Raw genomic sequence first — 69,479 nt, 5'->3', positions numbered from 1 at the left:
AATGCACTAACCCTGGGTTCTGCCTTCAGTACAGTATAAACTATGCATGGTGGTGCATGCCTGCAATCCCAGCAATCAAGAAGTGGAGATAAATCCTGACATGAATGTCACCCTTGGCTAGAGGCCAGCCTGAGCAACATAAGACCCCTTCTCAACTACCCCCCAACTGAAACGTCTTAAGCCAAGTGTCCTAGGATTCCGAAGCCGACAGGTGGTTGAACACAACTAGCTGTACAGGTGCAAGCACTCATACCTGCAAGTGCACACCCACGCACACCTCAGGATGTGTGCATCACACGCCCTCACCATCACTACCCTCAGGACAAAACCCACTCCAGGCTCCCTCCCTCTGGAGGACAGGTGACAGGTGCTGGGTGCAGAGCACAAAATGGTACAAGCAGGGAGAGAAGGCTGGCCCTGCCAGCAGCCAGTACCCACTGCCAGCTCTGGAGGGACACTCTTGGGCCTGCTGCCAGGAGAGGGAAATTCCAACTCCCTGAAGCTTCCCACGCTTTGGCCTGGCTTTTGGAGGTTGGAGCCTGGGAAGTTGAGAACTTGGCATCTGAGGTCCCAAGACCTTTGCAGTGAAGGAGGGTGGTCAGATTTACAGGTGGACTTCCCTAGCAGGAGTGACGGCTACCTACCCAACCTCACAAACACATGTTCCCCCAAGGAAGTGCCCAGGGCCCACGCCCAGCCTGGATTCCCTCTCTAATATTTTACCGACCCTACTGATCCCAATTCTATTCCTGGTCAGGGGTTGGGGAAGCAACATTTCCTCTGGGCTACATTCCTCTGGACCTTGGGTTAGAGACTGATGGAACCATGGGGTTAGTAACTGCTCTTGTCTCTCTGATCCTTGGGCCGTTTAGCTGAGCCCCACTACCAACTTTAGCACAGTATCTTCTGGGGCCTGTCTGCCTTGGTCTAGCTTTGACACCCCACACCAGAATCTATGCTATGTACACTTACTTTGTTTAGCCTTGGTCCATGCCCAGTCTAATCCCTTTTCTTTTGAGACCAGCCCCCTCCTAAATAGACCAGTAACGTGACCTCTTCTACTTTGGGGCTAAGGGAGTCTGCAGAGCCCTTACTGGGTCCGGTGGAGATGCTAAAAATCCCAAAAGATTCCCTTAGTCTCCATGGGTCTCCCAGGGGACCCGCCAGAGCTCGAAGCCCCTGGTGAGTTTTCACTTCCCCTTCACTGCTGAGTCCTCATCTGTCGTTCCTTATTCATCCTAGATCGAGACAATGAGCCTAGGGTAGCCTCAGTGGCATTTCTCTTGGACTGTACTTCCTGAGTTTAGTTTATCAGAGCAGAGGACGGCTCCATAGCTTTCAAAAAGGCACCCTCCACACACTGTAACTTTCTTTCCTCTGGGTCTAACCTAGGAATCTCTGTGAAGTCCTCCTCCTCAGTTCTTTGAGAGTGAATCCAGCATCGGAGAACCTGGCACACAGCAAGTACTCAATAGATGCTTGCCAGACAAAGGAAATGAAGACAGCCAGGGCAGCTTTGTTGCTCTGCATGTATAAATAGTCCTCCGGGACCAATACCTGATGGGATTGCAGGGGTTGGCTGAGAACGTCTCTTTTCAAATGGCTCAGACAGGAGTGATCAGCCAGGGTCACACAGCATACCAGGGTGGGCTAGGGACTCTCAGCATCCCTCTTCTGGGGGAGTCCAAGGGGAGCACTCCTCTTCTGAGATGCTCCCCCCACTCCCCATCAATGATACACATGAGGCACCTACACCTGAGAAGAGGGAGTGCTCAGGAGGCTGGGGGCTCCTCAGGCCTGGGACCCATCCTGTCCCCAAGGCCCTGCTGATGTTTCCTCTTCTCCACTTGATGACGAAGCCGTGTCAAGACCAGCTCAGAGGCCTGGATCAGGCTGTGCTGTGGGGACAAGAGAGGTAGGTAAGCTGTGACAGGCGAGTGGAGAGGGCACATGTTAGACCATACTGGGCAGAGACTAGACCACAGTGTGTTGGGTGAGAATTGGTTTCCCAAGTAGGAGCAGAGGCCAGACATAGGGTCGGGGTGGGGGATACAGCTTTAGGTCAACGTCCTGTAGGAGGGGCAAATTAGATATAAGTAGAAAGAACTGAGGCTGGAGATCAGCAGAAGGGCTGGTCATGGTGCTAGGGCAGCTGAGACAGAAGGACTGAATTCTGGGACAGCTATGGCTATACAGTGTGACTCTACCTCACAAACCCAAGGGCTGGGGGACATAGCACAGTGGGTCTGATACTAAGCACCAGACACATACATAAATAAGTGGAAAGAGAGAGGGAAGGGAGGAATAGAAAAGTAATCAGAGGAAAGACAGAGGTAGCTCAAAAGCAGACTACATTTGAGGGTATTTGAGGTTCAACTGATAGAGAAAAGCTGAGGTTATATCACAGCAGGGAGGACAAAGGTAAGATTCTGCAACAAATGAGAGGTTAACAGAGCAAGAACCAAGCAGAAGTGGAAAGCAGAAGTTGAGGTTAGACCTCAGAGACGTTCCTCTGGGGCTCATGAGCTGCCAGCTTAGTTTGGGGGTCAGTAGAAGACTCTGCCTCAAGATAATACGATAAAAGAGAAGACACACGAAATCCTCCCTGACCCCTCTCTCCCTCCCCCCCCCCTCACACACACACACACAGAGATAGAGAGAGAGAGAAAGAGGTTGTAAAACCCACAGCATCTAACTCTGCTTTACCAGGCCAATACCTCCGTCATGAATGCCACTGGATGGCATTCTCTTGGCTGCCAGAGACCTCCCAAGACCAGGCTATTCCTTCCTACAGGGAAAATGCCATGCCTGTAGCTGAACAACTGACCTGGGCTCAGCCCCTGCTCTGTTCTCAATCTCCCTCCCACCCAACCTGGCAAGGTCCCTCAGTGAGTGGCAGCTTCTGCCTCAGCCATGACAGGCCTGATACCTGGAGGATGTGCACCCCTTTCAGGGATACCACGGCCAGCTCCTGCAGGCCATCTCCAGTCAGGTCCACATGGGCCATGGCCAACAGGGGGCTGGCGAAGCTCCTGCGCCACAACAGGCGGAAGCCTCTGCTGGCCTCCGGCAGTCCACGGTACTTATAGCAGAGCAGTTCCTGTGGGGAGAGGGGCCGAGGTCATGCAGGCTGAGGAGGCAGGGTCGCTGCAGGGGCATGGATGGGTGATAGGCTAATCTTCCAGGACCCACCTGTCCATAGGTGGCCACCAGGACTTCCGGTTGTCCATCTAGGTCCACATCAGTGACCAGGCCACAGAGGACGCTGTCAAACTGGTCACTGCCAGGCAGGAGAAGTTGGTCATCCAGGCCCTTGTTCAGAAGGTCCCTGAGGGTCCCCAATACATGGGGGAAGCTAAAGTCAGATGACAGGACCTTGCCACCTTTGGATCTAGATTGTAGGTGATGCCTGACTGGCTTCCTCTGAAGTCCAGACTCACTCTTCTGATGCTGTGTGTCTTGGTTTCCATGTGTGTACCTTTGAAAGTGGCTAGCCTCAACTGTCCATCCTGTAGACCCACTTCGGGAGGGCCTATTGTGCTCCTAGGTGTGCGCCCACATGATGGCTCTTGGAGACACAGGTGCCCTGATCCCTGAACTTCTAAGCACTTGGTACTTCACAGAGCACAAGTGTGCCGGAGCTGGATGGAACTAGCTCATAGGAGCTGCTGGGAGAGCGTAAAGTGGGAGAGGTGGAGGGAAAGTAGGTGTCAAGGATGTAGTTAAATGTGTAGCATGAACGAGGCCCAGGGTTTGACCCAGTACCACATAAGCTGGGTGTGGTGGTGCATGCCTGTCATCCCCGCACATGGGAGGCAGAGGCAAGAGAACCGTGAGAGCTCAGGGTCGTCCTTAGCTACAGAGCTGGAGGACAGCCTTGACTTCCTAAGATCCTATCTCGCCCCCATCCCCAACACACACAAACTGACTGCCTGCGTTAGCATTATAACTGCACAATTTGTGGTGCCTTAAAATCCAAGATGGTGGGAATAGTGACACCATGGAAATTGCCAAGCACTGCACATCTAGGCTTTCCCAAGCCAGTGTCTGTTGGCATCCCTGGTCCACTCAGGTCAGGGGTATGGGTGTCTTTAAATGGGGGAAGACATACCCACCCTTAACAAATCCTCTACAAGATCCAGATGTGAGCGCTCCCACCTCCTCCCTGATCACAGCACCTCTCTTGATCCTAGCCACCTCAAAGGGTTGACAAGGTTAGACCATACCACATAGGCACAAGGTTAACTTGTGCCCAGAAGCCCCAGGCATGCTCACCAGTACACCACAGCTGGCTCCAGCATGCTGGCCACAAGCAGACTGTATCCTTCCTGAGGGGGGCTGTTCTGGGTTGCTATGGAAGAGACAGGAGTTGGCAGGTCTATGGAGACAGGCTCTTCTGTATCCCCTTCCCCACTGCAGTGAAGCACGCAGGCTAGACCTCAGGATGAAGACCCAAGATTGTGCCTCAGAAGGGAGGATTAGAGGTTAGAATATGACAGGACTGTGGCCAGACATTAGACGGTGTTAGTCTGAAGGTAGAACACAACCGGAGACAAAGGTTAGAGCAGAGTTGAAGTCTAAGGTTAGACTACACTGTGAGAATTGCTTAGAAGGTGAGGGGCAAGTTAAGGTAAATGTGAGTGAAGGACAAACCAAGATCAAAAAAATAGGAAGAAAAGCACCTGGGGGTAGGGTGAGACCATGATTGACAGTTGTCAGTCCAAAGGGAATAAGAAGTCTGGGGTGGGGGAAGTCAGTGTAAGATAGTATGAGGAGTGAAGGCTAGACTACAAAGGGAAAGTTGAAAGTAGAGAAAAAGTTGAAGGTTAGACCAAAGTAGGTAGAGAGAGGCTGGATAACAGAAATAACCTGAGGGCAACCTGTGGCATAGGTTATGGACTGGAGAGGGGCCTCAGAAGGAGCAAGAGGTCTAGCCTGGACTCTTAGGGTGGAGAAAGCTGAGGTTGCAGAGTCCACTCTCCAGACCCCAGGTCTAGCAAAGAGCTCACCCTCTGAGGTTGACAGGCTGAACACAATCACTCGGGAGATGGGCCCATCCTGCTGGATTGTCCATGTCTGCAAGATCTCTGTATGGAGAGCAGGGACTCAGGGACCTGTTCACATCCCTGGGCTTGTCCCCACCCCAGGCCTGACCCTCACCTCGAGTCTTCTGGTCCACGTGAGCCACGCGCACATAACCACTCTGGCAGCCCAGGGCTGAGAGCCGCTGGGATGAGCCAGGGAGGTTGTGGACATCAAGCCAGAGGACACTGGTGGGAGGAGGGCGGATAGGTGGACAGACAGGTAGATTTCTCAGGACTCAACTCCATCTCTGTTTTCCAGAACACCCAGCCCCTCCCTGAAGCACCAGGAGCCAATCCCTGCACCCCATCCTGCTTGCTCTGGGGATAGCCACCCATGATCAATCAACTTCCTTGAGGTCATGATGAAAGCTGGGAACATGCTACCCAGCTACCTAATATATTTATTTATTTATTTATTTATTTATTTATTTATTTATTTTTGGAGACAGGGTCTTATGTAGACTAGCTAGCTTCAAAGTCAAGGATGAATTTGAATTCCTGACTCTCCTGTCTCTACCCCCTGAGTGCTGAGGTTAGAGGTGTACGCTATCATGCCTGGATTATAGGCTGGAACCTAGGGTTTTGAGCATGCTGGGCAAGCATTCTACTAATTGAGTGACACTCCAGCATGCTTCCTAGTTTCTCTAAGGTTGCCCTCCTGTGTGTTGTGCTAGAGGACAGCCTGCTATGTTTGGCTTCTTTGCACACAGGGCTCTGATCCCTTCTTTGGGTGCCGGGGGTCCCCTCCTACCTACTGGTCAGGTTCGTGAGCTCTGGAAAGAGGTTTTCCACGGGTTGCTCCTCAAACTGATGTAGCCCCTCATTCTGAGGGAGCAAGATACCCCCCCAAGCAACAGAGTCAGTCAGTAGCGTCCTGCACACAGGCCAGTACTGTCAGACTCTGCCAAGCCTGCCCGCCTCACCTCCTTGTAGAGATGGATAGCTGGATCGTTCCCACTCAGGAGAAACACTGTCTCCAGCTGCTCCCCAACCTGGACTCTGAAAGCAGAGAAATCTAGAATGTGCCAGAAACCTGAGTGGGGTTAAATTCCTCCAGGGATTCAGAAATGCCACTGTCAATTTATTTTGAAATAGGGTTTCCTGTACCCAAGGCTGGTCTTGAACTTACTATGTAGTCATAGCTGGCTTTGAATTCCTGATCCACTTACCAGTGCCTCTTACACCAAGCTTGAGATGCATTTGTAAAAGCAAAAAAAAAAAAAAAAAAGCATGCAAGATCTCTGACATTCAGAGTCTCACATGCCAGGTGTAAGGCTTAGTGTTCTGCAGACTTGTGTATACCAACTCTTAAGTTCTACAACTGCCAGCTCTCAGAGCGGCCAGGTGCAGATGCTGGGAGCCTGAGATGCTGGGAGCCCTGCTCTGAGAGCCCCAACTGCTGGAACTTATCCTTCACTCTCGGAACAGGATAGGGTACTCTAGAATGAGTCTGCAAACCCTCATAGCAAGGGCCAGTGAAACGGTTCAGTGGATAAAGGCAACTGCTACCATTCTGGATGATCTGAATCTGATCCCCAGGTCCACACAGCCAGAAAGAGCAGACTCCTGCGGGCTGTTCTCTGACCTCTACCTATATGCGGTGGGACACTCTTGCACACAAGTAAATATGAAAGAATCTTCATAATAAGGTGGATATATACATGCATGCATATGAACACACATGCACACCACTAAATGCTTTTTGTAAATAAAGTTTTATTGGCACAGTCCTAGCCATTCGTTTACAGTGTCAACTGCTGTTTGCTTGCTCCAGTGGCAAAACTCTACAGTTGTGATACCAACTGTCTGACTCTCAAAACTTAACTTTTACCAACTGGGCCCTGACACCCCCCACCCCAGAAAAAAAGAAATGTAGAACAAAGCAAAACAATAATGTTGCTAATCGCTGATATCAGTGTTGTTATGAGGACTCCCAATAGAACCCACATTCTGACTCTCAGGAGCTGCTGGGTTTGACAGAACTCTCTCTCTCTCTCTCTCTCTCTCTCTCTCTCTCTCTCTCTCTCTCCTTCTTTTTTGGAGACAGGGTCTCATATAACCTAGGCTAGCCTTAAACTCATGCAGTCAAAGATGACCTTGAATCAAATTCTGATCCTCTGCTTCTGTCTCCCAAGTGCTGGAATTAGAGGTATGCGCACTGGCTAGCCACTGGTTTATGTTGCTTCAGATGGAACCCAGAGCTCCATGTGCTCGGCAAATGTTCTACTGCCTGAGCTGTATCCTCAGCCGTCAGTTGCATTTTTTAAATCTGGGACTTTTAGGGCTTATGAAGCTAGAGAACAAGTCCAGGGCTGGGAAGTAGAGATCTAGAGTTTCAGAATTGGAGTCCTAGGTGCTCAGTTAACTCACTGGAAAGGTCTACCTGAGAGCTGACACTGTAGCCAATGTGAATGGCGCAAAGGCCTCTGAGTGCAGGGAAAGGGTAGGAGAGCACAGGTGCCCAGGGACACTCACTCTGCGTGGCACAGCTGGAAAGGTGTGAACTGGAGTTCCAAATTCAGGCAGCTCTCTGTAGAAGGACACAAGTTCAGTCCAGCAGCAGCTGGAAGCCCCACCCACACTCTCCCCCAAGCCCTACTCACCTGCAATGGAGTCCAGGTTGTACTCTGAGCCAGGCTCATAGTCACAGTAAATGTTAAGAAAGGGACTGCCCTTGTCTCCTGAGTCCTGGGGGGTGGAAACTGCTCTCAGGGGAGGTAGGGGAGGTGAAAGGCATTTGGAGTAGATTCAGAGCACCTGGGATAGACTTGGTAGGCTCCCCAGTGACAAAGGAAGAGGGCATGGACGGGTGGAGGGTGCTGTGGTACCTTTATAAAAGTGATGCCCACAACCAGGCCCCGTTTTGGGGGTGACTTGTTGAAAGTGTCGATGGAGACGATCTCAGCATCCACTATGAGGGGAGTTTAAAGTTCACTGATTAGGCAGGTCTCCACTCTCGCAGCCTAATCACACTAACTTTGTACCACTGCAGTAAACCTTTGGGTGAGCGGGAGTCTAACCACTATCGCCATTACCGAGTACTATGCTGCTGACACCTATGTTTGCGGAATCCTGGACTACTTTCGGGCCACGACGACAACTGTCTCAGACCCTAATAATTAACAGTTTTGACCCTGACCTTGCATCACAGTGGCAATCTTAGAATCCTCAACACCAGACTCCAGTCCCGCCCCCGGCACCAGAGCGCCACGCACCGGGAATGTAGTTGAATTGCAGCTCTTTGGCCACAGGCCGAATTTTCTGTCGGAGGTCTTGATAGCGGAAGCCGAGCACCTTGCCTTTAAGAGTAGCGGCCAGCAACTCCCCGCGCCCGTCGGCGCCTCCAGCAAGCCCGTACACGTTGCTCTGCGACGAAAAGCGCGTGAAGCTGTCCTCTCGCAGTGGACAGGGTCCCTCTGGCACGGCCGCCTCCCCCATCCTGGCCCTCCGCGATCGGTCTCAGCAGTCCTGATGCTCCCCCAACCTGTCAGGGAACCTCCATCAGCGCATACTGATGACGTCAAGAAGCTGCCGTCACTGCCCTTTACAAAGATGGAGCCCGACTCCCTGACTGGGCTTTCCAGAAAAAATTGCCCTCCTGCGTCTGCGTTCTGTACTTACCCATTTCAGAACTAAGGGGAAGGTCTTCCAGGACTTGAAATGGGGGATGGAGGCGTCTCCAGGCCTCTTGGAAAGCCATGTGAAAAGGAGAATAAGAATCACCCTGAATTGGGGGGTGGTCACACACTCCTGTGGTTACAGCACTTGAGAAGTGGAGGCACTTGGACCAGTTTCAAGGCCATCCTGTCTTACAGAGATTGAGGCCAAGCTTAAGTGAATAAGTAGTTTTCAGGCCCGCCGGTCTGCATGAGACACTCCCAACCCCCAACTCTCGTCTCTGATACACGCACATGCATTCCTATAAATACACTCATTCTCCAACCAAAACTACCTGAACAATAAAACAATGATAAAATCTAATTACTTCTCTTTTGGAAAAGCACATTTGATCTGCTAATTTATTTAAACTCATAAGCAAGCTGAAGCTGATGCACATACCTAATCTTTTTACTTTTAGAGACAGGATCTTACTCTATAGCCTTGGTAATTCACAAATCAGGCTGGCCACAAACTTGTGACAATCCTCTAACCTTTTATGTCAACTGCCAAGATCACAGGCATGCCCTTCTAAAGTAGGTACTCTTAATATTTTTTAAACATTTATGTATATGCTTCTGTATGGGCACATGTACCACCCTCACGTTCTGGGTCCCAGCGATTGAACTCAGGTAGTTAGGCTTGGTAGCAAGCACCTTTATCTGCGGAGCCATCTTGCTGGCCCTAAGGTACTCTTAAATCTATTACATAGGCCAACTGAGGTAAGTAAATTCTCTAAGACCACAATGAAAGAAGCAGCCAATATTAAACCCAAACAAATTATAATGTTATACTTAAGCAATATTATCTTTAAAATAGTAAAGTGTATTCTTATACCAGGGGAAAGATCAGTTAACCTGTCCATCCTGGTGGCAGAAGAGACTACCTGCTTTACTGAACATTCATAGTGACAGTCTGCAGGACCCATGGCTACCTTGTCCACCCAGATTGCACCTGGTGTCATCACACCCTTAGAGAGTCCCTCACAAACTTCTCACCAGTGCCACACAAAAGAGCTTTATAGAGGATGAGCCCAAAGTCCAGGGGGAGCAGGATCTGGACTAATGGTTCTCAGTGATGGAGATGGGTTATAAGCCAGGTGCTCCTGACTGAGGCCTTCAGGGGGCCTGTACCTGCCACTTCAGTCAACCTCAGCACCTGGAATACATAGCCTCAGACACAAAGCAGGCTCAGTAGATAAGCTAAAAAACCCGCCAACTCTGGGCCAGACAGATGGCATAGATTGGAGAAGGGCACTCGCTATGCAAGCCTCACAGCAACCCAAATCCAGTATGTGGAATTCATGTAAAAGCCAGATGAAGTAATGTACATCTGTAGTCCTAGTACTCCTTTGGAGAGGTAAGAGCTGGAAGCTCATGGACCAGTTAACTTGAGGTACTAAGTACATTAGCAGAGAAAAGACCCTGCCTTGCCCAGCATGGTAGCCCACACCTTTAATTCCAGTACACAGGAGGCCAGCCTAGTCTACAGCCAAAGCTACATAGTGAGTCCCTGTCTCAAACAAGACAGAAAAACAAGACTCTGCTTCAATGAGGAGTTAAGGATTGACTGACAATGTCCTCTGATGTCCACATGTGGGCCATGGTGTATGAACATACACATATTTAGAAACCTCCAACCATGTGGTTAGCCAGTATGTTGTTAGTACTGAGACTTCCCCCAAGTTGTCTTTAGACAGTGTGGCTATGAAAAGTGATGAGAAGCAAGATGCTGGAGCATTCTAGATTCCTGGCCTGGTGAGGAAGAGCTCCCTGAGGACACCTAGCAGTTGCTTCATGATCCATCCAGAATGGATGGGATGTGCAGGTTGACATGGCCTCTCGACTTTACTATTTGTGCATGTAATGGATGTATCTTGTACATATCCATGTACACGGGAAGATGGTTATCAATTGCCATGTTCTGTCACTCTTACTCCTTTGAGGCAGAGTCTTTTGTTAAGGCTGCTGCCAGCTGCAGGAGGAAGTTGGGTCCTCCTGCTTGTTGCAGTAAGTGTTCTTACCCACTAAGCTCTACCCACTGTCCCGGCTGTGCAGTTTGTTCTCTTCCGGCTGCTTCTGACTCATGGCGGCAACTTATAAACCATGTTCACTTAGATTTTCAACCCTAGTATGGATCTGAGCCACTTATGAAGCTTCCAAAACATCAGGATAGCAACCTCTGTCTAACCAGAGCAGCAGGCTGCAGCCCTGGGCATAAATGGGAGATTCTTGCAAGCCTTCTTGGCAACCCCATGGTAAAAAATTGTCAAGTCTCCAGCCTCAGGTTTCTCCAAAGTTGAGGGCCACTCAAAGTTATCAACTGAATAAAGCTGTTGGGGACACTGGAGGGTCAGAGGAGCAGAGCAAGATGTCTGGAAGGCCAATGTTTTCTACTAGGTCGTCTGCTTCAGTTAGGGCAATCCCACAGGAGGAGCCCAGTCCTGGCAGACCCCCTGTAGGATGAAACGGGTATCAGGACCCCGTCATCTTGGGCCAGTCCATAGCTTCTAGCAAGCACTCTGATTCTGAGGCTCAGCTGCAGAAACCTCTAACTCCTCCAGGACAGCCAAGGCCCAAAGGGAAGGAGAGGGCAATAGAGACAGCGGAAGAGACTCATGCAAAAGTGGCAGGTTTTATTGTCCTTCTTGGGCCAGCTGCAGTTTCAGGTCAGACAGACCTGGATGCAGGGAGAGAAGCAGGCGCAGGGCAGGACCAAGGCACCCCGTGAGCTCCAGGGCTAGGTCTAACCTGAGAGGTTGGCATTGTAGGAACAAGGGAAGGCTCCAGGGGCAGGGGTTACCCCCAGCCAGGGAGAGAAGTCTCAGAGCTACCTGTGTTCTTATCTGTGCTAGGGGACAAGGTAGGAGATATGGAAACAGCCTTAGTACACTGCTGGTCAGGTGATGGGCCCGGATGCTGACCCCAGGCTCCTGAAGCACACAGAGAAGTCTGTATTAGAGAATATGTCCAGGTGGGTTTTCCAGGGCAGGAGGACACCTTTAGGGGCTTAAATAAATGACAGGGTGAAGGATGCAGCGGGCATAGGGTGACCAGCCATCCAGGAAAGCCCGCCTGGTGCCCTGGAGGATGTGGCCCGCATTGCACCCACTCCTTCAGACTCCTGGTGGGAAGTGTTGGTTCCACCTCTGTGACAGACAGATGGGTGGAAGGCAGTGGCTGGAGGCCTAGCGCAGGTCCTCCTCATCACCCTGAATGGTCTTCTTGATTCGTAAAAGCATAGTGGTAAGCCACTGGTCCAGTCTTGAGATGGAGTCATATTCCTTCACCTGTGGCACAGAGAGGGTGAGCCATGACACACTGCTCCCTCCTGGAACCCTCCCTGGCCCCAGTCCCAGGTTTCCGAGAGAGCACCCTGTCACCTCAGTCTGCAAAGCTTGCAGTAGGAGTTGGCAGTAAAAGACTCTGTAGTCTAAAAGAACCCGAGCGTCCTGGCTTTGTGGGTGGAACTGAGGCCTTGGAAGCATGAAAACACTGCCTCTCCCATCTATGTGCCAAGTGGGATATAGCCAGCTTGACCCCTGCCCTCAGGGGCCTGGTTACCAAGGGCACCTGGAGAGTAATGTAGTGGCAAGTACTGGCTAGAGAACTAAGGTAGACATAGTTGGACACAAATGTTCAGAGTGGAGTGAGAAAGGGAAGCAATCCTGCAGGGTAGCCATGTGGTAAGAGCAGCAGAGGAGTTCCGACAGCCTTGTTGTCCACAAGGGCTTGAAGATGTTTTGGTTATCGGGATTAAAGAGGTGTGCTACCGCTGCCTGGCTTAAGTAGGGTAGAACTGATGAGAGAGCACATTGCAGACAATCCACTGGTCAGGACCTGTGTGCCACTCACCGACTCTGTGTAGCTGTCCACATTCTGTTCCTCATGGGCTTCTAGCAGCTTCTGCAAACAGGGTCAGGGTCAGCCAGACTCAGCGGATGTTGTGGGGTATAACTGCAAGGAGGACCCCACACTGACAGGTTCTGCCCCAGTCAGGACACTGTGGGGCATGTGCAGGGGAAACCCCAAGGTCCTAGCCCTACCCACTTCTCCCCACTGTCCCTGCATTAACTGTACTTGTTTCAGGTAGAGAACTGAGCAGAATGGCAGGAGAAAAACAAATCAAACAGAGCCCCTCTAAGCAATTTTGGTGGTTACCCCAGCTGAGACCCAGATCCAGGCGAGCCAGATCCAATGCTCACTTTTATCAGCTTGCATTCCCGGGAATCCGAGAAGGCTGGGAACAGCTCCTCATACTTCTGAACAGCAAGCTGAGCAACAGGAGAGAGGGTGAGAAAAGTTAAGAAAGACTGGGACACCAAAAACATTGGCCTGCAGTTCTGATTTGGTGCTCCATGCCCTGGCCTCCAGGATCACCTGACTCGTGCCTGATGGTGCCATCCCCAAGTCAGCTGAGTCCAGTTAGCAGAGGTGGCTGTAGGAAGGGGCAGAGTTTCCAGGCATGGAGTGGGGAAGGAGGCAAAAGAGCCTACTGCACACGGCAGGCCTATAGCTGCGCTTTCATACATGGAACCCTTGTGAGAGTCTTGCTCAGGTCAGTGAAGTGGAAAAACTTACTGGGGATACTAGGTGAGTTGGGTGGGGTACAGCCTGCTCTGAAAAAAACCCAACTGCGTGCTAATAATTCACCAGTATGGGCTGGGATGTGGCTCAGCGGCAGAGCATTTGCAGAGCAGGCATGAGGCTCAGGTTCCATGCCCACCACAGAATGTAAAAACAGCAAAATTACCTCCCCCAAATGCATAGCTGCCAGCTATACTCAGACAGGGAAGGAGACTGGGGCAGCCAGATGTCATGTAGCCCGTGAAGCTACAAGAGGATTGAAAGCCAACACCCAGCTTCCAGATCCTTCTACCAACCACTGCTGTCCCTATCCCTGACCTCTTGCCCAGAAGCACTGAAATTCAGTGGGTAGGCACTTAGTCAAAGGTAAAGTCATGCCAACAGGAGTCCCAGGTCCTGGCAGGAACTGTGCCTGGGCCTCAACAGCTTCTGCACCACAGCTGAATGGGACAGTCAGGATATACATACAATAATCCATAATGGGGACAGGCCAGCAAGGAGCAAGGCAGCAGCTGGGAACTCAGAAAAGCATCCAGACTATTTTCCATCCTGACCAAAGAGTAAGGGCTAAATAGATAAACTGGCCTCTAACACTGAGGAACATCTTGGCCCACTGACAAACAATGGCAGGCTGGAAAGGCGGCTTGGCTGTTGGGGACTCACCTTGGCATTGAGCATGTCGATGCAGAAGTGGCAGAGAGCCGCCTTGAAGAAGTAGTCTTTGGCGCTGTACTTGAGGAGGGGACTGTCCATGGCGCTGGTCCCTACCTGTAGCCACATATCACCATGAGCTTAGGCAGGCAACTCAAGGATGAAGGTCATCGTGGCACTAGAGCCTGCTGGGAGCTAAGCCCATAGCCTACTGTGAGGTCTGGAGACCTCAGGATGACAGTGAACACAGACAGCTCAGCAAGGCTATGAAGTGCTGCCAGAGTGACCAGAACATGATGAGGGTGTGGGTGGAGTAAGGGAAGCCAGGTGTCTGTGGGCCTCTCCCCAAGTCAGTGGGGGAGGAGGCACCACTGCCAGACATACAGGAAACTGGCATTCAGTGGGCAGAGGGGTGGCAGTTGTGGGAGCATGAGAAGTAGTGCCCGCCCGCCCTTCTCCCACGGCCAGCTGCCTGCCTTTCTTCTGGCCACAGCCTGTTTTCCCCAAGCACAGTGTTACATGACACCTGCTACTTCCCGTGGTTCAGGGTCCCCCCCTCTGCTGATTCTTCTCCCTCCTGCTCTACTTTTTCTGCAGAGGATAACCAGCTCTGGGGACAGCTCCCATGAGGAGGGGCAGGACACACCTAAGACAGGTTGCAGGTGGAAGAAGCATTTGGTGGGAGTGGCCTGGGAGAGAGTGCAGACCGAGTGGGGCAGGCAGGGTGGGTGCAGAAGCTGACAGCAGGCAACGCCCACCTGCTCATAGATGTCAATGGCCTTCTGGTACTGCTCCAGCTGTGCGGCGTAGCCAGCCACCTTCAGCAGACACTTGTTGGCTGAGCTGTGGGAAGGAGGGGCATGAAGGGACAGTAGCAAGTCCCACAAGGAAGGGTAGACTGGGGAGGGGCTACCTGTTGGACTCTTCTCCTTTGTAGTAGTCTGCAGATTGCTCGTAGTGGGCGATGGCCTGGGGAGACATGAGAAGGGGGCCACTGAAATGGAGAATAAGGTGGAAGAGTGCCTTAACACAGCTCCCCTTGCCTTCCGAGACCACAGGCAGGGCACCATGATACCAGCTCACCTTCTCCACATCCACCAGCTCTGTCTCATAGATCTCAGCGATGGAGATGTGGTGCTTGGCTGCGATCGTGAATCTGCCCTGGGGTAAAAGGGATGTGACCAGAGATGTGTTCCACACCAAGTCTCACCCCAATCCAGTCTAGCCTCCTTGGCTTCCCACCTCGGTAAGGGGTGTGACCACACATATATGGAGATGACTTGTGAAGGGATGGACAGCAATGGGTTGACAAGAGCAGTAGCCTACTACCTAGCAGCTGTCTCTCAGGACGGTAGCCTTACTAGAGGGTGAGACAGCATTTCTCAGGTCCTAGGGACACCAGGGGAGGGCCAGGCAAGGGAAGCACCTGCATGGGCCCTGCAGCCACAAGGACCATGAAGGGCACAGAGGCAGCATGTGAGGAGTGTGTGCTGCAATCGACACCCCATTCTGCAGCTGAGCTCAGCGATCAAATCCCTGCCCCCTAAAGCACAGCATAAACAGGATGGGGCAGAGCAAGGCAGGATCAGAAAGCAACCCTTCCTTACCATGTCTGTATAGATCTCAATTGCTCTCATCAGACAGTTAATGGCCTCTAGGGAGGAAAGAGAAGATGCAGAGGTCATTACAGCAGGTCCTCAAGACAGGAGGCAGACTGTACTCCCTGAGGGAGATGACAGGCACATGGTTGCCTTGGATTCAGGGCTCCTAGGATCTCCAGAGCAACCGGAAGGAACGGATGGGAGCCCTAGGCCCCAAGCAACCTGGTCAGACTGGGTATCTCTGCATACAGAGACGACGTGCTGGGCACATCTTCCCAGGAGGCCCTCTCCCTTAGTCAGCCATACTTTCAGCTTTCAAGCAGGACCAGGGCACAGTGGCACAGCCAGACTCCCATAGACTTTGAATCAGACTATCACAGCCCTGCTGTCAAAGGGCAAACTGATAGCCAGTGCTAAGCTGGGGCAGAGGCCACAGTGCTCAGCATCTGCCCTTGGAGACTTTACATTGAGTAAGCCCTATGCTTGATAAGCCCTGGTCTGACTGGCCTCTCCTGCAGAGAAGGCTGGATGCAATGAGCACTGGGGCCTCTCTATGGGGGCTCTGCACCCCCAGCTGAAGAGCACTGTCCTCTTCTTAGTGTACCCAAAAGGTCCTGGCCCTGCTGGCTGCTTAAATAGCAAGCTGTACCGAACACCAGGATGGTACCAGGCTACCTTTGTTGTGCCCTTTCTTCTTCTAAGATTTTAAATTGGGAAAAGGATGATTTTTTTTTTTTTTTTTGAACAAGTTATTTGGAGGAGAGAGGCATGAGTGGGAGGCATTTTCTAGCAGATGGAAATGAACTCTCAGTATCTTTTAACCACCGTCCCAGGAGGGGAGTACAGGGCAATGAACGGGGTTGGGGGCGTCACAGGGTTGGTCAAGGGTCTAGATGGATTATAGAACATGTGCTAGGAAGGCTCCAGGGCTGACAGTGGACTGGGCTCTCTTGGGATGAGGATGCTAAGATTGCTTCCTGTGGGGATATCAGTAGCTAAGGCCTGTTGGCATGGGATCTGTTGGTGGGGCAGTCTCTGCCACAGAGGCAGGTGAGAAACATAGGTTTAAAACATGGATTTACAGGGCCTTGGCTCCTTGCTCGGGGAACAGCTTGGAAAGTGGCAGGCTGCTGGCTGACACCCTCATCTGCTCTCACCACAGGGCTCACTGATGCCTTAGATCTGTTCCTACCCAGCCAGGTGCTTAGCCTGTAGAGAGCAGGTAGAGGGTCACAGAGTCCAGCTCAAATCTGCATTACCCTGATGTCCCTGGCCATATGCAGATCTAAGCAAGTGCTGTTCACAATAAATCAGGAACAAACTGCCAGCTCAAATAAGGAGAGGGGATGGATGGAAAGGCGTCACGTGTCTCGTACATGGTAGGCATCCAGGAAACAACAGTGGGCATGGGTTAGATAGAAGACATGTGAAGACAGACTATTTTCCTGCCTATGTACATACACAGTAAGCTCCTGCTATAAAAGGGTTAAATTCCCAGGCCATCAGCTGCTGCTAGTGGAAGCCTAGGTGAGATTCCTAAAGAGCTGATGGGTGAGACCATAGGGCAGGTGATCAGACAGGAGATCCCTCATGAACAAACTGGGTGTTCAAGCCTCCCCTGGTCTTCCAGCTGTTTCCCTGGACATTAGCCACATGGGGAAGCGCTAGAGCTCAGGGTAGCTCCCTTCTGGAGATGAGAAACTGTTATGTGCACCTCACAGTAGGTCTATGCTATCTCTGAGGAGAAAGCAAAGCCCAGAAGAGTGATGGGGCTAGGATGCAGTTTCACGGTGCAGCACAAGGCCCCAGGATCCTCAGGGATGGGAGGCGATGCCCAGGTTCCCTGGGCATGTCTTCCCCTGCTTGGTTACTCTGAGTCCTGACTGCCCCCAGACAGAACGGCTGTCGCCTGTGCAAATGCACTCCTTTCCTCCCATCTGTGGAACTGTGATTGGGAAGGGCACCATGGCAGCAGGGCTGGATGTTACAGAGCTGTCATCTCTCCCTGCCCAGCATGAGTCCCTAAACCTTAACATCAGCTCTCCACTCACAGCTGTGTTTTCCCTACCCTGTAAGGCCTCTAGCAGTCTACCCTCTTCACCTTCACACCCTTGGCTGCAGCATCCTTAGTACGCTTCCACGTCAGTCTGTACTTGTTGAGGCCAGGGCCCATGCCTGGGTCTCCAGACGAAAAGGATATGACCACAAGCTGGGAGGTACAGCACTGTTCAAAGAGCTCAGGATGCTATGTATGGTTAGCATCCTATAGGTTAGCAGCTGTTACCACCCAGGAACTAGTTAGTCCTCCCAACCACTCTTGATGGAGTATCAGCTAGGGGGCACAGATGCCAGGCAATATCTCCAGGGCAACCCGTTCCCCAGGGAGCAAGAGGGGAAAGAATGAGGAGGGCTGTGTGGAGGAGAGGACTGCTCTGAGCTGCTGGGTGTATCTAAGTCCTACCAAGCTGAGAGGTCATCCGTCTCTCTCTGCTTGTCAGGACTGAGCCACACCACATCACAGCCAAACAAACAGGAGTGACCAGTCGGCCCAGGGACAGAGTCAACATAGTCATCTCTCTAGCTGGGAGTGGTTCTGTGACAATAATGGCAACTATTCACTGATGGTGGAGAGAGCAGAGGGCGCTTTCCTTCTGCCCAGAGGTGGCATTTATCCAAACACTGAGCATCTCCCTTTCAAAAGAATATTCACTTCTTTTCTATTCTCCTGAGGGGGGAAAATCCTAGATATTTTAAAAATTTATTTCCAAGAGTTAGTCTCACATAGGCCCAAGCCTGCCTCAAACTCACTTGTGAGCAAGAGCTGAGGATGGCTTTGAACACCTGATCTTTCTGTCTTTACTTACCAAATGCTTAGAGGATGGGCACATGCCACCATGACTACGTTAGACACCTCTGCTTGCTAAAGTGTAAAGTTAGCAATCGATGTGGCTCTAAAATTTAAAAAAAGAAGCACTCTGGGGACTGGGGACGTGTACAACATATTCTCAGCATATCAGAGGACCAGGCTGAATGCCTAGCATCACAAAAATAAATGAATAAAAATATCGAAGCAAACTTCCCAGCCCAGGAAATGTGACTCTGATGTCCATGGGCTGTGCTGTGTCCCCACGGGCTCTGTTTTAAGGAAGTGGGCTCTGGCGACTCTCTCCGCTTCTTCCTGGAGTGCAGGGAAGCAAGGTCAAGCTGATTTCCACTTTACTTGGCTCATCGTGGACTGGCCTGCTCCCTCCTGCATGCTAATTCTGACAAGTGAACAGCTTTGCCTGGCTCTCTGGCAAACAGTGGGTCTGAAATGGAACTCCCACTCCCAAATGCTCAAACCCCAGGATGGGGTGATGGCTGCACACCAGGGTGGGAGGGGTGCCACCTGTGGGGCAGGATGTCAGTGCCAGCTAAAGACCAGCCAATTCTGAAGTTAGGGTCTATCATGTGTCAGTCACTGGCAAAACCCAGATCTTCGTAGACACCTGAGGATGTGGGGACAGTACTCAACTGTTTTGCCATCTGTGGCTCACACAGGCCCTTACCTTGGGGGTCAGCTTTCTTGAAAGCGTTGCCAGCATCCACGAAGCAGGTGGCTGCATCATGCTTGCTTTGGAGCTGTAGGTGCAATTGGGCAGCCTGGCAGAAAGCGTTCCCAGCAGCTAGAATAGAACAGATTGTCCCAGCTTCAGTCACTGCCCCAGGAGGCACTTTGGGCTCTCAAGAACACAGCTACAGTCCCAGGTAGAGGCCAAGATCAGCCCACTCCAGCCCAAGTAGCCTTCGCAGAGCTTCCTGGTAGGATGAGGATGTCAGAAAGCTGCCTTGGGAAGCCTAGTCCCAGGTATACACAAACAGCTGAGGTGAGCCCAGTACCAACCCATACTCCACCCAGCCTGTGCCAGCAACTCTAGAGCCACCACTTCCACAGAGAGAAAGGAAAGGCAGGCATAGCTGAAGATGGTAAATACACAATGTCCAGGCTCTTGGGTTCAGAAACTCTCCCCTTGAACAGGGAAGCCCAGAACCTAAACAGAAAGCAAGGTGGAGATGAGGAGGGTCTAAGGGGTGCTCCTCTGTAAGGGGTGCTCTGTAAGGGGTTCTCTGTAAGGGGTGCTCTGGGAAGGTACAGGTAAGAATAACCCATGTGACACTTCCCTACCCACTTCTTTCCTCAACTCCCCAAAGCTCTCGGGTATACTGCCACTATGAGTCCTTGCCTAGAAAGGGAAACAGGACATGGACAACAAGAGCCAGAGTCCATGAAGACAGCGCTCATGCCTGAAGGCCAGGACATCTTGTGCTTGTCTGCACTGTCAACACCCATGGGGTCCACGCCACTCTGCTCACAGACCTCCCCGAGACTGGCCAGGGGGAGGCAGCAGGTCTCCCCCACTGTGGGCAGGGCTTCAATATCACCTCCACTCAGCTAAGGTGCTACCTCGAATGCTCCTAAGTCCCAGCTGAGTGGGAGCCGCCAAGCTGTGGGAGGGCTGGCTTGCCTCTCACCTGAATACGGCAGGACACACAAAGCCTACCAGCTTTGCCCTACTGATCATATCATCAGTAACAGTAACAGTATCCATCATTGCCACCTGTTTGCTTTTCTGAGACAGGTTCTCTTTTATTGCAGAATAATCTCAAACTCCTAATGTAGCCCAGGAGGGCCTTAAACTCCTGACCCTCCCACCTCTGGAGTGCTGGAACACATACTAGGCTCCTGAATTATTTTTAGGAGATCTCTAAATAGTTAAAAATAAAAGTTTAAATGGCCTAAGACTTCTGTTTTGAACATGGGGAGGGGCAGGAATACAACCTATGATTAAAAAACAGGCTTAGAGTGCTGGACTTTGGGAACTCCACTCACAGGAGTGGCAATAACTGAGTCTACTGTCTTGTAGCTCTGGATCCTACCGATCAACCTTGCTGACAATGGAAGCCATATTATAAAATCTGGCTTAGCAGGCTCCACACAGTGATGGGCTGCCCCACCAGATCTCATTGGGAGGCAAGTGAATATCCTCCATGCCTCCTCTCAGAAAGACATCCTGCCATGCCCCCAACTCAGGGGGCAAAGCATCCCATTTGGTCTCATGCTGTGGCCTCCTGGGGATGAAGAGGGGACTTCAAGGCCACACGCTGTGCTGGGCCTGTGGGCACGCACCGCTCCAGTTCTTGGCCATCTTGAACATGTTCGCCGCTCTGGCATAGATCTCGCATGCTTCCTCTATTTTGGATGAGCCTCTGGAAAAGGGAAGGGAAGAGGTGAAGAGACCATCCCGTCTTCTATCAGAAAGCAAACCCGTACTCTGCCCTGCCATTAGCTGAGCAGTGCCCTTAGCCCTGCATCCAGGTAGTCTGCAGGGAGGAGGCTGTTAGTGCCATCCCTGGAGGGGAGTGTGTGGGTGCCCATGATAGCACGATGTTGATTCCTGACCTCCCCTCCTCCATAGCCTGACTCTTCAGCCTCTTCTAATTCCTGCCTAGATGGTAGGTGACCACTGAGACCTAAGATATCTACAGATTCCTACACTTGAGGAGACTGCAAAGCATTCTTGGGGGTGGGGGTATCCTCAGGACCCCGATCCTGTGCCTTGCACATGGCCATGGTTCCAGAACGGCCTTAATACAGAGTGTGTTGTCACACTTCAGAACAAGGCAGATCTGGCACATGACAGCCATATGGAGGAACACTATCATAAGACATAAATACAAACGGCTCCTGAAAGATACATATTTATATAAACACTGAATATTTCTCGAAAAATATACCCAAACCTAGTAATAGCATTGCTTGTTGAGGCAGAGCCTGTAGACCTGGGGCTGGGCTGGTGGCTTCTCCACTGCACACACCTGCACTGCTAATTTGTTTGGCAACATCTGCACATTTTCTCTTTTTCCGAAAATTTATCTACTTTATTACCTTATTTTTAACTTATTTAAAAGGACTTACTATGCTTGTAGCCTAGGCTGGTCCCAAACTGTGGATCTTCCTGCCAACACCTTCTGAGTGCTAGGATCACAGTTATACACCACAGGCCTATGGGGTCCTGGGCATGCATGTGGTCTCATGCATGCTGGGCAATCTCAGCTCTACTTCCAGCCCTGAGTGTTTTATTATCAGGATTTTCATTTGACCCTGTAGCCCAGTAATGAACACCACCACTTGCAATTTATCTAAAGACACAAACCAGAAGAACTGCAAAGGCATTGGGCACAGCATTCTAGAAATGTAAAACCACCCTCCTACATTCACGGTGCCAGGGTAGGAGCCTGGGAAACACATAAGTGCAGAGGACTCTTAGTTTCTTTGCTGAGTCACGGTCTTATACAGCTGGACTCAAACTTCCATAGTGGGAGGAGATCTGAGACCCCTCCCACTATGGGCTTGCACCATCACATCTGACTTTGGCTCAGTGAGCAAGTATTCTGCCACTGAGCTACAGCTCCTGCCTCGGTATCTTACTATTATTTTAAAATAAGTGATACCTCTTTGGGCTTTTTTACTCTTGCTTCTCAACCTCCAAGAGGTTCATATGAACCTTCTCCTGGGCTGGGGGGCTTGCAGGGGAGGGGAGCTTCCTTACTAGCTCAAACTCCTAAGTCCCTTCCATTCTGTCTTCCAACGATGACATGAAGACTGTGAGCCGACAACTGTTCAAACTCTCACCACCCACATGAGCAGTCGATGACATTCTTCAATATCCCATCAAACGGATTTCAAACCTTCTCAAACTGGTAGCAATTTAAAAAACAAAAAGGAGTATTTCCTCATTAAAAGTCACATGCACTATCCTCACCACCTGCCCTGCAACCCCCCAAATCAACAGATGCAACATGGATGGCACTTGGGAACTTGGCCTTATCACGCAGCCATGGGGGCTATTGTGTTTGTGTGTGACCTAAGACAGTACATAGCCCTGATCAGTGTGGGGCAGCACCCATGGCCCTGAACATGCCTGCACATGTGCTCAGTGTGCTAGGTCAGCAATAGTCTGGAGAACTCCTGAATGCGAACAGCACCAGGTGAAGCATTTCCTCAGAGTTCACCCTCTCCTGCTCTGGCACCGCATCCCTCTCCCCCACATTACTGGGACCCTGTCTTCTCTTGAGCCACTCCTGGCCACGGTGAGGTCAGAAATGTTCATGTTGCTGTTGGCACAGGATAAATTAGGAAGGCCCCTTGAACCTGGATATAAAATGCCCCACAAGGACCTTTGGAATGTTTCCTCTGGATGTGCTAGAGATACAAGTCAGAGTGGGGCATATGCTCAACTGCTCTGCCACTGGCACCCCTAGCCCAGGAATATTCATATTCCCTGTCTCTGACAGAGTCTCACGTATCTTGACAACCAGGCTGGCCATGACCTTGTTATATACTGAGGTTAGCCTTTATGCTTGATTTTATGTGGTGCTCAGGACTGAACTTGGGACTTTGTGTATGTCAGGGAAACTCACTACCAGCTAAGCTATATCCTTAGAATTTTATTTTACATTTATCTTATGCATATGAGTGTTTTGCCTGCATATATGTATTTATGTATGTATGTATGCCATTTGGGTGCCTGGTGCCTGAAGAAATCCAATGAGGGCATCAGGTATCCTGGAAGCGTAGTTACAGACAGTTGTGAGTCACCATGTGGATGCTATGACTTGAACTCAGGTCTTCTGGCAAGAGCAACAAGTGCTCTTAAATGCATCTCTCCATCCTTTGGAATATTGTCTGAACTGTCCATGCTCCCAGACATTAGCCACAGATCTTTCAAACCCAGTAATCTCCCAGCTAATCCTTACTTGGTGGGTGGAACTAAGTCCTATGCGGCCCCAGATGCACCTGGTGGAGCAGATGCATCCAGTGTCACAAAGAAGCCTGAGGCAGAGTGGTGATGAACAGTCACTGCGGGCTAGGTTGGCTTGAGCTCAGCACAACAGGCAGACTCAGCACAAAGTCTGTCAAGCTGTTGGCTGAAGCTCTCTGATCCCACGCTAAGCTGGGCTGACCTGTCTACTGCAGGGAAGCCAGAGGGATTTTCTGACTGTTCTGGCCCCAGGCTGCCTTCTGCCCTGATACTCTGGTCCTTGCCCTGCCTCTGTGAGGTGGCAACGGAAGATCTCCAGAGTCCCAATTCCTCTTGCAGATGGGAGGAAAGTCACAAGGGGTAAGTCCACTTGCGTAGGTTACTCAGCAAATCCTGAAACAAGCTGTATGCACACTTCCTTAGCTGTAAAAACAAGTATCCGAGGATTTGATGACTGTTCACAGAGGAGGAAGCCTGCTGTCCACATCTCAGCATGCTTGCTCACTTGCTTGGCATGAGGGCTGTACCTGATGGTATGAGTGGCCAAGGAGCTACCCCGGAAGTGGGAGGGGCACTGGAGGTGAGACACACAGCATGTGCAGAGGCTGAGTCAGAAAACATGGTTGAGGAGCTGAGGAAGGGAAGTCAGCAGTGGACAGGGCAAGGCGTGGCACAACTAGGCCAGAGCAGGCAGGACAAGGAAGAGTGGTTGGAAGGAAGATGCCCTCAGATCCACCGTGCTATGCTACCCCTCTGCTGACTCGCTAAGGCTTCCCGTCCCAGCTTGGGGAAGCTGTTTCAGTCACCTCTTTACTGTGGCCTGACTAGAACTGCTGACCACTGAGAGGATGCCTCCTGTGTGATGCAGCACAGGCTCACTGGCTGCCTCCTGCATGAGGCACCACAGGTTCTCTGGCAGCCTCCTGAAGGGCCTGGGTAGAGCTGCATGTGACAGCTGACAGGCCTCCCCCACTGACCTCCTCCAAGCTGCCTCGGTTGCACTCTTCAGCCCACAGTTCCATGCCTCTCTGGGAATAGAGGGAACTGGTTGGGGCTGGCCTGGTGCAGGCTGTCTATAATTACCGCTCAGCTCTGCTCCCCCAAGAGGCGCGGAGGAAGCAGCCTCAGGCCTCCCAGGCACAGCTGCCATATGGAGTGCTGAATGGTGCCAGGGAAGTGCAGGCGCTGTTGGCAGCGGCCAGGGGCTTCTGCAGGACAGATATGGCTGGACTGCCTCCTGCCTTTCTTGCTCCCAGAACCGTGCCATTTCATTCCCCTTGCAATCCCGCAGTTTGGGTCTGGAGTCTGAGACTCTCCCTTCTGTCCTTCTGGCAGCCACAGCCACTGGTTCCCAGTTCTCTCCTAAGCTCACTGACCAGATTATCCACCCAGGGTACTTAAGTTTTCACTAATACGACAGACCCACCGCCCGCCACAATCACCCATGACTCCCAGCATGGCTCTCAACTGGTGATGTTGCTGGGAGACCTGTAGAAGCATGAGCAAGCTGACACTGCCTGTCCCTTGTTGAGTACCCCAGAGTCCTCCACAAAATGAGGAGCGTGGCCAGGTGCATGGCAGTCTTGAGTGTACAGAGACCAGCATGCACGTGGGCTGCTGACAGGACACCTCTGCTCCGTGCTGGACTTGCCAAGCATCCTCTGGGTAAGGGACACATTATACAGCCAGCCCTCACAGGTCAGCACAGGCAGAAGGACCCAGAAGGAAAGGATCACCAGCTTGCCACCATGCCCTCAAATCTTCTCGGAACCCTCTCACATGTCTGTGACCTTGGGCTAGTACCCCAGAGCCTGCTTCTCCTCAGCTGCACAATGGAGACTGAACATGACCTGGGAGAAATCTGAGAGACAGCAGAGTCAGTACTTGGCCTAGGCACAGTGCCTGGGAGGTACTCAGGTGGCTGCAGAACAGAGGAGACAATCCCCCTCACAGTGAGCACTTTCAGAGTGGCTTGTGGTGATGCATCCTTGCCTTTCCTGTCACAGGGACAGGGCTCATATCTTGGTGAGGTTGTCACTGTCATCAGACCCCACAGAATCAGACTACGGAATGTTTCCCCACTTCAGCAGCTCAGCGTGGGCTCTGAGGCCTCCTCCTTCCAGTGAGCTGTGCTTAACTCCTTTGTTTCTAAGTCCCAGGTCTTCCCTTCCTGCACCAATCTGCCAGTGCTGACAGGGCAGTGGCCTACATCTCTGGGTCTGCACCCATGGAGTGAACCCATCAGGATCACGAATGTTCTAAAAACCTCTACCTGCCTTCAGTATGTCCTAGCTTCCCCCATGTCACGGGGAGGAGGCAATCCTTCCACACTGACATTTCTTAAGGAAGTAACCTGCAAGTGACTCAAAGGGTACAGGGGGTTTATGTAAATGCTGCCCCTTCTCATGGAAGAGATCTGTGCAGATGCTGGTGTCTGTGGGGGTGGGGTGGGGGTGGAGGATGGTTAGGGGAGGACACATTGGGACAACAACACTGTACTTAATAGAGCGTCTACTGTCCCATGAAACTGCCAGCTCAAGGAGAGGTCACAGATGTTGCTCACACAGCTTTTGTGTGCCCTGACAAAATCTCACTCATCACAGCAAATGCCAACATTTGCTTTCCTTAAAGAAGTGCTGAGGATGGCCCTGGCCTCTCAGCAACTTCTTCCACACAGGAGGTACCAGGAGGTACCTCTGTGCAGCCAGTTGGCAGAGGCCATCCTGTGACTAAGTCAGGAGCTCCTGACTTAGTTTGTGATTCCCCTACAAACCTCACCTGCCCTGTAGACTGGGTAGGAGGTATCCTGCTGTGTACTTCAGTTGTGTATCCTGGCAGCTGGTGAGCACTGTGGCTCCTATTGGGAAAGATAGCAAACTTCTGCAGATGGCAGGGGTCAGAATGAGGCAGAGCCTGGCTCAGATTGCCTGTGGGCCCGGTTGGAGGCACCCTCCCTCCCCAGGCAGGAATCCTGCACACTTCCAAAGCTGGCCTTGCAGGCACCTGGTGCCTGCAGGCAGCTCAAGCGGAACCAGCTTGTCAACATGTCATCTTGAGGAACTGACTATTTGTATACAGAACACTCTACCACCTCCTCCAGTTTCCCAGCGCCTCCAGCTCAACTTGCAGCAATGACACCAGTGAGCATCTCATATTCATACTCAGAGTCAACAGTAATCACCATGCTCCAAATCAGCCTGCTTACTCCATGGAAAAGTTCTGGGAAGAGGGGTCACTCTAACCTTGTCTCGTCAAGGGAAAAACTCCCCAACCACACTGGCATCCTATAGGAAATGGTTTGTCCTGGAACTCCCTGTGTACACCAAGTTGATGTCAAACTTACAGAGATGTGCCAGCCTCCGGTTCCTAAGTGCTAGTCTTTCTGTTTTTCAAGAGAAGGCTGTAGGGCGAAGTTAGGGATCAAGAAGAGCCCTATAGAACAGAACTGCCCTTCAGGACCGATTCAGTCCCTACGGTGCACAGCAGAGGAACAAAAGGAGGTAAAGGGTATCCAGACTCTCAGGCAGGGATGCCCATCACCAAGGGAAGGTGCGAAAAAAGGCTTTGACCCTAAACTAAATGGTGTTTCAAAGCTCCCTAGTGTCTACCAGCCCAGAGATCCAGGCGTGTGAGGATGGGTGAGAATAGCCTACTTGACCCATGCAACCTGAGTAGAGGCTTCTTAACTTGGGAAGCTTTCATCACGGACATTCCAGAGAGCAGCTAAGTGAAGGCTGCTTGTCAAATGTTTACCACATAGCCCCGGTTCCAAGAGGTGGGCCAGAGCAGGGCCCATGTGGTGGTGGTTTCTCTCCAGGTGATCTTGGGGTACTTCCAAGGCCCCCAAGTTCAGTGGGCCTTGCTCACTTTCCTATAGCACACCCTCTATTCTTCCTGGAATGACCAGAAGAAACTCACCTGTTCTTTCAAATGTTTGTAGAAAACTACTGTGGGGGCAGGCAGCAGTCTACGGGAGGCAGCACCCCAAACTAGTCTGCCAACACCCTCCCTCCCTATATGCACTGTCCACAAGCAGGCCTGAGTGTCCTGGAGTCCCTGAGCTTCAGAGGCACTAGGCTAATGGAGGGGGGTGTGAAACTACATGGGCCAGGTCTGACTACCTGGTGCCTCCTCTGCTTCCTGTGCTGCGAGACAAATAAATCAAGTTTAGACTGCCCCCTTTATCCTTTACCCACCTCCACAGTGATCTTGTGGGGACTATGTAAGATTGACAGCCTGACCCAGGCAAGGCTGGGCAGCAGAGCGAGCAACTGGCAGGCATAATCCACTATCACTGTAACAAGGTCTCAGCTGTTTTTTTTTTTGTTTTTTTTTTTGTTTTTTCTAAAAGGTAAAAGAGGAAGCCACTGCAACAGGCCCTCACTAAAATCCTGCAGGCTCCCAAGAACTCAAGTCCAAGGCCATGCTCACAGGGCTCATCTACATCCAGCCTCCCAGTGACAGTCTGACTGGGAACTCTGCCTACACTAAGCCTTCCTTCAGCAGTCAGGCTTCTGGGCCTTTTCTCAAGCTTGTCCCTTCTGCTGCTCTCCAACTGAGAGACCCCTAGATCTTCCGCTCAGCCCTGGCATGGAAGCCCATCCTCTGGGAAGCCATGTCTGTCCCTGTCCCATCATTCTGAGCAGAAGCTCTGTCACACCAGAGAGAGCTTTATTCCCCCATCCCTGCTGCCTAGACTGCTCTCCCAGGCCACTGTTCCCAGCCTCGCTCCTCACCAAGAGCCTCCCTCAAGTTCTCAAAGTTTCTTTTCAGCTCAAAAATCTTTGTGTATGTGATACAAACTGGCCCTTACACCCCACAGTTCTGCTCTGATAGAACTATCAGTGGTTGGGAAGTGGTAAACAGGTGGGACACACAGCTGCTCCCCTGGGAGCAGCCCAACTCTACACTTATCTTTCTGTTGCAAAGAGGCCAGACACTGAGCCATCAGGAAAACTACTGCTGAAAACTGGGCAGGAGGCGCCACTCCAACACCACACCTAACCTGAACTTCTTCCCTTGTGAAGACTGAAGAAACTCAGAAATTCATTCTCTCTCTCTGTCATGAAACATTCTCATCTAACTGACACAGCCTATCATTAACTGGATGTCTGTGCAGCAGGTACAAACATTTTTCAAGCTCCTTTGCTAAACAGTATCTGTCAGAAAACAACACGGGTTTCATCCTCTCCCTCCCTTCAAGTCTTTCTGTCCTCACTCAGCTTCTAACAGCCTCTCCCAGAACCCAGGCTTTTCTCCCAGCCTTTCCCCAACTTCCTGGTAGTCTTCCGTCTTCTTTGGCCCTTGTTTTGGAGGCTTCTGATTTTGTGTCCTACCCCTCTCACCTGCTTCCCGACACCTGCTTGGACCTTTCCCCAGTGCTCCTCTCTGCTTGTTCCTTCAAGAGCCTTGCCTGCTCCCATGTAGTGCCATTTCCCCCTACCCTCCTACATCCCAAGGCTCGGGGCCCTCTCCCCAGATCCCCTCAAGCTTTCCAGTCCTACCATCTTAGGTCTCCCCATCAGCATCTTACACTCTCTGAGTCTGCCTCTTCCTGGCTGGTGAGCCTTTCGGAGGGCCAGACTCAATTCTGAGCACATTACACATAGTTTATCCTCATAACAAACTTCTGCAGTCAGTTAGTTTTTACCAATGAGCCCTTTCAGGGAAACCTACTTCCTAAGGTAAAGAAAGCAAGGAACCGCATCCCAAGCATGGGTTACGCTGCTCCTAAGTTAATATGGCTGAAGATGGCAAACTTGCATAAACTTTGTGTGAGGTATCTGCCACCTCCTGGGTGTGTTCAAGCCCCAGACTTGAGGAGCACCTAGTAGGCCTCTACCCTACTGATTCCCTTGTGTGCCTCATCCTCCCACTGCCATTTTCTTGGCCAAACCAGTGTCACTGTCCGTTCATTTCTGCCCCCTACAACCAAGTCTCCAACACTCGGTCCAGGTCTCCTTGCCATCAGTCACTCTTAGCAGAGCCTCACTCTCCCTCACACCTCGTAATCCTCATCATGCACAGGGTCGCCTCAACCCAGGTCCCCTCGGTCTGGTGTCCTCACCCCGGCAGCCAGGGCCGCACAGATCCACGGGCACTAGCCTGGGAAAGGCGCGGCCACCACTTAGCGGGTGTCGTCAGCCACAGGGCCACGGCCAGGGCCTGAAAGGCCGCAGAGGGGCTCCCAAAGTGCAGAGAGCAGAAGGGCCCGCTCTTCCCCGCCTTGGGCCCAGCCTCACTCGCTGCTCACCCAAAGAGGCCGGAGAAGAAGGACTGCGAGTTCTTCACCTTGCGCTCCGCTTCAGCCAGCAGCGCCATAGCCTCAGCCTGCTTCCCGGAGGTGTCCATGACGTCGCACAGCTGCTCGGCTCAGGCCGGACACAGCCTGGCGACGACTCACAGGCCCCGGACACCGCGCACTCAGCGGAGCTCCGCCCGCTGCGTTGACGTCACCCGGGCCTGCTACCCCACGTGAACCGTGAGAACCAACCAGCGGGCTCAAGCTGCGAAGCACCCTCCTCCCGGCGCGCCCCCTCGGGCTACCGCACTCCGCACCTTGACCCGCAACACGTGATCACAAGCCCGCCGTCTGACGCCGCTAGCTTCCGAGACCCACAGAGCACACTGCCACGTGACACCAAATAAGCCAATCATAAGCCCGCACTGCCAAGTGCCCATCCCTCCCCAAAGCGCGACCTTTGACTCCCTCCAACCAATCAGAAGGCTCTACAGACTTGTTCCGCCACGCCTCGGCGGAACTGGGTTACAGTAATCGGCAAACCAGTGTCGCGGCGCTCACGTGACGCCTCAAAGTCGATGCTCCAAGTTTGACAGACCCAGCAGTTTAGCTCCGCCTCCTGGCTCACTTTATGTCTTAGTCACTTGGGAAAAAGCTGTGTAGTAAAAAAGAACCTTCTTACTCCCTCTGGCGATCGTCTCTAGAATTGGCTTGGGGAGTCCAGAAGGTCTCCATTTCTAGCTGCATGGCTCAGCTGCTAAAGGCATTTGCTACCAAGTTTAACAACCATAGTTCGATTCCTGGAACCCACATGGTGGAAGATGAGAATTGACTGCTCTAAGTTGTTCTCTAACCTACACATACAATGCCTTTAGAGTATCTTTCAGTGCCACACACAGAATGGCACTGGATACCCAGACCCATGTAAAAAGCTGTCTGTCAGCAGGTCACTGTAACAGGAATGGTGGGTGGGAGACAGGCATATGCCTGGAGCTTGCTGGCCAGCCAATCTGGCAGAATCATTGAGCTCCAAGGTCAGAAAGAGACCTGATTTCAAAAAATCAGATGCAGAACAACCTTCAGTTCAGTACTGTGCTATCGTAAGAGTAACGTCTTACTATATGAGAGAAACTGGGTATGTGGGAACTTTTGGTACTACGCTAGTTTTCTGTAAATCTAGTTATTAAAGAATCAGTCCCCAGGGCTCTGCTCACAGTGATTCCAGTCCCAACAGTGTGCTGTGGTGCAGGAATCTGTATCTGTTCTTTACTGAACTTTACTGAGTAGCAGAGAACATTTGAGGAAAGTGTTATGTGAGTTGGCTGTTGGGGACAGGAAAAGGCAAAAGACATCTTCCCCTGACCCTTTCTCAAATGCCTGTGCTCACCACGACTGTGCTCTGTCCCTGGAGTTGGTGAGTTTGGATGGCCGTAAGCAGTTACAGTTCCACCTCCATTTGCTGCAACATGTCATCCTTTTGGAACAATGAGCTATGCAGCAATAGATGACTATATACCCTCAACCCGTAAGGCCAGACTCATGCATTTCCAATCATGAAGTTGGGTCATTCAGGGTAAAGTAGTGGAATGCTCACTGCATAGGAATTCTCAGGTCACTGGGAACACCTAACAAGCAAAGAGCATTTCCTCATTTACCAGCTACACACATTGGGAAAAAGTGTTCAAGTTGGAAGGAAGAGAGCCATTCTGGTTACTGGGCTGTCCTGTACCCCTCATTTCCCTCAAACAGGCTATCTCAACAGCTCCAAAATCAATTCCCTCCCTACCTTTAGGCTTTAGCTGAGATGTTGAGACCGTCTCTGTAGTGCTGGGATGGCCCTGGGACACAAGAGGCGAGGCATGGCTCTTGCAGGTTGGGGTTGGTATAGATGTCCCTGACTTTACATGGGCTGTAGCCAAGGCACCACTCTGCCTGCTGTTAGGGTCCTTCTTCATCTCAGGTTGAGCAGCTAGATGTACACATGCTTTTCTGGCTTCAGTCTAACCAATCCTTCCCATTATCATCGTCAGATTGTGCCTACTGTCACTACCTTTTCACCTGTGTGCTCATTCACAGCTGCTACAAGACCCCTCCTAAAATGAAGCTCTATGATGAAGGGGCTTTCACTGCTGTGTGTGTATATGCCCATCTACAGACTGAGAAGAGCTGGTGTGTGCTGCTAAACAGCACAGCTGACTGTGCCCACCTTCTCCCCTCTCTCTGCTCACCTCCTGGCCCCAGATATGGCCCTGAAGCTTCTGCAGAGCACACAGGCTTGGAAGTTGGAAGACAGCTCTTTAAGAACCCAATTTAATAAGATACAAGCAGACACGTACAAAATACACCTAACAATATACAGTCATTGCAAGACTAGGGATGGTGGGAATGCAGGGAGGCCCTGCCCCAAGGAGGGCCCAGCTCACTGTATCTCAGGTGTCCTTACTGATTCTCTCTAACCAATGTCAGCCCCATGCCTACAGCTCAGATCTAAATGCCACCTAGACCAAATCTTCTGCCTCCCAGGGTCCCCTGCTCCAAGTGACTGGGACTGCAAATAAGCAACTATTAACCAGGAGAGAATGGAGCCTCTGATTATCCACATGACTCCAGAGCTACCTTGAGAGCTTCTGCCTGTTCATGTCCAAATGCTAGCCAAAGATGCTAGCAAGGATAGAAGTGAGAGGACAGAGAGGATAAGAATGCCTCAAACACTTCTGAGGGGCCCAGGACACTGGTTCAGAGCTGGATCCCCTCTCCTTGCAGACGAGCTTCTAGCAAGAAGTCACCACTGCAGGGGGCCCATGTCGGCCCCCAGCTCTTCTTCTTCCTCCTCCTCTTCCTCCTTCAGTGGGTAGGGCTTCACAGGCCACTTCACCCTAACAGGTTCCACATGCTCCTGGAGGCGGTGGCGCTTCATGTGGGCATTCCGACTCTTGATCTTGTCGAACACCCTGAGGAGTCATAAAGATGTGGGTCAGAGATGGAGGAGTTAGGGAAGCAAGCCAGGCCAGAGACTGAAGGTCCAGAGGGAAGGCTGGTACCTCTCGCACTCTCTGCAAGGGAACACGCCCTGGCTCTCCACACTCCCTGGAGGCTCAGGGGTGCGCTTGGGGGCTGCACTTGGGCTGGAGTGAAGGATAGACTCCCTCCTGTAACTCTTGGTCTTTATCTTTAACTCAGGAGTTGGACGGTGGGTAGGTCTCTCTCGAGGGCTGCAAGTCACCTACAGAGAGGGTAAAGATGACTTAAGACACTAGTGTGGGACCATGTCTTCTACACAGAAACCTTCCCTTGAGAACCTCCACCACCCTCTGACTAGACCACAGAAGCACCCAGACCATGTCCTCATGCATCTTCTACCTTGTCTTCAGTCCTTTCTACCTCATCCAGCTCTCTTCTGCCCCTCTTCTCCAGCCCAGGAGCTCGGCCACAGTCAAACTTAACCATCTTTTTCCAGATGTAGTAGTACTCAACACACTGTGCTACACTTTTAGTCTGGATCTAGTGGGAAGGAAGATACAAAAGCAGGCTGTGGGCAGTACCTTACATGTGAACTCCACCCTGGAAATCCCTTCCCCAACATCTCTGCCCATGGCTGGGCAAAGGCAGGGATCTTGGTCTTTCCAGGAGGTGAAGGGTCCAAAGTGAAGCCACACAGTAGCCATCAGCACTAAGTCCAGCATGCTTCTTCCCTGTAGGAAGACACACAAAGACCCACGAGTAAGGAGGCTCACTGTGACATTATAGCAGGCAACAGCCATACTTGGTGAGATTAGGATTAACACAGAATGCCTTTCCTCTGTGGTGAGCTTTCAGCCACCACAACTAAGCATAGCCTAGGAAGTCCTCCAGGGACAGTGGCCCCAAGGATAGTTATTAGTGCACATAGCACTTAGGCCCAGTCACTTATTCTTGCAAAAGTATGACTCCTGCGCTGAATGTCATACCGCCTGTCTCTGGAGGCAAAGGCCGCATGAGAGTTATAGGACAGGCTGGGTACATAGTGAATCCAGACCAGTCAGGGATATAGAGCAACCATGTCTCAACAAACATGACTTCTGGTGGATGCCTTTAATCCCAACACATTGGGAGACAGAGGGCAGTGAATCTCTGTGAATTCAAGGCCTGTCTGATCTACAAAGTGAGTTCCAGGACAGCCAAGGCTATACAGAGAAACTGTCTTGAAAAACAAAACAAAACACACCAATCAATCAATTAAACAAGCCAATGACTTCTGGAGCCAGGTGTAGTGAGTGATATGGGACTATAATCCTAGATCTCAGGAGGTTGAGGCAGGAGGACTGAGAGTCTGAGGCCAGTCTGGGCTACACATTGATACCTTACATCAAGAAAGAAAGAACTCTGGATGATGGTGGAGGGAACAAAAATGGAGAGCTGGAGGTGAGACCTAGTGGTAGAGAGATTGCTTACTATGAAAGAGGATGTGGGTTCCATTCCCAGCACCAAGAAGAGGAGGGAGAGGATGGGAGGTAGGATGGAAGGAAAGTTCAGCTGTCCGGGACACTTTCCTAGGAAATTAACTGGCCAAGTGAGCTCCTCACTCCAGAATACACTTTCTCCACATGAACCTGGAACTGCTTGTGTGCTGTCACAAACTAGAAGTCAAGCAGCATGTATACTCTGCTTAGGAAACAGCCCCAAGTTAAAAGGAAATGGAAGATGGCTTCTGCTTCTGAGAAAGATAGAGCAACAGGAACAAATTCACCTTCCAGCCAAAAATGATGAAAGAAGCAGTGCTGGGAAGGGTAGTAAGCTCTGAGAGCAGACTTTGTACATGCTGTTCATAGCCACTGTATTTTATAATTGCCCAGACTGGACACCCTCAAATGCCTATCAACTAAGAAATGATTAAATACAGCTCTAGTGCATCCATGCAGCACAGTATTATTTAGCAGCAGAAAGGATGAACCATTAATAAATGCAACACAAATGAACTTCAAAGTAAGTATACTGAGTACAAGCAGCTAGATGAAGTGTGGAACACAAGCTGTTTGACTGCCCTAGCGATACAAAACTCCAGAAAGTACAAACTTTCTTACAGGGCTGGCCAGGGACATGGAGGGAGGCACAGTGGCATGTGTGATAGGCTACCAGAGAAGAAAGAAGTTCTGGGCATCACAGAGAAGTTGCTGTCTTGCCTGTGGTGACAATCCTACAGATTCATACATATGTAAAATATTCATCCATGTACCTTGCTTATGTGTAGTTATATGTATGTCATTTAAAAAAAAAAACAGAGAAGAGAACTGGGTGGTAGTAGCACACCCCTTTAATTCCAGCAGAGGCAGGTGGATCTTTGTGAGTTTGAAGCTAACCTGGTCTACATAGTGGGACAGCCAGAACAACATAGAGAGACCATCTCAAAAAACAAACAAACAAACAAAAAGAACCCCACCAAAAACAAACAACAAAAATAGAAGAGAGTATTAGGTTTTATGTTCGTGTACATTTCAGCACATGCACAGGAGTAAATCAGGACATAGAAAGGCAGCAAGTGCTGAGCTGCAGTGAGCAGCACTTACTTAGGAGAAGCAGGGCAGCAGCAGGGTAGCCTTCTAAGGTAATAAGCCGCTTACAAGGTACTGAATGTGCTGCAGGCAGGTAGGGACAGTTGTGCGAGGTGGGGTTTGCTGCCCCAGCCTTCTGTCATCTTACCGTCTTGTGTATCAGGTAAAAGTCCTTCTTGTGAGCACAGAATGCTTTCTTGAAGAGCCTCTTCTCCATGGGGGTCCAGATGTCTGAACCTGCCGGGGAGTACAGCCAGGGAAGGGTAGGTTTTTCTCAAGGGACCACAGTCTGACTGACATTATGAACACTGATGATGTACTAATTTCAGACAGTCTTCCCTAATGCTACAAAGCTGGGGACTCATTGTCCTCATGTTATGTGAGCAACAGATGTGGCTGTGGTCTTAGTAGCCTAACAAAAGCAGGTGGTCTCAAGCTGCCTGACTTGGATGTGCTAGGTTTAAGTCCATATCCCTTGCCATCGTTAGGAACACTGATCTTGTTGAAGAATGATAGAACAGGACTGGTGGGGTTTAGTGAATGAACTTAAGACAGTGCTTGCTGAGTCCCCCTGGAAAGAACAGGCCCCTTCAGGAAGACAAACAAAAGCCCTGGAAGGAAGGCCAAGAAGAAGAGGCAGAAGTGAAATTTGCCATCAGCTGTGTCAGAGATCAGTCAGGTCCCAGTATCAAGCAGCCCTTTCTCCAGTCACCTGTGTAGCGATAGTCAGCCAGCGGGTGAGTCCGGGGCTTCTGGGGTCCTCTGAGTAACAGAGTCTCCAGGGCAACCTGGAAGGACAGGAGGTATGGGCCACTCACAAGGCCTGGGAATTAGGGGTTGTCTCCATTCTTCTTTCTTCTTCTTCTTTTTTTTTTTTTGGTTTTTCAAGACAGGGTTTCTCTGTCTAGTTCTGGCTGTCCTGGAACTCACTCTGTAGACCAGGCTGGCCTCGAACTCAGAAATCCGCCTGTCTCTGCCTCCCAAGTGCCTGTCTCCATTCTTCTTTCTTTCATTGAAAAACAGATGTCTATAAAGTCAATGTTGAAGGTGACCCACAGGTGCTTGGTCCTTATGCTGGTGGACAACCTGTTGGCCCATGATGACCTCACTAAGCACCTCTTTGAATGTCATCTTTGCTTTCAAAATATGACTTTTTTCATGAAGAACACAGTGTGTGGGTTTGTGAGGCACATTCCCCTACCCACCAGAGGCTGCTGCCTAGAAGAGTGCTGTCTCAGCCAACACTCCACTTTTTTCCCTCTTCTGCACTCCATGCTGGGCTACTGTTTCCTTTTAGCAGAGCTGGGGATGGAGCCTGGGCCTCACATATGAACTACACCACTGGCCTTTGACTTTTTGAGACAATCTCATACTGTAACCCAGGCTGGTCTTAAACTTATTCCAAGTGCTGGAAGCACAGGTGTGAGCAACCACATCCCTCAGCAATATACTTTTAAAGCTTTTGACTTTCTTAAATTATAAGCCCTGTGAGGTATGGGCTACTCTAATCCTAGTGGGAACAAGATCTGTTTTAGGATCTGGTACAAAATGAAAATAAGGATTTCTACTGAGTGGTGGTGGTGTATGCCTTTAATCCTAGCATTTGGGAAATAGGGGTAGGAGGATCTCTGAGTTCAAAGCCAAAATGGTATACAGAGCAAGTTCCAGGACAGCTAGGGATACTCAAAGAAATACTTTATCTGAAAACAAAAAAAAACAAAACAAACAAACAAACAAACAAACAAAAATCTACCCAAGATTTTTACTCAGAAAGTCTAAAGCCTACCTAGATAAAGACAATGAAGTATTAAGACAAGGACAGAGCCCTACATGATTGAGATCCAGTGGGTGCTCAGTATACACATGCCAGAGACTGCCCTCAGCTTGGCAGAAAGCATGGTCTAGGATTGAATGAGTCTCAGGTCTCAAACACTGGTCCTCCCCCACTGCCCCAGAACCCCTTCTCCTGGAGTAGTGGTTCTCAGGTTCTCAACTTTCCTAGTGTTGCAACCCTTTAATATAGTTCCTCATGTTGTGGTGACCCCCAACCATAAAACTATTTTCATTGTTATTTTGTAACTGTAGTTTTGCTGTTGTTATGAATCATAATATATTTATTTTTAAATGGCCTTTGGGTGACTTCAAAAGGGTCATGACCCACATGTTGAGAACTGCAGTCCTAGAGGATCAATAATTGACAGACAAACCCTGTAACTGACCAGCCTGTACTCCCCACTCTGATATTCTAGCCTCAAAGCACTGTAGACTTGGACCTTCACCTTCCCTCAGCTGGGCCCTCCAAGTCGCAGAAAGCCCAGCCTCAGGTGTGCAGGGTGCCCCAGGTCTCACCTGAACACTGCCCTGGGCATCATGTAGGCAGTGCAGGGCAAGCTCCAGGTTGGTGCCCCCTCCTGGCATCACGCTGGAACATGCTACATTGCACAGCTCCATAACTAAGGTCCCAGCAAAGCCGAAGAGCATTAGGAAGAAGAAATGAAGTCAGGCATGTGAGGGAGGTAGCCTTCCCCATGGCACAGGGGCTTCTGGTCAATTCCCCTTTCCTTACATTCCCAAGGTGTGGGCAGGGTGAGTAGGGGAAACAAAGAGGAACCATAGGAACCCTGGCCTGGCACCTGCACTGGCAAGTGAGAGGTAGGAGAGGGCAGCACAAGGAGGGAGACATGTTGGGCCAAGGGTACATTTCCTGGAGTTGGATGGGAACGAAGGAGCCTTGGGATCTGACTCAAAGCCTCAGCCACCTCTGTCCTGGGTCTCTGGGTTGGTCATCACATCTCCCCATGGCTTCCAGACCAGAGAAGCTACATTCTCATCCACTCTGGCCAGCGGCTTCTCCTGGAGTTCTGGGATCTCTGCCTGAAATCTGCTTCCTACGTTGATATGTCTGAAACAAGGCCACACACAAACATTGAGATGCAAAGCTGCCTAAGCCAGGAAACAGCAGAGATGTACCATGCATTCTGTTCACAGCCACAGCCTGCTCATGGCAGTTCGCTGCCATTTCTCAGACATGGTGGCTGCTTATTACGTTCATCACCCAACAGACACGGGCATTTCAGAACACTCTATGTGCTGACACTAACCACCTGTGTCCAGCCACAACCCACAGACGCCCTTGCCTCATGCACTACGCTGTCATCATCTCTGTCTAGAAACCCAGCTCCAGAGCAGAGACTCTGTCCCACCCCATGCTCATCTATGTTACAGAAGTAACACAGCAAAAACTTTTCACCTACTATTGGAGAAACCCACAGCTTCTGTATGGAATATCTGCATCTGATCTGTCCTTCCCTTGGAAGACAGGCCTGGGAAAGGGGGCTCTGGAAGGCCATGCTGGTGAAAGCACCCTCGATAGAAGGTCTTGGGCACTAAGGGTTCCAACTCACGGTTCGATGCTGATTTTAGTGTCATCCTTCACCACACAGATGCCAAAGGAGCCGTCCACTTGGTCTAGAAAACACACAGGGAAGGGCCTCAACAGAACTGACCTAACAAAATCCTCTCGGCCTTCTACCTGCCTTTGTGGACATGGTAGACAAACAAACTGTAAGGTCCAGAAGGAAAGAAAGACCTCTGAAAAAAGCAGATGAAGAAACTGAGTAATTTAAAATAAAACAAACAAACAAACAAACACAAAGCACCAGAGATGGGCAGATCTCTGTGAGTTCAAGGCCAGACTAGTCTACACAGTAAGGTCCAAGACTTCCAGGGCTACATAGAAAAACTCTGTCTCAAAAAATCAACCAACTGTTAAGGCTGGTGAGATGGCTCAGCTGGTGAAGATGCCACTAAGTCTGAAGAACTTAGATTAATCCTTGGGGCCCACGTGGTGAAAACAGGGAACTGACTGCTACATACACTCCGTCATCTCACGGGTGACCACACACAAGACAGACAGATGGACAGATAAACATAAATAAATACTAGATGGTTAAAAACTAATTTTAAAAATCCCACACAGTTAACAGGCTACTGAGATTGTCAGGGCATAAAGACACTTGCCCGCCGGGCGGTAGTGGCGCACACCTTTAATCCCAGCACTTGGGAGGCAGAGGCAGGCGGATTTCTGAGTTCAAGGCCAGCCTGGTCTACAGAGTGAGTTCCAGGACAGCCCGGGCTACACAGAGAAACCCTGTCTTGAAAAACCAAAAAAAAAAAAAAAAAGACACTTGCCCTAGACCATTTGATTCAATTACCAGGACCCATTAAGTGGAAGAAGAGATCTGACTGACTCATGAGATGCATTTTGAACTCCACACATGGTGTCCATGCTCATATGATTAAGCACATATAATCAATCAATAAATATAAGCTTTAAAAATTAAAAAACAATAGAAATGACTTTCTCTTGATAAGAATCACAGTCTGAGTCCTGAGCAAGCAAGTTTGACTTTCTTCCCTACAAGCTCCTGGCTTGGGTAATTGATGCTTTCTCCCAAGGACTTCACTCAAAGATGGGGCTACCCCACAACATACAACTCACAGGCTTAAGGAAATTGCAGAAAGGCATGTGAACTGATCCAGTGGGTAAAGGTGGTTACTGCCAACCCTGATGACCTGAGTTTGATCCCTAGTCCCCACATAGTGGAAGGAGAGAACTGACTCCAAGATGCTTTTTGACCTCCACGTGTGCCCACGTGCACAAATAGATATAATTTTTAAAAAAAGAAAGCAAAATTTAAAAAGTGTACAATTAACAATTCTTGGAAGGTAGCACGATGAATTTTCATCAAGGAATAACTTTAAGAGGTGGACATCTGGTGACAAAAAGTACAATGGCAGGCTGGGGAGATGGCTCAGCAGCTGAAAGCACAGACTGTTCTTCCAGAGGTTCTGAGTTCAATTCCCAACAACCACATGGTGGCTCACAACCATCTGTAATGGGATCCGATGCCCTCTTCTGGTGTGTCTGACACATCAGTGTACTCATATACATACAATAAATAAAATCTTTAAATAAATTATTTAAAAAGTTAAAATGGCCCAAGTTAAACTCATCAGGTTTGTCTGAGTTGGTAGAAGGAAAATGATCAGCAAACCTGGAACAGAGTGAGTTAAGAATCTGCAAAGGGAAAAGAATGCAGAAGGATGGCCATCACTGAAGGCTGAAACCACATGCAGTGGATGTCCCAGACAGAGAACAGAAGAGAATGGAAAGATATTTGAAGAGAGAATGATAGGAGAGGCCCCAGACTTGGTGAGAAACAATATATACATCCAATAAGCACTGTGATTCTAAACTGGACAAACACAGAGGCAAAAGTGCAAAGTCAAAGATTAAAATCTCAAAAGCAAAATGAGAAAAAAAAGCAAAACTAAACCCACCTGACCCTATGCAGAATTCCAGTAAGATAGTTGACTTCTAATAGATTGGTGGTCAGACGATAGGGGCACAGCACTATGCTGAAAGTAAATGTCAAGTCTTATACCAGAAAGTTAACCTTAAAAAGCAAAGTGAAAAAGATCACAAGATTTAAAGAAGACTGGGGAAAATCTGTTGCTACCAATTTTGGCTTATGAGAAATATTACAGGGGGATAATCTTCACCCTTGGGAGGAAGATACCAAGACGTCCCACAGCACAGATGGAATTTGAACATGGCTGGGAGTAAAAGAAGCCAAGCATAAGGAACCACATATTGTGACTCCATGTGTTTGAAACCTTTCAAGCAGTCAAGCCTACAGAGACAAAAGTTGGATGAGCTCAGCCCAAACCTGAGCAAGAGAATGGGAAAGGAATAGTGGCAGAGAGCAGAGTTCCTTTCTTGGGTGAAAATGTCTGAAAAGCCATTATGGGATGATGATAGATGGTCCTGTATCATTACTAAGAACCACTGAACCATTATGCAGTTTAAAATAAGTTGTGGGGCTGGAGAGATGGCTCACATTGCTTTTGCAGAAGACTCAAGTTCAGTTCCCAGAACCTACATGAGGTAGCTCACAACTACCTATTACTTCAGCTCCAGGAGATCTAATGTCCCTAAACTAAACTACACAGGTACCTGCACTCTCATGTGCATACAATACCCACAAACAGATAGATAGATAGATAGATAGATAGATAGATAGATAGATAGATAGATACACATACACATACACACACACACACACACACACACACACAATTCTAAAAAATTAAGCTAGGATGGTAGTACACACTTTTAATCTCATAACTCAGGGGACAGAGGCAGGCAAATCTCTGTGTAAGGCCTCCCTGCTCTACATAGTGTGGTCCAGGCTAGCCAGGACTACACAGTGAGACCCTGTCTCAAAACAAACAAGGATTAATTGTAGAGTATGTGAATTGTATGCCATTAAAGCTATTGTTACCTTCATTAATCTTTAAAAAGTGGTTGTAAAGAGGCAGTGGTGTGGCTCCACCCTCCAAAGTGCTGGCAGTAGTAATTGTTCAGGAAATCACAAAAGATAGTCTAATTTATTGTGATTTATTTTCTCTTCCTAATTAATTTAAATATCAGCTGCATAAAGCAATGTATATCATGGGCCTGAAACATCTAGAAATGTAATATATGTTACAGTGACAGTACAAAGGACCAAAGCTGTCTTCTCTGGAGATGGCACAGTCATTTTGGAACTCCTCAGCTAAACCCCCAGAATGCCAATAGAAAAACAAGGGAAAACTAACTAAACAAAATCCTGTGTGTCAGAGTGCATATTTACAGACCCACTGCTGGAGAGGTAGAACAGAACCCCCAGGCTCACTTGACACCAGCCCACTTTGTTCCATGAGCTCCAGACCAGTGAAAGAGCCTGTCTCAAAAGAAAGAGGCATTGACAGGTTTATCTTCTAGTCTCCACACACGTGGTGGTTTGAATATGCGTGGCCCAGAAAGTGACACTCTTTGGAGATGTGGCCTTGCTGGAGGAAATATATCACTGTGGGCATGGGCTTTAAGACCCTCATCCTAGCTGCCTGGAAGTAAGTCTTCTCCTGGAGGCCTTCAGATGAAGATGTAGAATTCTCAGCATCTCCTGCACCATGCCTGCCTGGATGCTGCCATGCCATGCTCTCACTTGATGATAATGGACTGAGCCATTGAACCTGTAAGCCAGTCCCAATTAAATGCTATCCTTCTAAGAGTTGCTTTGGTCATGGTGTCTGTTCACAGCAGTAAAACCTTACGACAACACACATGTGTACCTGTATATACATGAACACACACAGAGCCTGCATGCACACACACAAAGAAGAATAGCACCCAATGGTAATGGCCCTATAAGAATTACAGAAAAGCATAAAATGGTAATGAAGGGTACAGTAAACTCAGCAGTGCTTGATTTCTTCTATTGCTTTGACTTCATATGACCAAATCTATAAAATTATACATAAAGTTGAAAAGACAACAGTTCAGAATGGAGTCTGCTGACACATCTGCTAGGAAACAGATGGGACAGAGGCCCATGAGATGGAGAATGCAGTGTCTTTGCTCTTCACCATTGCTACATGAACACAGATCTGAATGGATTCTGCTAAGGAAAGATGTCTATTGCACAGCAAATGGTGGCATGTGCCTGCCTTTCCACCACTTGGGAGACACAGGTAGGAGAATGGGGAGTCCCAGGCCAGCCTGGGCTGTATAGAGTTCCTATCTCAAAAAACAGCAACAAGCAAAGATATGTAAGACACACACTGGGAAAAATGATTGAGACAAAAATGCAACATGTCCTAAATAAATGGGAAGATGGTCCAGCCCATCACAAATAGAAGGTCTAAATTATTTAGGATAGTAATACTTTCCAACTTATCTACATATTAAACAGGGAACTATCAGAATCACCATTGATTCCAAAATTCTACAGTAATCCAATGGACCCACGACAGCTAACACAATCCTGGAAGACAGAACAACATAAGAGAATTCAAATACACCTATTTGAAAGCTTACACAATCCTACAGTAGTCAAAGCACTATGGTACCAGCATAAGAAGAAGCATGCAGATCATAGAGAAGAACTAGTCTCAGGAGCAGACACACGCACTGACGATTAATGGAGGTGTGTGCTTGTGTGTGCAAGTGCACATTTATGCAGAAAAGCATGCAAGTGTGTGAGGGGGGCACGGGTAAATGTCATATGTTATTCCCTCACCGTGTTTTCTGAGACAAGATCACTCTCTGGCCTACAGCTCACTACACAAGCTGGACTGGCTGCCAGGAAAGCCCCAGCCTCCCTAGTGTGGACAGCACATGCGCATGCCACTACATTAGGCTTTTTTTTTTTTTAAATAGGCTCTGGGGACTGAACTCAGGTCTTCACGCCTTGGTAAACTGATTTTAATAAAAACAATCTGCTAAAACCAACTTGATGGGAATGATATTTTCAGCAAATGATCCTGGAGTGAATGGAATCCATGCAAAATAAATGAACTTTGATCCTTACCTCATACAATATCCGAAAGCTAGTTGGAAATTGATTAAAGATGTAAATTTAAGAGTCAAAATTATAGCTGGGCAGTGGTGGCAGATGTCTTTAGTTCCTACCCTTGGGAGGCAGAGGCAGGTGAATTTCTATGAGTTCGAGGCCAGCCTGGTCTACAGAGTGAGTTCCAGGACAGCCAACGCTAGATAAAGAGATTCTGTCTTGAAAAACCAAGCCAAGCCAAACCAAACCAAACCAAACAAACAAAACTATAAAACTCTCTCTCTCAAAAAAAAGATAGTACTGTGCATCTAGCTACTCACGAGGCTGAGGCAGGAGGGGTGTGAACTCAAGGCTTGCTTGGCCTACAGAGTAAAATGGCTCTTCATTACTCTGTGCCAGTCAACTGGTCACATGTAAAACCTAGTGCACAAATGACACTAGGAGAATAAACAGATCTCCTTAATTTATAATGAAGGACACACCAACAGCCAATGAACACCCAGCAAGATTCTTGGCACCAATAGCCATTAGGATAACACAAATCCACACAAAACAATAGGCACCTTTCATCTGACAGGATGGCTAGAAAGAATCGCAGTCTATAAGTGCAGGTAAGGGGCAGAGGTATCAGGACTCTCCTGATTGTTGGCAGGAATCCAAAATGGGACAAACACTCTAGCACATAGTTTGGCAGTTTCTTAGATAGTGAAACAGATTTCCATGTGACCCAGTATTTCTTTCTAGGTATGTACACAAAAGGAACTGGTACACAGACCCGCACAGGAAGTTAGACACAAGTGTTCTTACAGTATTATTTACAATAGCTAAAAGGAAAACAATACACATACTTATCAACTGATGATTAAAAAGAGTAGTCTGGCCATTGGGTAGACTATTACTCACTAACACACACTACCACCTAGTGAACCCTGAAAGCATCAAATTAAGTAAAATGGGTGATACATTAAAAGCTACACACTGTATGATGTCACTTATATGAAATACCCAGCATAGGCAAGGCTATAGTGACAGGAAGTAGATGAGTGGCTCCCTGAGGCCAGGAGATACATAGGACTTCGAGAATGAAAGCAAGAAGGGTGGTGTTGCCGTTGGTGGAGTACAGGGTTCTGGAATGGCAAAAACCCTCTATAGATAGTGTGCAGGGAAGCTCAGAGACCAGAGGGCAGCCTCAAAGCACAAGCTTTAAATGGCTGAGCTACATGGTAGGCAACCATGGTGTGTGTCTCTGTCTCCATAGAGTGGTTATAAAAATGAACAGAAGAGGTATTAGGCTGAATGGCCTCTATGTGTTCTCTCTGGCTGTTAACAAAAAAACTAACTAACTAACTAAATAACTAAATAACTAACTAAACATCTAGAAGAATCATCTTGGTATGTTTCTGAGTAGCAATGAGTCCCCCAGAATAGGCACATACAAGGCTGGAAATAATGGCTGGATCATATACTGCAAGGCAGAGAGATTGTTGGCCATAAGAGAAGCACCTTAGCCTGGAACAGAGTAGCTTTCTGGCCTCACTCACCAAGTACAGGGCTGATGAGGTGGGGCCCAGCCCTGGATGTGGAGCAGAGGGTATTGAAGTACAGCCCAGAGCCCTCACGAATCGGGCTAAGCATAGGCGGTGGTGTGTAGGGAGAGCACTGAAACAAGCCCTTCAGGAGGTGGTCCACCAGGAACACAGGAGAGCGCAGGCAGCTCTGGTGGCATCCTCCTGGGCCTGGCTCCCCAAGGACAGAGGGTGCAGGAGGGGCAAATAGGGCCTTGGGCTGGGGCCGTTTCTTCCGTTTTCTGTACTGACTGCTCTCCTTGCTGTCTCTCTCTTCCCCATCTTTTTCTTGTCCCTGAAAAAGAGAGAACAGAACCACAGGTGTCACCAGAGACAACCTGTTGCATCAACTCAGTCTTCAGCTTGTCTTCAGATGGGAAAATGGGGCTTTTCATGGGGACAGAGGGAAGGAGGATATGTATGTCTGCCATGGCCATACCCAGGGTTTAAGCACAGGAGGCTGAGTAGGACCTTCTGTTCATAGTCCAGCCCACATGAGCCAGAGCTGACTGACATACTCAATATGGTGACATCCTGAGGCTCAGAGCCTCCTCATACAGTCATATAGGGATACATGGGGGCAGTTCAATGGCTCCAGTGACAAGCATTCCAAGAGTGAGGGTCAGATACAGGGTGTATGCCTTTGATCTCAGCACATAGGAGGCAGAAGCAAATCTCTGTGAGTTCAAGGCTAGCCTGACTTATATATAGCAAGTTCCAGGTAAGGCAGGACTATAATAGAGACCCTGTCTCACAAAATAAATAAGCAAACAAAACTCCCAGATAACAATAAAAATATGTATAAAAAGGGCCGGGCGGTGGTGGCGCACGCCTTTAATCCCAGCACTCGGGAGGCAGAGGCAGGCGGATTTCTGAGTTCGAGGCCAGCCTGGTCTACAGAGTGAGTTCCAGGACAGCCCGGGCTATACAGAGAAACCCTGTCTCGAAAAACCAAAAAAAAAAAAAAAAAATATATATATATATATATATATATATATGTATAAAAAGGAAAAAAAGAATGAGAGCCAGAGACAAGAGTATTATGGCAACAAAAATGTGTTCTTCCAGATATGTTCTCTGTGTATTTTATGAGCCAACACTGGCCTTGCACTGACACAGAAACTTCAGGCCAGGGTCCAGTAGTACAGAGATGAGACTCGGGGAGATCCACCACTGCAATCATAATGATCTCTCATATCTTCTACTGTTCCTTCCTCCCTGACAGCCTTCCTTTTCTTCCAGGCCTTAGCTCTGACATACCTTCCTGCCTGGCCCCTCAGCCTTCCTTAGTTCCTTCTTCTCCTGCATCCCAGCTCTGCAAATTTTGGGTCATTGCTGACTAGGGTCAGGACCTGGGCTGTCAATATCATTGCTGTCATCAGCACTCACATCATTAGGCCTGTCATGGGCTCAGCCAGTGCTGACTGTGGATACAAACCAAGGCTTCTAGAGTAGGGACTTACGTGTGCTTTGGTTTGGGGTTTTCCTAGGACTTCCACAGCAAGTGGGAAACAGCAGATGAAGAAGCACCCATCCTGGCTGAGTCTTCCAGCTATAGCTATGCTTTCCAAGGACATTTTGGCTCTTGGGGGACCCCTGTTCCCAGCAGGCCTCAGTGCAAAACTTTGCCAAACACCTGAGCATAGAGCATTAGTAGCTCTAAGACACAGAGCAGCCAGGAAGAAGTGACTCCTGGTGACATAGAAAGTCTACAAGGCTGGTTCAAGAGCCGGAGAGGCTGCTGCAGGCCTGCACAGATGGTCCTGGCCCTCATGTCACCCCATCATCCTTGCCAGGATGCTGCCTTTAACCTGACATGGATGACACTGTCTCTTCATTCATCCCCAAAGCCTGTCTAACCCCAGACTACAGAAACCACTGTTTTCCCCTTCACCTGTTGCTCCTGCTTCCCTCGAGGTGATGGCCACTGGTCACTATGGAAACACATGTGGCTGCTCAGCCCTTTCTCGGTGTAAAACATCTGGCTGCAATTCTTGCACACAAAAGTGCTCTTTGACTCCATCCAGTCTGTGGGACCCCCATTTGGCTGATGGCTGTAGAGAGAAAAGGCAGAGAGAGAATGGGAGAATGAGGCTCTATCCCTGACTACTGCTTTGTTGTTGCTGTCTTTGCTTTTGGTTTGGTTTGGGTTTTTGTTGTTGTTTTTGTTTGTTTGTTGCATGCAACCCCAATCCACTGAAAACTTGTACTAAACAATGAAAATGGAAGACCATTTTCAACTTTCCAAGGGTTGAAACATCTTCTGCAGGTCTGGAGGCATCTGGCTCCCTCACTCAAGACAGTACAGAGAAGCCAGAGGACTTTCCAGGGGAGTGCCTTGGTGGGGCATGAGAGCTTTTGAACTTACCATCCGCCTGCCAAGCTCTCTTCCTTCACTGGATGGGGGAGTCTGTAGATGTTTCCACCCTGGAGATGAGAAGATATCTGAGCCAGCAGAGCCCAGACAAGGGAATAAGGAAGACAGCATTGGGGAAGTCTGCTTGATGGTGCTCTGCGCAATGGTGTCTCAGAACTGACACCAAAGCAAAGCAGAAAACCTAACAGACACAGTGGACTCATTAAAACTGAAAGCCTCAATCCCACAAATATTCACACATAAGATGAAAAGGCAGCCCACACAAGGGAAGAGAAAGTCACATGTTTGGTGTACATACAGAATATCTCTATTTCCATCCATCCATCCATCCATCCATCTATCTATCTATCTATCTATCTATCTATCTATCTATCTATCTATCTATCTATCTATTCTATCTATATCTTTGCAAGTCAGAAAGACAGCAGTTCACAAGTGATCTATAAGCACATGGGAGGATTCTAACATCAGCAATGCCAGGGGCATGAGAGCGGCAGCACCAGCAGACACCACTGCATAGCTTAGTGTGACTGTGACAGCAAAGAGGATGGAGAAACCAGGGCACCTGTATACAGCAGAGACACTGGGAAATTACTGCTTTCTAGAAAGTAGTCTGGCTACTCCTTAAACATGGGGCAAGAGACTCTGTAGGATCTGGTGGTTCCAGCCCTTGGTCTAGCCAAGAGAAACAAGAACACATGCACCCACAAAAAAGCTGTACACAGCCTTCCCAATAGGTCACACACATGAGCCATAGTGGAAATAGTTCACTCATGAATGGCAAAATAAAATCTGGCCTGTCTATCCACTGGCTATTGCTCAGCCAGGAAAAGGAATGGAATAGAGTAGGTAGTAAGATGGCGGGGGGTGGGGGTTGGGAGGAGAGGCACTTGCTGCCAATCTGGTGCAATCTTGTCTGATAATCTGGTGGAAGGAGAAAACCAGCTCCCACAAGCTGTCCTCTGAGTTCCACATGACCTCTGTGGCAAGCTCATGATAATACTAACACCTACCCCCAACAAAAAATGTGCCAAATGGCACAGGTCTTTAATCTTACCACTCAGGGGAGGCAGAGACAGGCTGATTTCAACTGATCTCTGTGAGTTCAAGGCCAACCTGGACTACATAGCAAGTCCCAGGCCAGTTAAAGTTACACACCCAGACACTAAATAAATATAAAAATTGTTTTTAATTTCTAAAAAAAATGAAGCACTTACAGATGCTGGCATATGAATGGACCTTAATCATGTGATACAAACAGGTAATGCCCGACACAAACCACCACACAACATCTGACTCTACTGACATGAAATGTCCAGAGCAGTTAAGCCATGGAGACAGAGGATTTGTGGGTACCCAGGGCTGGAAAGATAATGGTAGAGAGACCAAAAGACCAGGGTGATTACTAAGGGGTGCAGGGTATCTTCTGGGAGTGATAAAGTGTTCTGGTCAACAGTAATAGCTGTGTAAACTTGTGACTATACCAGTATCTGCCAAAGCACCAACTTTGTAAGGGTTCATTATACATCATTTGGCTAACGAAGATGTAAATGTTTACAAAGTGGTAGCTGTGAGATGGAGGGAATGATGCTGGTTTCACTAAGAGGAGTGGCTAAGTGCCCAGAGCAGATGGTCACTGCATGATGCACAAAGGCCTTGGGTTCTGCCATGTGTGGGGAATGTCCAGCTATCGCACATAGCTAACGGTGCGATGGTAACGTAGTTAACACAGTTAAGGGAGGAGGCCCACACCTTGATCTCCCTCAAGAGTTGAAGGAGGGAAAGCTAGATGGAAGTAGGAGGCAAAGGAAAGCAGGGAAAATAGTTTAGTGAACAGCAGCAGTCAGCGCCTCTTATAAAGTCACATCTCAAGACCTACTGCACTGGAGAAGTACCTGGACAGTTAACCAATGCTAGCATCTAAGGAAACAGACATAGCCCTGCCACAGCCCAGACATAACAGAGGGCTACAAATACCTGGATTCTGTTGAAGATGGTCAGCTTGGACTTCATGTCTCGGGGTGGGTCTGGAACAGGCCCAGCCGACGAGAAGGAGGCCATGGCCACCTGGCTTGGAGAGGCTGCACAGCACACATCCATCTTTACTTTCTCCTTCCGGAAACCTGAGAACCTCTGGGCCCTGGGGTGCCCTGAGAAGAGCCTGTAGCCTCCACCTCGGGGGCAGGCTGGGCCCTTCTCACCTCTCATGACCCCTGAAGCCAGGCCATTCTCTCCTTGCCCCTGTTTCCCAACCAGCTGGGTTCCAGCTGGCTCATCTCCACCTAACTGGGACTGCCTTGAGCCTGCACTGGGGATAATGTCCCCTAGGTCCAAGGTCCCTTTGGCCAACGAAGAGCTGTCTGGATTCCGGGAGGGGTGCAGAGCTGGCCCTGTGAGGGAGGGTGGTGCAGAGGCCACTTTGGGGCCTCCTTTTGTGTCTCGCCTAGGCCCACCAGGGGATGTTTCTCTGGACACTGCAGGCATGGTTTTCCTCCTGCGGACTGGGGATCCCTCTGGCTCTGAGTGTCCTGGGCCTATCTGGAAAGAGTCTACAGTGGGTACTGGTGGCAGAGTTTGTGGTGGCCATGGCCCCTGTAATGGCTTCAGAGTGGACTGCTTGCCCTCAGGCCCTGGTCTCTGGGCTGAGGCTGTAGCCACCTGGGTATGGGAGAAGATCCGCTGGGACTTAGCAATCATCTGGAGCACCTGCATCTGCTCATGGCTTACCAGAGACTCCTGTGACTTCATGAACAGCTGCCGGAAGAGGGGCGTGGCATCTGAGGGGAGCCCACCTGGGTTCTGTGCATCTTGGAGCCCAAGTTCAGTGGGGCTCTGCCATGGGAATGACTCACAGTCTGGTTTGCACTTTTTGGGAGCCCAGGATTCATCTTCCCCAGCTCCCTGCCGGACTTCACTGGAGGCCTCACCAGGGGCCTTTAGGAGTGCAGGAGGAAATGGCAGCAGGTCCTCCTGGCTGGTGCCCAGGCTGGGTGAAGGCTCCACTGAGGTAGGGGTGCTGCTGGGCCCAGAGCCTCCCTCAGAGCCCTCCCGGGATGCCACTGCAGGGGTCTTGTGGACCATAAACACATTGCTTCCTTTGTTCTTGGGACAGCCAGGCAGGTTCCGGAGCCACTGGAAGTTGTGACTGGAAGGCTGGGATCCTGAGGGGACAGAGTGACCTCTAAAGAGAGGCAGGCAGGCAGGCAGAGAGCTGGCCTCTGGCCAGCCCTCTAGGGAGGATGGCCGTTGAAGCCTTGGAGACTCTGACTCCAACTCTGACTCTGGTGGATCTGGGTCACCGTTCTCAGTTGCTCTTGACTGGACACCTGTGAACACTTCAGTGGCAGCTTCCTTCCGTGGAGGATGAGTTTCCTCAGAAATCTCAGAGCCTAGGGTTCCTGGGGCCACTGGGGTGCTGGCCGGTGTACATGATGATGACCCCAGTGTGGTGGGGCAGGCACAAGCTGAGCTTCTTGCTTCGGTATCAGAAGGCCCCACTGCTGGGCCAGGAGAAGGAATCTTCTGGTGGACGATGCTGCTCACAATACAGCGAAGGAGGTCTCTGTTGGGCAAGACAGAGCCAGGGGACCTAGCTTCTGAGGGGCCCAGGGACCTCAGGCCACTGGGTGGAGGCTGGTTGGGAACATCATGGTTGTGGGTCGGGTCTCCATAGGCCTCCTCTTCTGGTGGAGCCTCCTTCAGGATGCATACTCCATGCTGGACTTCATAGTGGCGGCGCAGCGAGCGGTAGTCACAGTAGCTCTTGCTGCAACCCTGCTCAATGCACACAAAGGGCTTGGTCTTCTGGTGGGTGAGCATGTGTCCAGTCCTGTAATGAGACATGGAAGGGAGGTCACCAGGAAGGCCCCACACCGCAATGTAGGAAGTGCTTAGGCTTCCTACTTTGTCTAGCCAACTGGGAGGGACTCACTTCTCTGCCCTCATCACTAACAAACACTGAAATCCCATGGAAGCCAGATCAGGCTTCCCAGAGTGTATTCACAAGAGACAACAGTTCTCTAGAGGTAAGCTCTGGGACCCTGGGCACAACAAGGATGTATTAAAGTATGCATGCACGCACATGAATACACACCACTTTACTTTGGTGGTTCACAAAAGCATTGGGTGTAGGGGGGTCATTTTTAACTTCTGCTGTCATATAGCTCCACCAGCATCCCTGAGAAGCAGAGCTCTGTATTGTACATTTGAGGAGATGCCAATCTGGGACTACCACAGTACTGTCTATGGTGGCAGATTCTTGGAACAGCTCCCCCCCTTCAGCCAACAAACTAACTAACAGAGAGTTAATAAAACCTTCCTTGAGCCAAAAGACAGTGTGTCAATAACCTGCAGAAGTGTAAGTGCATGTAAATATATGCTGTGCCTACTCCTGCTTATGTGGACAATAACAGAGTGAACAATGAGCCCTTACCCTTGGGGTCCTAACAGCTGCACTTTGGACAATCCCAGTGCATATGGCTGGGAGGTTTTAATGACTACTGTCTTTCTTTTTTTTTCTTTTGTTTTTTCTTTCTTTCTTTCTTTTTTTTTTTTTTTTAAAGTTTTTCGAGACAGGGTTTCTCCGTGTAGTTCTGGCTGTCCTGGAACTCACTCTGTAGATCAGTCTGGCCTCGAACTCAGAAATCCGTCTGCCTCTGCCTCCCAAGTGCTGGGATTAAAGGCGTGCACCACCACTGCCTGGCAACTACTGTCTTTCTATAGAGAATGTCCATGCTCTTATGAGGGAAGGACTCAAAAGAGCTATTTTGCACTAGTCCTTTGCCTAAGATGAGGCTGGGCCAGAGGGTGAAGAGAGAGGTAGACTTATCAAAACCTCTCCTCCCACCCAACCCTCTAGCTAGGCATTGTCCTCTCCCACTCTTGAGCCTCACAGCAACAGAGACATTAATAACAAGGGAACTTTGTTCTAAATTTTTATACAGCTTCTTTGCAGGAGGAGGGGTGTTGTAGACCTGTTATCCTTAGACATCCCCTAGGGACTTAGGGCATCTCTTTACCAAGTTAGCCAACTTCATTCATACTGTTTTTTTTTCTTATGTAATCCAGGTGGGCTTCAAACTTGTAATGTATGCAGTTGAGGCTGGTCTTAGACTCTTGCTCCTCCTGCCTCTACCTCCCCAGTGTGCCATCATGCCTGGTAAGTCATCACTTTTATAAACCACAAGGGTCATGTCTGCAAATAGAGGCTGGGATTTCCTCACTGGTGTAAATTTGGAGGCTCAGTAAAGAGACAGACAGTAGCAGTGTGAAGAGAACAGAGTTCACACCAGAGGACAGGGGACACACATCTGAGGAGCACAGAAGTGGGAACTCAACAGAGGACCAGATGGGTGGATGAGAGGGTAGGAGAAGGACAGGTGCATGCCCCCTGCCCATCTCCTGGCAAGATTCTTGACGTACAGGTGGTCCTGACGCTTGAAGGCCTTGCTGCAGACTTTGCACACGTGTTTCCTCTCCTGGCTGTGCGTCAGGTAATGCTTGCTCAGGGAACTGGCGCTGCTGAACACTTTCCCACACAGGCTGCAGTCCAGGAGTGGATTCTGAGGGGAACTGTGCTGCCGCTTGCCTTTCCTTGTACTCCCAGTGGCCCTGCCTCCTTCATCAGCCTCTTTAGGCACCTTGAGTGCGCCCAGCCCCAGGTCTAAACAAAGGGAGAAAGCACAGGTTATGTCGAGATAGAATAGGGGAGTGCTAAAGCAATATAGACCCTCAGCAGAACCAGTCCAAGTTGTCTGAGACTCTTCCACCTCAGGGGCTCTGCACAGCCAGAAGACAAGGCTTAGCTAGAAGGGAACTGAGGTCTAGAGCAGGCCTTATCTATAGGACTGCACCGGGTCTTGGTCTAAGATGTGGAGGTATGGAGATGGCATCAGGATGAGCTTCTAGGGCAGCAGTATGATAAGACAAGCAGGGGTGGAAGCCAACCTACCCACACAATGTCTAACTGGAGCTGCATCACCTAAATCAAATGCACTTGCCATCTTGCTCTGCCCTTGGGTTTTCACCTTTTTATAAAAATGTCTACCTGCTGCTGCCTAGACGGTCACCTGGGTTTTCTAGAAAACAGTGTCATGAAGCTGAAAAATTGTGAGCAGAATGTTGTGAACCAATCCAAAAGGAAATTCAGTATGTAAAAAGCTGTTCTCTCCAGGAGTTGGAGAGACAGAGCACTGGCTGCTCTTGCAAAGAACCAGAGTCCAGTTCCCAACACCCATGTCAGACAGTTCACAACTGCCCATTAATCCAGCTCCAGGGGATCCAATGCCTGCTCTGTCCTCCACAGACACCTACATAGATGTAGAATACACACCCACAGGCATTCACACATACACAAAAATAAAATATTTTTAAAGCTGTTCTTAGAAACTCTTCAACAATCCAACAAGACTGTGGTATAACAACACATTAGAACATCTATGCCAATAGCAATCAGTCCACTCTCACATAAGAATCCTAACACACCAAGCTTTTAACAGCAAGCACAATCCTATCAATTATGTGTGTGAGTGCACTGTTGGATATTGGAACTCAGAGCCTTTAACGTGTACTAACTGTAAAAACAACAACAACATATATCTGAGCAACTTCACCCATGACTAAAGATTTATGAGGTAGACCAATTGGTTCAGACCTGTAGTTCCAGCTAAGGCAGGAGAACTGCTCAGTTCAAGCCAGTCTGGGACACACAGTGGGCAGTCCCCACAAAACAAAACAAAACAAAAAAAGTATGTGTGTACTACATAGCTTAGAGGTGTTTTTTTTTGCTTTGTACTATATTTTCTATAATAAATACGTTTTCCTTTTTTCCACAGAGACAGGGTTTCTCTGTGTAGCCCTAGCTATCCTGGGATTGACTCCTGGAATTATACCAGGCTGAGTATGAATTCATAGATCCACCTGCATCTGCCTCCTGAGCGCTGAGACCAAAGGTGTGCACCAACATCTCCCAGCACATTTTACTTTTCTAATTAAAATAATTAATATAGTCAGGAGTGGTGGCTCATACTAGTGGCCATCAGCACTTGGGAAACTGAGACAGGAGAATTACTCAGAGTCTCAGGACTGCCTGGACAACACAGTAAGTATCTCAAATAAACAGATAAAAGTAAATAAAAATTGGGGATATAGTACATGCCTTATCCTAAGTATTTGGGAGGCTGAGGCAGGAAAATCACTTGAGTCCAGGCATTCAGGACCAGCTTAGCTTCATCACTACTATAGTAAAACTCCCATCTCAAAAAAAAAAAAAAAAAAAGAAAAGAAAAGAAAAGAAAAAAGAAAAAAAAGAAAGAAAGAAAAAAGAAATGACATATGCATATTTACTTATATGGGCCTTAATTTAAGTTTTAAAAGCATAGAGTTGAAATTTAATGCTTGGTCCAGGGGCAATTTAACAGTTGAATATACAGAAAGGCTAAACTAAGCAGAATCCTAAGAATAACTGATGACAATTAAGGTTCCTGTGTCCAGGAAAATGCACACATCACCACAAGCATATTTCAGTATCACCATGGCCCAAGGTGAGTGCCATACCACAGCCCTGAGTTTGGCTAGTGCCACAGTCAGTCTTCCCATGTGAACTCTTCTAAGTTCCTAAGACTTGCTGCTGTGCCATCATTCCAACACTAACACAGGCCTGTGACTGCTTGGTAATCTTTGGAGTGGGGCCTGCAGAACTCTTTCATAGTAGCAAGTTCTTGGAGTACTTCCTCAGACACAATCCCAACAGATTACTGAGTTTCAAGGCATTTAGATGTGGACTTCCCTACGAACAGTGGGATTATAAACTCCCTGGAGCTCTACCCCAGTCAACCCACTGAAGCAACTTGCTAGGAACCAATAAAGAGGGTCAGAACCAAACCAAACCAAAAATAAACAAAAGAATTCTCTTCCACAGGAGGCCAACAGCAAACCAAAATGTGACTTACCCAAGCTGCTCAATTATTTCACCAATTCTCTCTTGTTCTTCCATGGTTGAAGAGAAAACTTTGGAACTGAATCAAGGCCCTATTTAAGATGAAGTATTACTGACAGTATTGGTTGTAAAAAAACAACTAGCTGGGCATGGCACAATCTATAGTCCTGGTTCCTGGACAGACTGAGGCAAAGGGTCTGCTGGAGCCTCAGTGTTCTGGAAAGATGGCAAGACCTCTCTCTTTTAAAAAGACAAAGCAGGAACTAATCAAGCACCTAATATCTGTCTGGTGCATTATGGTCTATGGGAGGCTTTAGCAGTCTTCTCTTTTTTCACTACTCACCAATGTTGTTCTGGAGCAAGGGGCATGAGAGGATTGGGGTCCCCTTATTTTACTGGTGAGTATATGAGGCCTGGAAAAGCTAGACGAGTACAGAATAGAATGGACAGGATCCCCACTTATTCTGGAAGAATGCCCTTGAGATATGGCAGTGATAAAGAAGTCCCCTACAGGCCTGATGGTCTACCTTCACACAGATAAAAGATCAGGATCTTAGTCTGTGAGCTCAGTGATAAAAGCACATGCTATGGAAGCCTGAGGACCTGTATTTAACCCCCAGAACCCACAAGTTGGGAACAATTCCAAAGTAGGCCAAAAGCCTCCTGAAAAGAAGAGATCTTTGTTTAGTTTTTCTTTTCCTTCCTTCCCTTTAGTTTAGCATGTTTGTTTTGGGAGACAGGGTCTTAATATGTAGCTCTAGCTGGCCTCAATTTGTAGTGTTCCTCCTGTGTTTGCCTTCTACATGCTGAGATTATGAGCAGGCATGACCATGACCAGCTAAGGAGACCTTCCTAGCCAATCCCAGAAGATTCCGTTTCTGGCTACCTGCAGGAACTGTAGGTGCTCAGCCATGAGCAGCCTCACCTTGTAAGGAGGTCTGTGATTCCGAGTCTGCATACTCTTCCAGCAGCTTCACAGAGTCACTGTCCTTCCCTGAATATAGGGACAGGCTGTCCAGATTGTCCTCCAGCACTTCACTGGGCATATCTGATGTGGAGAGACTGGGGTCAAGGTCCAAACCGCTTAAGCCAGCATAGAGCAGGTCCCGTGTGCTGGGGCCCAGGTCCCGGTTGAGTGTGTCACTGCAGTTGAGCCCTTGACTCTCAGAGAAGGGTGGGAGATGCCCTTCTGACGGAAGTGCTCCCTCTTCCCCAAGACTGTATGGCTCCATGACTTTCCACTGACAGGTCCTGGCTAGAGCCCGTCTCCAGACAAGCAAAACCGTGTCCAGATTCAGGAAGGGGAGAGCCCTTGCTGGCAGCTAGCTTCTGAAAATAAACAAGGAGGTATTAGAATTAAGAGGTGGTAGGTGTAGTAGGCAGAATGTGGACTTGAAAATGGAGTTGCCTAAATGGATCTGCTCTTAGCCATTTAACCTTGCTGCATGACCTAGGGCAAGTTCCATGAGCCCTAGTTCTTCATCTGTCAACTAGACAGAAGAATAACACATGGTGGACTGCAGAGTCCTCTGCCTCCAGCTACAAACACTAGAAAGATCAGATAGACTTTAATGTGTGTCCAGGCAGAAAAGATAAGCAAGGAAAACCCCCAGGCCAGCAACAAGAAAACTCAAAGCCAGAGTTTGTGCAGGCACAATTCAGTCCATTAGGGCATTCAGGTCCAAGTTTAAGCCTGGGGATGCTTTTCCACTTGTCCCATGTGGCCAGGAGACACATGAAATACCACTGCCCAAATGGAGGCTCACTGTGTCTGTAAAACAGCCTGGACTGCCAAAGTCTCATACCACCATGCCCCCCAAAAAAGTAAGTACAATGGGATTTAATATAGAGTAAATGTTGAAGTCAGGTTGGAGGTGTAGCTCAGTTAGTAGAATGCTTACCTAGCATATTCAAAGTTCTAGGCTCTACCCAGCATCACACTTGGAATATGGAGGCAAGATGTCCTTGACTACATAGATAGTTTGAGGCCAGCCTGTGTTTCATGAGATGCTGTCTCAATAATCCTCCCACCCTGATCCCCCCAAAAAGGAATAAAAGAGAAGTATTACTAACCACCTTCTAAATAAAAAAGATTACAAAGAAGTACTATGAAGAACTGTGTTTAGACAGTGCACTCACACAGTAGATAAGCCAAAATACACACCCAATTATGTTAGTCATTGAACTCAGATACAACAAAAATCAACGAGCAAATTTCTAGAAATAGACAAATTATCAAAACTCACTTAGAAGAATATATGAATGATCCTATAACAAATAAAAAAGATTAGGGGATATGCATCAGTGCCCACCTATGCACCTAGCATGCCAGAAGCTGAGTGCGAAAAGCCATTGAATCCAGAAGTTCAAGACTGGCCTAGGAAACACAAGTAGGAGAAGAAAAGAGAGTAGGGAGGATGGAAGATAAGGATGGAGAGAGGAGAAGGATGGGGAGGGGAAGGAAGGTAAGAAGAGGAGAGTTATCGAAATGAAAGGGGAAGAAAGGGAAAGAAAAATACTAAATTCAAATTGAATTAAAATAATTCCCACCTATCTTACCACAGAAACACAAACACAAAACAAAACAAAAAAAAAACTGCATCATGTGGTGATGGAACACGCCTTTAATCACAGCACTTGGGAGGCAGAAGCAGATCTATGTGAGTTAAGGCCAGCCTGGTCTAAAAATGAATTCCAGGACAGTCAGGACTACACAGTGAAACCCTGTCTTGAGAAACTAACAAAACAAAACAAAACAAAACAAAACAAAACAAAAATCTTTATCAAAACTCTTAGTAATGGTGAAAGGTTCAGAGGCCCAGCAGGCCTTTACAGGAAGAAATGACCTGCAGATGGAGCACAGCTCCAACTTACCCTAGCCCATCCCACTCCCTGGCTCAGCAGTGGTCTTGAAGAGTTAGCTATGTGTCTGGTATGGGTTTCTGGTGCTGGAAGAACAGAGTAGAATTTGTTCTTAAAGAACGAAAGCCTCCCATCTGACCTGTCCTGGTTCCCTGAAAGTCCATGGCAAAGATCTTGACCTTATTTGACCTAATTTGGGAACTCCTCAGGGTGGAGATGAGCTGCAAGAGAAGCTGCAAGAAGGCAGCCACTACAGCCTGGGGCAAGGAACTGACTTGCTAAGCCAAAGAGAAATCTGGGGTGTTGGTGCACTGCAGGATAAGAACTCTGAGAAGCTTCCACCTTAGGCCTCTCACAGTGCTAGGCACACTCATATCACATCATCCAGCAATCGCTCTCCCAGGAGCCAACCTGTGTAGCTCAAAGTACATGACCACACTTGCGTGCTCATGACAGTTCTAGTCATAGATGTCAAACCTGTTATCAAGAATCTCTCGGGCTGGAGAGATGGCTGGCTCAGTGGTTAACATCACTGACTGCTCTGCCAGAGGTCCTGACTTCAATTCCCAGCAACCACATGGGGGCTCACAACCATCAGCACTCTTCTAGTGTGTGTCTGAAAATAGCTGCAATGTGTACTCATATAAATACAAAATAAATAAATCTTTTTTTTTTAAAGGGAGGCTGGAGAGATGGCTCAGAGGTTAAGAGCACTGGCTGCTCTTCCAGAGGTCCTGAGTTCAATCCACATGGTGGCTCACAACCATCTGTGATGGGATCTGATGCTCTCTTCTGGCATGCAGGTATACATGCAGAGTACTCATACTTAAAATAAATTAAAAAATTTAAAAAAAAAGAATCTCTCGCCGGGCGGTGGTGGCGCACGCCTTTAATCCCAGCACTCGGGAGGCAGAGGCAGGCGGATTTCTGAGTTCGAGGCCAGCCTGGTCTACAGAGTGAGTTCCAGGACAGCCCGGGCTATACAGAGAAACCCTGTCTCGAAAAACCAAAAAAAAAAAAAAAAAAAGAATCTCTCACAGGTGACTGGAACATTATTCAGTAGTGAATACTGTGCACGGCGATGCATGCCTTTAATCTCAGCACTCAGGAGGCAGAGACAGGAAGATCTCTATAAATTTGAGGTCTGGTCTACATGGCAAGTTCCTAGCCAGCCAGGGACACATAGTGAGACCTTGTCTCAAAAACAAACAACAAGCACTAACTAGGACTGGAGATAGCTTGGCAGTTTAGAGAACTGACTTTTCTTCCAGAGGAACTGGGTTCAATTCTCACCCCCTACATGACAGCTTACAAACATCTGCAACTCTAATTTTAAGGGATCTGATGCTCTCTTCTGACCTCTATAGACATATACACAGGCAAAATACCCATACATGCAAAACAAAACAGGTTTAAGGGATTGGGAGCAAAGGAAGGGATGGACCAGAAACACAGAGATTATAAGAGTCAGCATAAAAAGGCCGAATATTGTATGACTCCACCTGTGTGACATTCTGGAAAACAATGCTTAACAATGATATTTGTCCGGTTGGGACACACAGAAGGCATTATGGTGAATACATCACATTAGTCAGGAACCACAGAACCACATGTACCGAGGCTGGGCACTAGTGTAAACATGGACTTAGTTATCCTCTCTCTGAAGCAGCTCCATATAATTCTGGGAACTTAGAAGGCTATGAGTACGGGCTCAGAAAAGACCTGACAAAGCCCCAAATGTCCCCTCTAGCCTGCTTTGCTTAAGCAGGGAGTGGAGGCTAAGGCAGAGCTCCTGCCTAGAAGTACTCAAGAGTGCTCCATACTCAGACAGGGGTCAGCTGCAAACACTGGTTTGCAGTTTGTTTTGGTTTGGTGGTTGTTGTGTTATTTCTTATGGATACTGAACCCTTTAATTGGAGGCTGAACAACTCTTTCTTTTTTTTTTTTAAAGATTTATTTATTATATATGAATACACTGTAGCTGTCTTCAGACACACCAGAAAAGGGCATCAGATCTCATTACAGATGGTTGTGAGCCACCATGTGGTTGCTGGGATTTGAACTCAGGACCTCTGGAAGTGCAGTCAGTTCTCTTAACCACTGAGCCATCTCTCCAGCCCTAAACAACTCTTTCACAGGAGTAACCTAAGACCAACAGAATCTTTGTCATTACTTTACTATTAAACTGACAGAACTGATCCAGCATGAGGACCTGACTTCAACTCCTAGCACTCACATAAAAAACCAGATATGGCAGTGCACACCTGTGATCACAATGTTGGGAGGTAATGCAGGAGAATCTGGGGCTTGCTGCTTTGCCAGTCTAACCAAATTGATAAGCTCCAAGTTCAGGAAGACTTTGTTTAAAAGAAGCTAATGTGAAGAAGAGCAAGGATATGGTTTAGTATAAAGTGTTTGCTGTACAAGCCTAAGAACCAGAGTTTAGATCCTCATAACCCATATAAAAAGCTGGGCTAGTATGGGTTCACACTAGCTACAGGTCCTGCAGTATAAGAAATTTGAGACTTTTAACTTGCTATGTAGTGGCCTGGAACTCATAATCTTCCTGCCTATACCTATACCTCCTAAGTGCTAGGAATGAGACCACCCAGGTTGCTTCTAAATAATAATCTGATAATTTTCTGTTTATACTCTGAAGTAATCTAAAAGAAAAAGGTCTAGTAATACGTGAATCACTGCATGACCCCTTAGAACAGTTCTCAGCCCTTCTAATGCTGCAACCCTTTAATATAGTTCCTCATGTTTTGCTGTCCCCACAACCATAAAATTATCTTTGTTGTGGGAGAGGGTAGGTGGGGGTGAGGCAGAGGAAGGCAGATCTCAAGAGTTTGAGGCCAGCCCGGTCGGTCTACAGAGTGATTTTGAGAACAGAAAAATCCTGTTTTGAAAAAATTATTTTCATTGCTACTTCCTAACTATAATTTTGCTACTGTTATGAATCATAAAGTAAATATCTGTATTTTATGTTGGTCTTATGCTACTCCTATGAAAGAGCTGTCCAACCCCCAATTAAAGGGTTCAATATCCACAAGTTGAGGAGTGCTGCCTTAGAAGGACGCACTACTTTCTAATACACAATATGTTTTTGTTCTCTATCCAGAAAGCAGCCCTGCTTTGACTGTTGCAGAATAAAGAGCAGAGGATGCAGGTAGATTCAGCTGAGGTACGTGTGATCCAGTGGTCTCTTCTGGACTCCACAGGCACCTGTACATGCATGTGCACATATACTCACATACACAAAAATATATCTTTTAAAAAATGAGAAAGGGGGACTGGAGAGATGGCTCAGTGGTTAAGAGCACTGACTGATCTTCGAGAGGTCGTGACCTCAATTCCCAGCAACCACATGGTGGCTCACAACCATCTGTAATGGGATCTGATGCCCTCTTCTGGTGTGTCTGAAGACAGCTACAGTATACTCATATAAATGAAATAAATCTTTTTTTAAAAAATGAGAAAGGGGGTTGGAGAATTGAGGCACTATAGAGTATTGGCTAAAGTCAGAAAGGGCCAGCAAAGCAATCAGCAAGGGAGCCCTTTCCAGGAACATTAAAGATGCATCGATAAAGATAGCCATCCCTTCATTAAATTAGTGTACGCAATCTGATTAAACTGGCTGGGTTACCTTGTTTGCATTTCATTTGCAAATTAATTTTGGCTTTATAGCTGCATAAAGGCCGGGAGCTTTAAAACCATACATCTTGTTTTAGCATCATGAATGCCTTGTTGAATGGTTTAGAAAACAATTTAATTCAACACTGGGGATTCAAAGTAATGCTTTTTTTTTTTTTCTTTTAAAAGAGGCCTATCACAAGCTGGGTAGAGGGCTGAGTTGGTAAAGTGTTTCTTGTGTGTGCATGACAGCCTGAGTGTGGATCCCTCAAATGAATATAAAGTGATGGGCACACTGGCAAATCCTATGAGTGGAGGGGTTGGGGATAGGGCAAAGACAAGGTCCTAAATCTCATTAGCCAACCAGCCCAACTGAATGGATGAGCTTCAGGTTTCATGAGAGATCCCGTCTCAAAAAATAAAGGTAGAGAACAATTGAAAAAAGAGGTATCTTGTCATGTCATACAAGTGCATCAACACACACATGTGCACACACTTACACTAAAAAATATCACTCACACCAAAATCAATGCCAATCAGGTCAAACATGATATCACAGTTGTGATCTCAAGAGATACAAAAGATTACTCTAAGTTTTAGGCCAGCCAGAGTAATGAAGTAAGAACCTATCTCAAAATAAACAATCAATGATTATAATAAAATAAAGCTATGCATGGGAGGAAATGTTTGCAATCCCAGAACTTGGGAGGCATAAGTAGAAGGATCTGGAGTTCAAGGCCAGCCTCGGTTATTATATAGCAAATCGACATGAAACCTTGTGTCAAACTACATACTAATAAATGAATAAATAGGATCTATTATAAACTATAGACTCTATACTTTTTTTAATGAAAAGATAATTTTTCCCAGGCACAGTGGCATTTGCCTGTAATCCCAGTACTTGGGCACCAGGGTCATAAGATCAAGGCTAGCCTGAGCTACATAGTGAGATTGTCTTTAAAAAGCAAGGTCTGTAGACAAGAATCAGTAGTAAACCACTTGTATAAATGCACAGTCCTTGCTCTATTCCCAGCACAATTAAGAGAGAATTTCCCCTACATTTACAAATTTCTCTTATCTCTTAAAAACTAGTAGACTTTCTATTCAGTGAACAACAGGACAGAGCCAGGTATAACTGTCCTCTAGCCAGGGCTCATAGCTTCCTCTGCCCATAGTCCCAACTTGTCTCCCTCGAAGACCCTTGTAATAATCATTCTCATGATAACAGCATGGACATTCTTGAGGTCTTATTATATGTCAAGTACATGCCATTTTTAGTTCCCTCAACTCCTCTCTGAGGCATGTGCTACATTTTTCACCTTGTCATGGATGACATAAAGAAAACCCAGATAACTCATCCCAACTCAGAGTTAGAATCCTGCCCTGAGCATTCTGATCTTGAAGCCTTCACACTTCAGCACTCTACTATGCTATTATCCCATACTTGACATTGGGTTTCTGCCTTGCATTCTGAAGTTGAACAATCAAGGAAGCTTCCTCTACTCATACAGTTTTAAACAGAGGGTTGACTAATTTCCTCTGATCACTTATTTAAAGACTGGATTTTGTCTGATGACTGTATTTCTAGCACATGGGAAACTGAGGCAGAGGACTGAAAGTTTAAGGCCAGTATGGGCTGCAGAGCAAAGTTCTGCCATAAGAAATAATGAGACTCAGAGAATGAATTTAAATATTTTACATAAAAATCTGAAGGATACTCACAAAAGAAAACCCTGGGATTGAGTCAACTAAAGGAGAAAAGGAGACGTCAAAGTCCCTTCCTTCCCAGGAGCTGGTCCTAGCAGAGAATTCAAGGAAGCACTGAGATCTAGAATAGCAATCAGGGTGTGGTGGCACACACCTCAATCCCAGTCACTGGGGTGGGGTGGAGGCAGGACCACCAAGGGTTCAAGGTCATTCTCGTTGAGTGCTCAAAGAGTTTCACCCTGGTATCCTGTTTCAAAAATGGGGGAAACACAAAATCTAGAACAACATTTTTTCTTTCTTAAAAAAATATAATTTATGTTTATTTTATGTGCATTGGTGTTTTGCTTGTAGGTGTGTCTGTGTGAGGGTGGGTGTGAGATCCCCTGGAGTTACAGACAGGTGTGAGCTGCCCTGTGGATGCTGGGAATTGAACTCCAGTCCTTTGGAAGAGCAGCCAGTGTTTTTAATTTTTGTTTGTTGTGTTTTGAGATGGAGTTTCTCTGTGTAGCCCTGGCTGTCCTGAAACTCCATTTGTAGAGCAGATTGGCCTCAAACTCAGAAATCCACCTGCCTCTGCCTCCTGAGTGCTGTGATTAAAGGTGCACACTTTTTTTTAACAGGGTAAATACAGAAGACCCCTAGGGTCTCCCAAGAATCTTTCAGGAAGTTCAGTGGTCAAAGCTGTTTTATGATAGTATTCATGTGTTTATTCTCAGTAAAGATACATGACATGTTGTCACAGCTGAGTGCCAAGACAGGTATGAGACTCCACATGACTACAGAAATATAAGCCAACATTATTCTTTGCACTAAATTTCTATTATATAGTTTTAAATTAAGTTGTCATTTATATTAATAAGTAACTGTTCATTTGTTATTGTATTTTGCCATGAAGAACAGAATGTATTATTTACTTGTTTTGTTTTAAGACAGGGTCCTACTGTGTAGCTTTGGCTGGCCTTGGACTTACGAAATAGATCAGGCTGGCCTTTCACTCAAAGAGATCTGTGTCACTCAAAGAGATCTGTCTGTCTCCACCTTCCCAATTGCTGAGACTAAAGGCAGGTACCTCTATGCCTAGTCTATTCTTGTTTTTCTGAGACAGTCTTACTATGTTTTCCAAGCTGATTTCAGAGTCAAGCAATCTTCAGCCTCTAATGACAGAGGAATTACAGGCCTGGCCCACTGTCCTCACTCAGATTTTTTGGACCCTGATCTAGTTCTTCTCATGTATACTTCATACAAGCAAACAAACATTCAGCAAACCACATCTGACTGTATTTAACTATGACTCTCCTGAGTGTCTGTGCTGTTCCCTAAGGTCTAGTCACTATCTTAATTTTGCAGTGCTGGGATCAAACTTAATGCTTTGTGCCTGGTACACCATTTGCAAATTTACAAATCCAGAAATGTTTGAGACAATACCTTCAATACATTTAATACCTCAGAAGGTTGGATGGAGATACCAAATAACTTAATTGAAATTCTAATAGAAAACATTGATCTGTATATTTTATATCAAAACTCTCTGAGATCCTCGAGTAGGAAACCTTTTTGTTTTTCTTAAACAGTGTCCCATTGTGTAGCCCTTCCCGTAGCCTCCTGAGTTAGAGATTACTGGTATGTGCTACCTTACCCAAACTAACAGGTTACTGAGGATCAGAGATTCAACACCTGATATTCTAAAGAGAAAAAGTCCTCTAAGGTGTTTACCCTGGTAAGCGTGTTTCCAATAGAAAAAAAACCCTCTACCTCTGGTGATAAGAGTGTTTGCTTAGCATGCTCAAGGGCCTGGGTTGGATTCCCAGCACTGCAAAATTATCTATCTATCTATCTATCTATCTATCTATCTATCTATCTATCTATCTATCTATCTGACTCTTGGTTCCTAAAGACAAGGTTATTCTATATTGCCTTGGCTGTTCTGGAACTATGTATGTAGTCTAGGCTAGCCTTGAACTCAGAGATCTGCTTGCTTTTGCTTCCAGTACTAGGATTAAAGCAGTGCACCACCATACCCAGCCCAAAACATGTTTTCTGAGGTCTCACCTTTTTTTTTTTGGAGACATGAAAAAGTCCAGGCTGGCCTTGACCTCTCAGCAATCTTTCTGAGCACCGGGGTTACTTGTGTAGAAAGTACTCTGGGCTCTAACTGTTTTCTTGAGACAGAGTTATATCTCATTTGTATGCTTCAAACTCAAAGAGGATGACCTTGAACTTCTGACCTGCTGGCCTCCATCTCCCAAGTATTGGGAGGATAGGTGTGCACCACCACACCAGGTTTTCTGTAGTGCTGGAGAGCACATCAGGGCTTCATGCATGCTAGGCAACTATTCTCACACCTGAGCTACATCTCCTGCCCTGCCATTTAAATTTTTGAGTATGGGTGTTTTGCCTGCATATATGTCTTTGCACCATATGCATGCAGTGCCCAAGAAAGCCAGAAGGTGGCACTACCCCCCCACACACACACACTTGGTTAATGGATAGTTATTGAGCTTTTTGAGTGCTAGGAATTGACCCCAAATTCTCTGGAAAAGCAGCCAGTATTCTTAACCAATAAGCCATCTTTCCAGCTCCTGCCATTTAAACTATTAAATTCATTGCTAGCATTAGTAATTTAACTTTCACATAGAGACAGTTAATAACCAGAGGCCTCATCTTAAAAAAAAAAGTTCTTGCAAACCTGGACTGGTATTTCTGCTTGGCTACCTGCACTAGCTGCCATCACTCAATGAAGAGAATACTATTTGAATTGCTATAATCCCTACTCATATGATCCCTCACTTGCTTGTCCCCGTAGGGATGAGTTGTTACCCTGGTCTGGCAGAAAAGGTAAAAGAGTTTTTTTGTTTGTTTGTTTGTTTGTTTTCTGTTTTGCAATGAACATCATCAACAAAAACATACTTCAATCTAATAAAAGTCTGCGTTCCTCTGAAGAGGTCAGCTAGCAAACGCCCTGTGTTCTCTTCCAATGACTTTCTTATGCTTATACTTATCCTTTTGCTGATTTTGCTAGCAACATGTATGGTCTTCACACTAGTGCAAGGATGCTCAGAAAGGCTGGAAAGTGATCCACACAACACAGCAGGCGTCTTTGAACAGGTACAAAAGAAGAAAACTCACCAGAAAAGCAAGTGAGTGACTCTCCAGGAAACAGGAGGGCCTGGCTTAGGCCCCACCGGGAAGGGGTTTCAGGTGGTAATCAGGCCTTCACTATCTCCTCCTGGAAGGGTGAGGTGGTCATTTTTGAAAACTCATCCAATATCTTTTGCCCTGAAAACAGGTAGTGAAAAGCAGGGGAAGTCAGAACTTGGGTCTCAAAACAAGCAAGGAGACGGGTATGAAACTGGGGAGAAAGACAATTTGGGGAGGAAGTGAAGCAATACTAAGCTGGAGAGAGAAATGTAGAAGAAATTACTATGTCTTAAAAAAAAAAAAACTTATCCCTTTCCCACCACCCCAGCCAGGTAAGAGGAACCTAGAGGGTCTTGTGGGGCAAAATCTAATTGGGGCAGAACTGATGAAAAGGAATTTTTGTTGGAAAAGTGAGAAGGGAGAGTTAGAGAGAGAAACACATTAGCAGAGAAACTAGAAAAAACAAAAAAAAAACATGAGTTGGTTACTTATAATTGTGTAAGTATTCCAAAAGGGGAGATTGTAGCCTAGATAATAATAATATTATTCTATTTTTTGCTGGAAACTAGGGAGCTCTTGGCTGAAAAAATAGTATTTTTGCTAGAAAAAGCACAGGGAGAGGCATGATCAAGGAAGAGAGTTTGATGTTCGTGCTGGAAGATCCTCAAAAAGAGATACATCCGGGTCCCCCAAAGCGGGACACCTGAGGAGGAAGGGGGCGGTCAGCAGAGGGGCCTGTGAATGCAAGGCCACGGTGCAGAAGGCGCAGAGGTCGGGTAGGGCCCGCGGCGCGAGCTGGGGCGCTGCGAGGGGGCAGTTGGGGAATCTGGCAGGGACCGGGTAGAAAATGAAGGTGGGTGCAGCGGGCTGGGGGCACCCCAAGAGTCTTCTCCAAGGAGGAAAGGGGCTGCGGGGGTGCAGAAGGAGCGTGCGCGACGCGGAGCTGAGCGGCGTCCTTGGACGGGAGCCACACAGGCCCGCGCTCAGGGAGGAAGATGAAGCCAAGGAGAGGGTGAAGAGGGGTTCAGGTGAGAGGAAAGGGCGGGCAGACAGGGCTAGGGAGAAAGGGGAAAGGGGAAAGGGGCAAGGGCAGCAGCAACCGGGTTTTACCCGCCCCCGGGGGCTCGCGCGCCGGGCCTCGTGCCTCGCGCCTCGAGGGGCCTTCCCAGCGGCCGCCCGTCAGCCGCGAGGCGCCCGGACGACGCCCGGCGCGCACGCGCAGCCCGGTCCCGGTCCCTGGCGCGTGCGCCCGCCACGGTGTGTGCGCGCGCAGGCATGGCCCGGCGTCGGCGCGAGCGAGGCACGCGCGGCCCGGGCTCGTGGCGCGTGCCCCTGGGCCAGACTCCCGGAGGCTTAGGGGAGAGGGGCGTGGCTTCTGCGGGCCTGGACCCGTCGAGGTCATGTGATCGGCCACGGGGCGGGAAAGGAGGCGGTTGGTCGCCATTTTGGGAGGCGGGCGGTTGGAAGACGGGCAAAGGGGCAAAAGGGGAAAGGCAGCAGGGGGAGGGGCGTGGTAGAAGAACTGAGTCCTCATTAAAACAATGCCTGTGTGCACTGGACACCCTCCAGTATAGATCCCTGGTGACAGCAGTGTTCCCTGAATGATGGAGACTACTAAAGCTGTTCTGTGCATGCTCGTGGGCAGGCTGATCCCTGGGAGTCGAGATCATGTTGCGCCTGCTGTAGGAGTTGCAGGACTGGCTTATTTATTTATGTATTTATTTTAAACAATGTCATGGATTGAATCTGGGGCCTCGTTCATTGTTAGACAAGCGCTTTTGCACTGAGAACCACATCCCCAGCCTTCAGAAATTCTAGGACAGGGCACTACCACTGGGTCATGCCCCCATTCTCTCATTGGGAGAGATTCTAGAGAAGTTCTTTGCTGCTGATTTCAGGTCCTTAGTGGTAAATTCTGCATTGGTGCTCTACCACTGAGTTATATCCTCAGCTCCCTTTAATAAATTTTTTGAGGCATGGCCATATTCTGTAGCCCAGGCAGGCCTCAGTTGATCCTCTAGCCTCAGCACCTGAAGTAGCTTTGATAACAGTCCTTCCCCTCTGTTCTTGATCAATTTTTTAAACTTAATCTATTTCCATCCCTGAATTACATGGTGGAAGAAGAGAACTAACTCCCAAAGTTATTCTGTAACCTCCACATACACACTGTGGCACACATGCATAAACACACACAGATGCACACATAGTAAATTTTTTAAAAAAATGCTTAAATATACAGATTTGGTGCTGCAGAGATGGCTTAGTGGCTGGAGTTTATTGCCATTGCAGAAGACCAGGGTTTAGTCCATAGCCCCCATATCAGGCAGATTACAGTAGCCTGTGTCTTCTTCAAGTGCAATAAACTCTTTTTAACCACCATGCCATCTCTCCAGGTTTTCTAGTCCTCTGCAAGAGCAGCAAGAGCTCTTGAACTCTGAAGCATCTCTCCAGCTCCAATAAAAAAATAAATCCTCGCCGGGCAGTAGTGGCGCACACCTTTAATCCCAGCACTTGGGAGGCAGAGGCAGGCGGATTTCTGAGTTCGAGGCCAGCCTGGTCTACAGAGTGAGTTCCAGGACAGTCAGGGCTACACAGAGAAACCCTGTCTCAAAAAAAAACAAAAAACAAAACAAAAAAAGGGTAAAAAATCCTCAAAACAAAACAAAAAACTTTCTTTAAAAAACATAAATCTGGAGGCTGAAGAAATGGTTC

The 69,479-nt window shown here is 48.3% G+C and overlaps 3 protein-coding genes across 5 annotated transcripts; all 3 read right to left on the bottom strand.

Moving 5' to 3' along the window:
• Nucleotides 1–1,496: 1,496 nt before the first annotated feature.
• Nucleotides 1,497–8,606, bottom strand: Kptn (kaptin, actin binding protein). The gene is made up of 12 exons (XM_028779528.1): nucleotides 8,300–8,606; nucleotides 7,913–7,995; nucleotides 7,688–7,772; nucleotides 7,560–7,614; nucleotides 6,008–6,083; nucleotides 5,836–5,909; nucleotides 5,161–5,270; nucleotides 5,010–5,087; nucleotides 4,276–4,351; nucleotides 3,193–3,328; nucleotides 2,930–3,100; nucleotides 1,497–1,898 (listed from the first exon to the last, which is right to left on the bottom strand). Exons 1-12 carry the CDS (start codon nucleotides 8,520–8,522, stop codon nucleotides 1,773–1,775), a joined length of 1,293 nt encoding a protein of 430 aa, XP_028635361.1. The 5' UTR covers nucleotides 8,523–8,606; the 3' UTR covers nucleotides 1,497–1,772.
• A 2,750-nt stretch (nucleotides 8,607–11,356) lies between these two features.
• On the bottom strand, nucleotides 11,357–29,804 carry Napa (NSF attachment protein alpha). Of its 2 annotated transcripts, XM_028779539.1 has the most exons (11): nucleotides 29,635–29,804; nucleotides 20,747–20,826; nucleotides 19,128–19,244; nucleotides 15,586–15,632; nucleotides 15,062–15,139; nucleotides 14,892–14,947; nucleotides 14,737–14,821; nucleotides 13,991–14,095; nucleotides 12,946–13,014; nucleotides 12,596–12,646; nucleotides 11,357–12,030 (listed from the first exon to the last, which is right to left on the bottom strand). In XM_028779539.1, the coding sequence occupies exons 1-11, from the start codon at nucleotides 29,730–29,732 to the stop codon at nucleotides 11,929–11,931; spliced, it is 888 nt and encodes a 295-aa protein (XP_028635372.1). In that variant the 5' UTR covers nucleotides 29,733–29,804; the 3' UTR covers nucleotides 11,357–11,928. The 2 variants fall into 2 exon arrangements, with proteins under 2 accessions (XP_028635372.1, XP_028635373.1); XM_028779540.1 differs by lacking the exons at nucleotides 15,586–15,632; nucleotides 20,747–20,826; nucleotides 29,635–29,804 and having other exon boundaries at nucleotides 19,128–19,187.
• Nucleotides 29,805–31,916: 2,112 nt separating this feature from the next.
• On the bottom strand, nucleotides 31,917–56,749 carry Znf541 (zinc finger protein 541). Of its 2 annotated transcripts, none has more exons than XM_028779522.1 (14): nucleotides 56,353–56,749; nucleotides 52,913–53,153; nucleotides 49,469–51,320; nucleotides 47,483–47,541; nucleotides 47,009–47,168; nucleotides 45,091–45,409; nucleotides 38,555–38,618; nucleotides 37,910–38,052; nucleotides 37,500–37,603; nucleotides 35,863–35,938; nucleotides 35,299–35,387; nucleotides 32,983–33,123; nucleotides 32,664–32,845; nucleotides 31,917–32,573 (listed from the first exon to the last, which is right to left on the bottom strand). In XM_028779522.1, the coding sequence occupies exons 1-14, from the start codon at nucleotides 56,657–56,659 to the stop codon at nucleotides 32,405–32,407; spliced, it is 3,906 nt and encodes a 1,301-aa protein (XP_028635355.1). In that variant the 5' UTR covers nucleotides 56,660–56,749; the 3' UTR covers nucleotides 31,917–32,404. The 2 variants fall into 2 exon arrangements, with proteins under 2 accessions (XP_028635355.1, XP_028635354.1); XM_028779521.1 differs by lacking the exon at nucleotides 32,983–33,123 and adding an exon at nucleotides 33,165–33,314 and having other exon boundaries at nucleotides 56,353–56,659.
• Nucleotides 56,750–69,479: the final 12,730 nt, after the last annotated feature.

The sequence above is a fragment of the Grammomys surdaster genome, unplaced genomic scaffold (assembly GCF_004785775.1).
Source record: "Grammomys surdaster isolate TR1022 unplaced genomic scaffold, NIH_TR_1.0 354, whole genome shotgun sequence".
NCBI classification, from domain to species: domain Eukaryota; kingdom Metazoa; phylum Chordata; class Mammalia; order Rodentia; family Muridae; genus Grammomys; species Grammomys surdaster.
Note: the sequence above shows the minus strand (reverse complement) of the source record. Positions and strands in the feature narration are given on the sequence as shown.

What these genes read in the sequence shown, in the direction of transcription:
- Napa (XM_028779539.1), bottom strand. Translation starts at nt 29,732, where the DNA reads ATGGACACCTCCGGGAAGCAGGCTGAGGCTATGGCGCTGCTGGCTGAA. An exon ending in CAAGAAAGCTGACCCCCAAG is followed by an intron (nt 15,633 to 19,127) that starts GTAAGGGCCTGT and finishes TTTCCTCCCTAG; the next exon opens with AGGCCATTAACTGTCTGATG. An exon ending in CCATTGACATCTATGAGCAG is followed by an intron (nt 14,096 to 14,736) that starts GTGGGCGTTGCC and finishes ATGTGGCTACAG; the next exon opens with GTAGGGACCAGCGCCATGGA.
- Znf541 (XM_028779521.1), bottom strand. Translation starts at nt 56,659, where the DNA reads ATGGAGCCATACAGTCTTGGGGAAGAGGGAGCACTTCCGTCAGAAGGG. An exon ending in GAGAGCTTGGCAGGCGGATG is followed by an intron (nt 47,169 to 47,482) that starts GTAAGTTCAAAA and finishes TTCTCTCTACAG; the next exon opens with CCATCAGCCAAATGGGGGTC. An exon ending in CCTTGCAGAGAGTGCGAGAG is followed by an intron (nt 32,574 to 32,663) that starts GTACCAGCCTTC and finishes ATGACTCCTCAG; the next exon opens with GGTGTTCGACAAGATCAAGA.
- Kptn (XM_028779528.1), bottom strand. Translation starts at nt 8,522, where the DNA reads ATGGGGGAGGCGGCCGTGCCAGAGGGACCCTGTCCACTGCGAGAGGAC. An exon ending in TGGGCATCACTTTTATAAAG is followed by an intron (nt 7,773 to 7,912) that starts GTACCACAGCAC and finishes TCCACCCCCCAG; the next exon opens with GACTCAGGAGACAAGGGCAG. An exon ending in CAGCCTGTCAACCTCAGAGG is followed by an intron (nt 4,352 to 5,009) that starts GTGAGCTCTTTG and finishes TCTCTTCCATAG; the next exon opens with CAACCCAGAACAGCCCCCCT.